We start from the raw sequence: 72089 nt of genomic DNA, 5'->3' as shown, positions 1-72089 counted from the left end.
CAAGCGGACTTGTCCCGACGCTGGTCCCGACAGTCCCAGATCCATATGAGAACGTTCGCGAATTGGACGCGAAAGAAGTTCTCGTTAATTCTAGGCGGACCATTTTGCAATTGCGCCGATGCTTGGCGGATTACTAGAGCAAGTCATAGATGATATAGTGTGAGATCATATTAGCCGTATATTGAATCATTATTATAATAATTTAGAATTTCATCCAAAAATACTATTTTACCAAGAATTTAAATCTATTCAAATTTAATTATAAAATTGTGTTTACTGGTTCATATAGGCCTGTTAGAATCCATTGATTGATTGATTGTGCCAAATTTAATCGGCCTTATCAAACTTCACCTTAATTATTTGTGATTAATTATGCCAAACTTAGTCGGTCTTTTCGAACTTCATTAGCCTCTTGGTCTATATAAAGGATGCTCCTGTACATTGCAATAGATAGACAGAAATAAAATTCTCTTCTCTCATTCTTCTTCGTTTTCAACAGGGCTGAATTCGCACATATATCATTTGTATTAATTTATGACCTCATTCAAAAAGACCAACTAAAATGTATTTTTTAGAATTTCTTAATTTTATATGAGCATCCAAAATTTACTCGGCGAATAATTAATATAAAACTAAATAGACGTCCATATGGATTCTCACAAATACTTAAGTAGCATGACAGATGAGGATTCTAAGTTTCACCAAGGCCATTGGTGCAGAGCCTGCACCACTCTCCTTGGGGATACAGAGTTGCAGCCCATATGGTGTGCACTGTGCCCACCCTTTTACCAGAATTGTGCGACTGCCATCTGACCATTAAATACTGGGCCGTCTCCTCTGATTGCAAGAGCTGTGGATGTGGGTTATTCCTTCCAAAATTAGGGCATGGTAGAAATGGCTGTAAAAGAAACGAGAGATTCGAAATTAAATAATAAGGGTAAAGCAAGGTGGTCAATGAATGACTCAAAAAACAAAATCACTATCATGTAACAATATATACCCGAAGGATGGTGGAGAGGAATAGAGTTTGAGATACTCCCTCCTCCCCCCAACGAAAAGCCTGTTAAAAATTGATATATAAGTTGAATGTCCCATTTCAATACGTGTATAAGAAGCATGGACGAAAGATGCATATGAAAAGTGATTTGAAGAGAAAAGGGTAGCATAGCCCTAGTGTAGATTCCCATAGAACTCTTGAGCTCCTATGTAGAGCCTAACTTCTCCAACTCTACCACCTCTTTGCAATATAGCATGGCCCTCTTCAAGCCTTTCGTCACTTAAGAATTGGAGTAGACACTCTTAATTCCGAGACTTTGGATGCCAAAAGGTGAGAATCACGAAACCCTTGCTGAGGGTTCCGCCGTGATAAATTTCACCAAGTGGAGATATAGACAGTAAAAAAAGAGTTAGGTCATACACGGGCCGAAACTTTGAACTTGAACATTATCAACTGCAATATATAAAATAGACCGAGATAATTGATGTGGTCTTAAGGATAATCTTAATACAAAATTATATCTTGGACCGAAATAATATGGTTATCAATCTGAGAGCGACCATGCGTGGCAAAGTGATAACCTTCTCAGCGCCACCTAAAGGCCAAGCTTATCTTGTAACCAAGGTAAAGCATTCACCCAAGCAAGACAAGCTTATCTTGTACGCCGTCCCAAATGTTGCTGTCATTTGACTCTAGAAGTCAATATGAAAATACTTGACCCCTGTAACTATGACAAGATCCAAAGCAGCAAGGGTTGCTACAGCTCGGGCTCAGCTTGGTAACGGATTAATCTGAGCTCCGTTCAGCTAGAAAACATAAGAAAACATTTTTTAAAGCTTGGCTTATAAAAGCGTCGAGCTTGAAGACCTAGTCTTTTAGAAATAAATAGGAGTCCAGATTGGCTGAACAAAAAGCTCGTATAAGTTTGGTTCATGTGACGACATGCCAAGTTTTTGGAGTTCAGAAAGTTCAGCTGACTTCATTGTCGATTCGGTTTTCAAATTCCTGCAACTCTAGTGGGGTTTTACGCATTTTTGGAGCTCTAATACACCTGAAGAAAATCAAAATATTTTGCTGGATTGCTTGACTTAACAAGATTCATACTTCTGACAATCTTGCTAAGAGAGTATGGCCTCACCCTCCCCTTCGTGCTCTCCATCAAGCTGCTAATCTGAAGACTTGTTTTAATCTTCTTTTAAACTTCCCCTTCACTGGACTCCGGGGACTATTTCAATTGTTTTTGATGTAATTTCAAAAGGAAATTGGACATCATAGATTAACCTGAAGATATTGCATCCTTTTGGATCTCATGGTTAAAGCTCAACATTATTCCATCTGCTTTGTGGAAGAGTTGGACCTTGCTAGCTATGCCTCTTCGGTGGAGAATTTGGTTAGAGCAGACTAAAAAAATTCTTCAGTCCATGATGAGGAATGAAGGTCAGCTTATCAGAGAAATTATTCATTGTTGCCTTGCACTGGCATTCTACTGCCTCTTCTAGAGTGCATCAAAAGCTGATGTGCTTCAAAAATTTATGTTCTATTTTGGGGCTTTTCCTTGCATTCTTTTCTTATTTCATGAAGTGAACGAGGCAACCCATGTTTCTTCTCAAAAAAAAAAAAAAAAGAGGCATGAATAAAGACCATCAAGCTTGGTTAAAGCTTGATTGCCCATTTTATATAATGAGCTGACCCTGAGCAAACTACTACTTGGCTTGGCTTGCATGCTTGCTTGCAACCCCTAATAGCTGCAGCCACAATATTTTATATTAGTACCATTTCAGCATCGACAATTAACTTTTGTTTTAGTACTGTAAATATAAATTATAATGCTTTTCCCTCTTGATAAGATAGGAGGGGTTGAAAAAACGCCGATAACAATGCTATATAGAGACCATAACAGCCATTGCTTAGAATTTACGCTATTCTAGGAATAAAAGAGCTAACATGCATTAACACTATATCTACAGTAATATTTTGTTAAGATAAGGAATATTATTTGCATGTAACATGGTCAGAATGTTATCAACAACTGTTAGCATCTTCCTCTCTAAGTGGGAGGTTTTTGATTCTGATATGAGTGGTGATGAATGACCGCTTTATTCTCAAGAAACATTATCAAGTGCTAATTATTATTCTTGTTTATAATTTACATGTCATTATATGCTGCTATAATAATTAATAATGTTTCTTTAAGAGTAAGACTAGGATGGATCTTATGGTTGATCTTTGGCTTTTCCTACCAAAAAAGAAAGCTTCCTAGCTTTCCAAATCAATTCATTCATTCAGTTGTTGTATCCTTGAATCTATCCATCTATTCCTTATCTCTTTTATCCTAACAAATGGAGGAGGGGCATAGATGTCACGTTGCACCGTTATGACAATAGCGTTGTTGGAAATTCATTACTTGTCTATTTCATTTCTAGTTTATTTTTGTTTCTTATTCCAATACTAGTTGGAATAGTTTGTCTTTTAATACCAGTCGACTTTAGTTAGATTAAGCCTTAGACTTAATATATTAAAGTTTGTTTTTAGTTGGAATGGGATAATAACATTTTTTATTTTGTAGTGGAAGAGAGATTGTTGTTTTATAGATAGGGAGAGAGAATCATGCGAAGAGTCAAAGAGAATTTTTTTCGGTGAGGTAAAACGTTTTGAAAAGATATGGGACTTCTTTGTGAGAGGAAGTCAAACTCTTTAATTCTTTCTAAATTTATTTTTTCTTCCATTTTTTTCTTCCACTATTATTTTTTTCTTACAATTCCCTGTAAATATTATTTTTTTTGTATTTAGTGTTTATTTTAAATCTTAGTCCGGTATGATCAATCTATTTTAGATAGCTTCAGCATCTTAGATGACTTGACTTGCATCCTGATAGAAACAAAGAGTGAAGACCAATGAGGAGAAAAAATATGCCAATGGATAAGAACACGTGTGCCACCTACTTTGCCACCATGCGATGCCAAAATCTAGAAAAAGAATTACCGCCCCACATATCGGGCACGAAAGACGGCTATTTTTTTTTTGTCCTTAGGATGTAGAAGAGAAATAAAGAATTTCCAAGCGACCATCAAACGTGCCCACTCGGAGTAGTGCTCTAGGTAAGGTCATAATTATTACGTGCATTGCTTCAAGCAATGGATGCTATCATTAATTGTGTTAGTGTTGGTTAAGTTGATGCTAATATATATTGATGGTTTGATGACCTTAATTTCCACATTGCAAACTCTAATCATCAAGTGGTTCGAGCCATAATTTCTGAGGATTTTCATGAAGGATCCATTGAAATGAATCATACAATTGTAAGTTCACAATGATAGTTGAGACTGCTGTTATTATTTTATTTTGTCCTATTTTGAGAAAACGGGGGAGTCTAGGACCATCTGAGATTGGGTTGGGGATTTTCTCCTTCCATTTATTTCAGAAGAAAAAGGAAGAATAAGTTGAGACTAGTTGAGACACTTCAGGACGGATCAATATACATGCCAACTTCGAATGTAGACAATTAAGAGCATGATTGACACAACAATTGGCACCACATAAATTGATTGAGCCTACTATATATGCTTCAGATAGACATCTAAAATAGTGATCTGAGATTAAATATAGATTACAAGAGACATCCAATCTCAACGTTGCCATATCAATGAGGCCTAGTGGTCTTAAAATTTGAAGTGATCATGAATGTTTTGTTGAAAGATAATGGTGGGTGTTAACTAGGCTTCCTTGTTATCTGAATTTAGAGTGTAAACCTTTGCCCCTTAATTAGGAGCTTTAGTTTCTTAAATTGAAAATTCCTCATCTGCTTGAGGGCATATTATTAGCTTTTCTAAGGCATCAATCTAAGATATCATAATTGGCTAGGAGGTGCTCATAATAGATCCTTCTAAGATCTTGCAGAAGATTATTGCCGCTCACCTTGTAATAAGGCAAAGCATTGGCCTATAAAAAGTATTAAATACCAATACATACAGAAAGAAAGCAGCAAGACTCCCATGTCAATTGACCGAACTCGCTAACAGCAGCACCACAAGTGTTGGATTGCCGCCTTAGAAAACCCTCAGAAGCCATTTCGGCTCATTTAAACGAACAAGAGTGAGTGAAATGGTTAATATAACCACCCAGCCCTAATTAATCACAAACAAACTTGACCTAGCTCGGCTCAATCTACTGCAAACAATTTCTTTTTCTAAATGACACCAACCATAATTAGGGCTAAAAACAGATCATATATTGACATATCTATATTTGTATTTATATTTTTTCAGCAAATACAAATGGTGCATAGATATTAGATAAATACAAAAATTAATATACATATTTGTTCTAAATGTATACCGACACAAAACGAGCATTAAGTATATTCATATTTATTTTACATAGATACTGACAGAAGTTGGATATTAGTTACATACATACTTTTTTAAATCTCAATACAAATACAAGTTGGATTTGTTCGGATATAAAACATTAATGCCATTTACATAAATGATATAATCACAAAAAATGGTAACGGAGTTGACTTGGCTAAGGATCCTAGTCACTATTCCGACTAGGTTTGTATTAAAAGAGTTTATAATATAAAAATATTAATAGATTATCTATATCAAATACTGCTTGTACTCTCTAGTTGTAGCATAAATAAAAATATTCATAAATAATTTATTTTAAGAGAGCTTGTAAGAAAAAATATATATAGATAGAGCAATATATAGATTTTATTGATATTTTTTAAATATTTTAGATCACAAATTAAAGCTCTAACAATATTAGAAAGAATAAAATGGATTATATTTATATTTTATATTTTATAAAAAGATATTGATTTTTAAGAAAAGAATTGATTATTAGAATATAAAATATACATACTTCAAATGATTCCATTTAATGACTGGAATATGCTCCATACAACTATAATGAGCAATCATGATACATGATATCCAATACTGTTCCAGCGGTTGAGTAGTTGGAAACCCATTTTCAGCCCTAACTATCATCCTTCATTTGCAAATGAGGACCTTCACTTTCCTCATTTGCAAATTAACACCTACATTATGACTGATTCTTTTCCAATAAACACCTCATTCTCCTCATTATGGAGAGTTACGGGCACTGACTTGGGTAACCAGGATTCTAATTTATTCACCTAAAATTCCACCATTCCTCCCTGGAGACTATAATAATTTCTTCTCTCCTTGTTTGCATGGTATTGGAACATTGACTAAAAGTGCCGATAGAATGACCAATAGTTCAGTCATGAAATAAAGCTAACGATTTGCAATAATATTTCGATTCTTTCCAAGAATATATCAGATCTACTATAATAAACTTAAGGTCCACTGGGGAAATACAAACATCAGCATAACGCGACTGTTAACCCATAGGTATGAAAAGAAAAACATCTCTGCTTGCAACAAAGTGACGGTGGAAGCTTCATATGGACTCCCCAAAGGCTCGGATCCACGACGTCCTTTCTTTTTTTCTTCATCTGGAAATGTTGGTGTCCGTGATGAGGAAGGAGAAGGATTGCTACAGAGTAAAGGGAAAACACTAGGAAAACGAATAGGGAACATAGTTTATAGCTTGTATAGTGTGGCCTTGCTTTGCCTGTGAGGATTTTTCTATTGGATTTTGGATTGCTACTTTTGGTGTTTGAAGATTTTGGTATTCAATGAACTAATGAAGTGATTAGTGTGACTGGGAAGTCTGGGATGGCAAAACTATTGAGATGGGCTAGAGAAAATTCAAGGTGAGTAGCATGTAACTGTCCTGTGATTAAAGTTTTTTGTTTCTTTTTTTTTTTTTCTAAATTGGTTTAAATGGAAGGTGAACTCTTCACGTTTTTACAGTACATGTACACACACACACACACACACATATATATATATATACACATATGTACATATGCATGCATGTATCTATGTGAATATACGTACATACATATGATTTATAGATGGTTTATGCTTTTCTTGAGAGAATAAGTTATTTATTCTTTGTGATGTAACTCTTGAGCCTTCTAAACTACTCGTTTCGTCTTCCTGGTTTATGATTTAACCACATATCTAGGTTATTCTCCCTAGCATCATTATGCTTGCTTTGTTCTTCAGTTGCCTTTCATTGTATGACACCTTCATTTATATACAATTGTTAACAAAACTCTCTTTTTAAAGTCCAAACATTATTCTTCAACAAGTTCACCATATTTTCGACATTAATCTACGTCTTTTGTCCCTCTTCAGCGCAACAATAATTCCATCTGCATTTCGATGGGATTGCATCCTTCAGGTGTCCAATCCAAAAATCCACCCTCAATAATAATAATAATAATAATAATAACAATAATAAAAAAACTCTACTTTTGAAAGAAGCCCGAAAGAAGCTCAGTTGGACAATGGATGTTAATGAGGCTTTCAAGGCCTCGCATCCATTTGCCTGTAGCAGCGCAGACCATCATGAAACAGTGAGGCCTGATACAAATCAGCACGGAGTGACATGCAGGAGTATCAGGGCATATATAGTGTGATGTGCATGTACTGCATGGCCAGCATAGTATATACCATTTGCTAATGTACAAGTAGCTGAATTAGGTAATGATTTGTGACTTCGTAGTAGGTTGCTTGCATGCAGCAAGATTTTTATGTGTTAGGCTTTAATGCATGATATCCAAAAATCTATTGGCCAGATATATCCCTCACTCGATAAGAAAAAGGCCGATCTCCAAATCTCAGAATGCCCGAGAATAAGCACCTAAAACCCAAAGGCATCAATAGCTAGCTTAATGAGTCATTCCCTTGCATTTGGCTTGTATTATTTGAGTTTCTTGTTCTATATAAGTATCTAAGATTTACCAAGCGAATAACCGATGTAGCACTAAACACACGCCAATACGGATTCTCACATACTCTTTTTGTTTAAGCCGGGCGTGTGTCCTCACATGGCCATCTATGATTTGCCTCTAGCTTGGCGGTTCTGTAACTTAGAAGTTAATGCGCGATATCCAAAGATTCTGAAGTTAGATCATGTTTACTCAAAGAAAGGGGTTCATACGGAGAGCTTTGTTGCAAAAGATTTGGATGGCAGTAGTGAGAAGGAATTGAGAGAATTTCCATGTCACTTTTTCTGAGGACTTCTTGCTAAATAAGAAGCGATGTTGATAACCATTCTGCAAAGCTGATCCTGTAGTGTGGAACAAAGGCTAGTGTATCATATGCTGTTAGTGATATAGCTATTACTGATGCATTAACGACCGTGTTGCATACGTCCCAAGTAGTCTGAAGTAGATGAAGTGAAGGTGTTCTAAATGCTATGTCCACTGATTAACTTAAGATGAGTTATCATGTAATATTTGGATATAGTTTTGCAAATATCTTGCGGTTTTTGCCAAATCATAATGCATATAACTTAGTAGATTAGTAATGTATCTTCATGGCTGGGGACATAGAACAAACATGGTGAATGCTGATCGAATGATACGAGCCGAAACAGAGAATATCATGAACTATAGAAAGAAAACAAAGTGCCAACAAGCTTGATATGTTTTTCCATATGAACTCATTTTACCTACTGTACCCTATTGTTTTAATGAAAATCGATGAAGAAAATAATGAAGGCTATCAAATTGTGTACAAGAATTCAGAAGTATTTCCCTTTTTGCTGGCTAATGGATACCACTGCAATCAGCTTCCGTTTCATAAATCATAAACTTAAGATGGCATGTGACACATCTCGAAACCAGGCTTGCATGTATAGTAATTTTTTTGATGGTCCTCTTTTTTGAAATTTATGCAGTATCATTGGAGAGAAGGCTAGTTCTCTTTGAGGATTTGATAGAGTATACCCAAATTAATTCTAAATTTTTTCGCACAGTTTGGACAAAGAGACACCCCACATTTCTGGATTTAACTCCATCTCACTCATTAGTTGGTCCATAAAACATGGCGCAGATGATGGATCACATCTCAACAGGTTTGATTCTGTTCTTACAATAATCTTCTCCTCTGTTTTGCTCTCACAATTTTGGTTTAACTAAAGCTTGAAAAGTTTATGCACCTTGGCCACGCCTAAAACCTTAACGTGGCATTACTGCCCGATAATCTTGATACATCGAGCATGAACTTCTTCTACTTAGATGGTTCTTTTGGTTTTTCACACTCAGCTGTTTGATTGATGATACAAATTCGAAAATGATCCCTCCTACAAGGAGTTGGATACTATACTTTTGCCTCTCAGTTGACCACATATCATTTTATATCAAGTTCCTGTGAAACTTATGAAGTTTGAAGAGGTATAGGGAGAAGGAAAAGTATTCAGGAGCAAGTTGCTGGATTTTACAGTGAGGGTGATCAGCCATTAAATTTCACTAACCCACACAGGTCTAGAAAGGGAACTGCTGAAGAGTGATTGAGCTTCAGAGGGTTTTCTTTGTGGTTGGGCAAATCGCAGGCAATAGGGCTCGCTTGCTCTTAATGGACCTTGGCCTCTCGGGCCGGCCCATTAGCCTAAAAACAAACCGGCTGCTCCAATCTCATCTGCTTGACTCTTATTCTCGTCTTCCATCATTAAAAAGTTCTGATATGTCTTTTTTTGACGTCTTTCTCTTGCTTGCATCTTCAACCAACAAGACAATGCTTAAAGGTCTCTTTCCAGCCCCTTTAGCTTATTCATCTCTCGTTTTCTTATTATAGTTTAATGTAGTAAGATCATCTCAAGTCTTCAGTTCTTCCCATCAAACATTTCCTCCCAAAGTAATTCGCATTAGTAAAGAAAACTCTGTGCCCAAGTAGTGGTCCCGTTATGGACTTGAAATTAGACAAAATTAGAGAGTGTTGTTGCAGAATATTTGTGCTTGTCTACCTTCATAGCTTTGCTCAACGTAGCTTTTTCCACATTTTTTATAGAAAAAGGAAAAAAAGAAAATAGACATAGACATGAAAGTTTTGTATCAATAGAATCACTAAGTTTTATAATTCAATCTGAAAATCATAGGAGCCTTGTTTATATTATGTTGGCCAATATGATACTTGACTAATCAAATAATAGGTAACTTGCGTTCTATTGCCAGCCACTCCAACTAGCAAATTTAATACAGATGGGTTAGGATTTGCTTACTGAACTTGGCTTGACTTTGGCTGGATAATTAATTTTATGTTTTATTGACAACTTTTTTGCCTAAACAATTTGGTAAGAAAGAAGCTATTAATTAGATAATTAAAATGTTCGTGTCAATATTATTTTCTGTTATTAAAAGTTATTTCTTCAATTATTATTTTTAATATTTCTATTAGTTGCAGAATATTGATTTTTCTTGGTCAGAGCCTAAGTTTTAAAAATTGTTTCTAACTAAAGGATGTGAGTTGAGTCATACATTATCAGATCAACTTTTCTATTAAAATAACAGGTATTTTACTCAACTTTTTTATAAAAATAGGTGCTCAGTCAAATATATGCAACCATGTAATGTGCGGCTTTTATATGGTATACCAAACATGCAAAAATAATTTTTTCGGACATCATATATTCAAACAAAATATACCAAACAAATCTGAAATTATTGAGATATGTAAATAATTACATATTTAAATAAGTTTAAAAGTTTGAACCTGATCTTATCTCGAAACAAAATTTACACTCAAAACATTAGTGGGTAAGATTTTTTTTTTTTTTTGGGTAACAATGGATATGATTTAGGGGTAATTAATTCCCCACCCTTCAAAAGACCGCGCTATAACAAAAAATCCCTATTGACCGGTCTTGAAATCTTCAGTCCAATATCTCCACCAAGTTTAATTCCCGATCCTTGAGCCCCTTTTATTTTTTCAAAAAATGCCGAAAATGCCCCTCCCCACTTGATCTTCCATTCCCATAAGAAGAAGAAGAAGAAAAACAAGGCACGGCCGCCGCCGCCGACCACGGCCCGTCCCCGCCCGAGCTCGCTCTCGCGGCCGCCACCGGCCCCGTCTCGCCCCCTCCCGAGCCCCCTCCCGCGGCCCCACCCCCTCCCGTGCCCCTACCCCTCCTGATCTCCCGTTCCCAGAAGAAAAAGAAGAAGAAGAAGGCCCGGCCGCTGTCGACCACAGCCCGCCCCCGCCCGAGATCCCTCCCGCGACCGCCGCCGGCCCCTGCTCGCCCCCTCCCGCGGCCTCGCCCCCTCCCGAGCCCCCTCCCATGGCCCGCCCCCGCCCGAGCTCCCTCTCGCGGTCGCCACCGGCCCCGGCTCGTCCCCTCCCACGGCCGCACCGCCAGGAACGCCCCCGCCCCTTCAAGCGGCCGTCGCCGGCCACGGCCCGCCCTCCCCCGCGTCCGTCGCGGCCCGGCCTCTTTCTAGAGCCGCTGGCCAGCCGCGGCCGCCGCCGACGGCAGCCCAGCCCCCTCCTGCGGCCCCCTCCAACGGCCGCCACGGCCCGGCCCCCCTCCGGCGCCGCCGGCTCGCGGGAGGAGAAAGAAGAAGAAGAAGAAGGGAAGAAGAGAAGAAAAAGAAAAGAAAAAAAAGAAAAGGAAAGAAAAGAAAAAAAAGAAAGAAAAGAAAAATAAATTAATTAATAAATGCATAAATAAATAAATTAATATAAATGAATAAATAAATAAATAAATAATATATTCTAATGAAATAAAATAATTACAAATAAATAAATAAATAAAGCTGCTACGTCTGGGCCATCTCCTGCGGCCCCCTTCTGCGGCCGCCACGGCCCGGCCCTTTTCCGGCGTCGCCGGCTCGCGGGAGGAGAAGAAAGAAGAAGAAAGGAAGAAGAGAAAAAAAAGAAGATGAAAAGAAAAAGAAGAGAAGGAAAGAAAAAGAAAGAGAAATAAAGAAAAAAAGAAAAGAAAAGAAAAAGGAAGAAAAAGGAAGAAAAAGAAAGAAAAAGAAGAAAAAGAAAAAAAAAGAAAAAGGAAAAAAAAGAAAAAAAGGAAAGAAAAAAAGAAGAAGAAAAAGGAAAAAAAAAAGAAGAGAAGGAAAGAAAAAGGAAAAAAGGAAAGAAAAAAGAAGAAAGAAGAAAGAAGGAAGAAGAGAAAAAAAAGAAAAAGAAAAAAAAAAGAAAAAAAAGAAAGAAAAAAGAAAAGAAAAAATAGAAGAAAAGGAAAGAAAAAGAAGATTTAAGTGTGTGCAGAGAAAACTTAATTGTGTACAGAGAACACTTAACTATGTGATGCATACAGTTAAGTATTCTCTATACACAATTAAGTCTTATCTGCACACACTTAACTGTGTGATGCATAAAACACTTAACTGTATGCAGAGAAAATTTAAGTGTGTACAAAGAATATTTAACTGTGTTGAGAGAAGATTTAAGTGCGTGCATAGAAGACTTAACTGTGTGCAGAGAAGAAAAAAAAGGAAAGAAAAAGAAAAAAGGAAAGAAAAAGAAGAAAAAGGAAAGAAAAAGAAGAAAAGGAAAAAAAAGAAAAAAAGAAAAGAAAAAAAGAAGAAGAAAAAGGAAAAAAAACGAAGAGACGGAAAGAAAAAGAAAAAAAGGAAAGAAAAAGAAGAAAAGAAAAGAAAAGGGAAGAAAAGGAAAGAAAAAGAAGAAAAAGAAAAGAAAAGGGAAGAAAAGGAAAGAAAAAGAAGAAAAAGAAAAGAAAAAGAAGAAAAGGAAAAAAAGAAAAAAAAGAAAAGAAAAAAGAAGAAGAAAAAGGAAAGAAAAAGAAAAGAAGGAAAGAAAAAGAACACGTAACTGTGTGATGCATAGAAAACTTAATTATGTGCAGAGAAGATTTAAGTGTGTGCAAAGAAGACTTAATTGTGTACAGAGAATACTTAACTTAACTGTGTGATGCATAGAATACTTAACTGTGTGCAGAGAAAATTTAAGTATGTGCAGAAAAGACTTAATTATGTAAAAAAAACTTAATTGTGTGGTGCACACAGTTAACTATTATCCGTACATAATTAAGTCTTCTCTACATACATTTAACTGTATGATGCAGAAAATACTTAACTGTGTGCAGAGAAGGAAAGAAAAAGAAGTAGGAAAGAAAAAGAAGAGAATGGAAAGAAAAAGAAGAGAAGGAAAGAAAAAGAAGAAGAAAAAGAAAAGAAAAAGGAAAAAAGAAAAGAAAAAGCAAATAAGGAACGAAAAAGAAGAAAAGGAAAAAAAAAGGAAAGAAAAGGAAAAAAAGGAACGAAAAAGAAGAAGATAAAAGAAAAAGGAAGAAAAGGATAGAAAAAGAAGAAAAAGGAAAGAAAATGAAGAAAAGGAAAAAAAAGAAGAAAGAAAAGAAGAAGAAAAAGGAAAGAAAACGAAGAGAAGGAAAGAAAAGGAACACTTAACTGTGTGATACATAGAATACTTAACTGTGTGTAGAGAAGAGTTAAGTGTGTGCAGAGAAGACTTAATTGTGTACAGAAAATACTTAACTTAACTATGTGATGTATATAACACTTAACTATGTGCATAAAAGATTTAAGTGTGTGTAGAGAAATTTGGCACACAGATAATATACTATGGCACACATTTAAGTAAGTTTGGCATACAGTTGCTCAATGTTTGAACACTTAATCTAGCCTGACATATAGTTAAATATTCTCGGCACACAGTTAAGTAAGATTTAAATGTGTGCTAGGCTATATTAAGTTTTCAAACATTGACTAACTGTGTGCTAAGCTTGCTTAAATATGTGCCATACTATATTACATGTGTACCAAGCTTACTAACCTAACTGCCTGATCGTTTTCCTTTTTATTCCCTTTTCTTTTCTTTTTTTCTTTTTCTTCTTTTTCTTTCCTTTTTCTTCTTTTTTTTTCTTCTTCTTTTTCTTTCCTTTTCTTCTTTTTCTTTCCTTTTCTTTCTTTTTTTTTCTTTTTTCTTCTATTCTTCTCCTCCCTTCTTATTTATTTATTTTTACTTTATTTCATTGAAATATATTTAGTTATTATCTTAATTATTTATTTATTTCTGTATTCATTCATTCGTAGATATAATTATTTATGCATTTATTTATTTATTTCTTTTTTCTTCTTTTCTTCCTTTTTCATTTCTTTTTTTCCTTTTTCTTCTTTTTTTTCTTTTCTTTTTTCTTCTCTTCTTCTCCTCCCTTCTTATATATTTATTTATTAGTTTATTTCATTGAAATATATTTAGTTATTATCTTATTTATTTATTTATTTATTTATTTATTCATTCATTCGTAGATATATTTATTTATGCATTTATTTATTTATTTATTTATTTATTTCTTTTTTTCTTCTTTCCTTCCTTTTTCTTTTCTTTTTTTCCTTTTTCTTCTTCTTTTTTTTTCTTTTTCTTCTCTTCTTCTCCTCCCTTCTTATTTATTTATTATTTTATTTCATTAAAATATATATAGCTATTATCTTAATTAATTATTTATTTTTTATTCGTTCATTCCTAAATATATTTATTTATGCATCTATTTATTTATTTATTTTTTTTCTTTTCTCTCTTTTTTTCCTTTTCTTCTTTTTCTTTCCTTTTTTTTCTTCTTTTCTTCTTCTTCGCTTCTTCTCCTCCGTTCTTCTCCTCCCGCGAGGTCGGCGGCGCAGGATGGAGGGCGGGCCATGGCAGCCGCAGGAGGAGGTCAGCCGATGGCCGGCGGCGGTGCGCGGTTGGCGAGCTGTGGCGGCCGCAGGCGTGAGCGGAGGCCTCCTTCTTTGGATCCTACGATGGATCTCTTTTCCGCTCGGGGGGCGGGCCGTGCTCGGGGAAGATATCTCTCCGCCGGATCGGGGTGCGGTCGACGGTGATGCAGTGGATCTCCTTTCCGCATTGGTTGTGGCCGGTGAGCGACGGGGTTTTCTCCTTCCTCCACAGAAGATTTCGGCTTGGGAGAGGGAGAGGGCTTGGGAGGGGCGGGCTGTGGCCGACGGCAGAGAGAGAACAGGGGCTTGGGAGAGAGAGGATGCCCAAAAAAAGAAACCCAGGCGTGAAGGAGAGAGAACACGCACGAAAAAAAAAGGAGGAATTGATTGGCCCCTTTTATTGCGAGGAGGAGTAAAGGGTATTTTCGTCTCTGGATATAAATCTAAAATGGTAAAGGACCGGAAGTTAAACCACTGGTCAACAGGGACTTTTCCTTAGGTCCCGGTCCAACTCGGGACCGCCCATTAATTACCCCTATGATTTATTTATTGAAACACGGATCTGACCCGGCCCGATAGCAGCCCAATCCTAGACTTGCCTTCCAGCCCCCGCGCCTTTCAACCCCCTTCTTCTCTGCGACCTTTCAACCCGCGTGCACGTGGGAGTTGAACCCTCAGCGCCCCACCAAAGCTGACCGTTCGCTGGACCAGTCTCCCACCCACAAACCCTCTCCGGTCTCCACCACTTCACCTTCTTCCTCCTCTATATCATCAACACACGAAATCTAATCAAACCATTAAACCGGTGCTGAAGCAAAAGCCCACTCCTCGTTTCCACTCTCCATCGTGCCGAAAGAGAGAGAGAGAACCGGATTAAATGGAGAGATCGACCCAAGAATCCCCTCTGACAACGACGACGACGACGACCACGACCACGACGACGAACCCTAACTCGGCGAACACGTACACCTTCGACTCCCCCCACCCGGTGTACGCCATGGCCTTCTCCTCCCTCCCGGCCCCCTCCCCGCCGCGCCTCGCCCTGGGCTCCTTCATCGAGGACTACGCCAACCGCGTCGACGTCGTCACCTTCGACGAGGACGCCCGCGCATTCCGCCCCGACCCCTCCCTCTCCTTCGACCACCCCTATCCGCCCACCAAGCTCATGTTCCACCCGAAGCCCCTCCCCAACTCCTCTTCTTCTCTCCTCGCCTCCTCCGGCGAATTCCTCCGCCTCTGGCAGCTCCACCACCACGGCGACTCGTCGCCCAAGGTCGAGCTTCGCGCCATCCTTAACAACAGCAAGTCTAGCGAGTTCTGCGCCCCCCTCACCTCCTTCGACTGGAACGACGCCGAGCCCCGCCGCATCGGCACCTCCTCCATCGACACCACCTGCACCGTCTGGGACATCGAGCGCGGCGCCATCGAGACCCAGCTCATCGCGCATGACAAGGAGGTCTACGACATCGCCTGGGGCGAGGCCGGAGTCTTCGCCTCCGTCTCCGCCGACGGCTCCGTCCGCATCTTCGACCTACGCGACAAGGAGCACTCCACCATCGTCTACGAGAGCCCCCGCCCCGACACCCCGCTCCTCCGCCTCGCCTGGAACAAGGCCGACCTCCGCTACATGGCCACCATCCTCATGGACAGCAACCGCATCGTCATCATCGACATCCGCTCCCCGGCGGTGCCCGTCGCCGAGCTGCAGCGCCACCGCGCCAGCGTCAATGCGGTTGCCTGGGCGCCGCAGGCTGCCAGGCACATCTGCTCCGCCGGGGATGACGGCCAGGCGCTCATATGGGAGGTGCCGGCCTCTGGGCCCGCGGTGCCGCCGGACGGGATCGATCCGGCCCTGGTCTACACGGCGGGAGCAGAGATCAACCAGCTGCAGTGGTCCGCCGTGCACCCGGACTGGATTGGGATCGCATTCGCCAACAAGGTGCAGCTGCTGAGAGCTTGAAGACTTCTGACGAGGTAAGCTAAGTGCGCCCTTTCTTACTTGTTCCCACTCTTTTATTTTTAGTAATAACTGAATGGTTTTTTGAATTAATGATTGAATTAGTTTCCGGAAAGGAATTAGCAGGTATAATGGTAGGGGAAAACTCAATGTCATCTCTCAAGCACATAAGTGAACGCAAGGTTTTATGAAAGAACTTTTTGGAAGATTATTTTGAACAGGGGTAAACCTGTCTCTGATCACATAACTGGGTTGATGAGTATCGCCTTTCTGGTTTGAGTGTTTCTGTGGCATAAACATCTTGAGTTGGAGACTAGAATTAGGTCAGTTGGTATAAAATAAAAGGGGGTATTCGCAAGCTTATACAAGGTTTAGAAATCCAGCTTGTCCACATGGGAAAAATGTCGATATTGAAAGTAAGAACGAAAGGAGAAGTTCAGACATGAAATTGGAGTATGTTGACTTTAAGATTTTGAAAGTAAATATAAATGAGCAAACATCCAATTCGTGCTAATTAAAATGGAAGAGGAACGCTGGATTTATACTAGTTTGGATTCTGTTTGGTTTCCAGCTCCTCGTCATAGTATTGATAGTATTTTCATTTGAATTGTGTACGGGACTCTCTTTCAAAATTGTCAAAATCTTTAGCTATTTAAATACATATGGATGTATTCGAAGTAGCCATGCTGTAACAAAAGGAGTTGGCATCTATAGTGCCAGTGCCTGATCAGCATGCTACTAACAGGCAATACATCAATCATTGACTAAAACTACATTTGGTGTCTGCATATCACAACATCATAAAAAAGATAGACACAACTTATTCCATCACTCAGAATAGTGTTGGAAAATGAATGCTTATGTTTTTTTCTAATTTTTTTGAAGTGTTGCTTGCCAATTATAACTAGCTAAGTGAAAGACACAAGGCATGCACCATATGTGATCATCTCCATGAGATGTGTATGTCCTATCTTTCTAGCCTCCTTGAAAAACCTAACTTGAGGCATCATAATGTGGTAATGTTCAAGCTCAGATGTTCTACAGATGATCTAGATCTGTTAAAAAAAAAAGACATAATTTTCTCGATATTTGCTAAAGATTTTAGCATGAAGGAACAGAATCATTGCTGATCAGCCCTGAGTTCAGAAAGATCCAAAAGAAAAAAAAATGAGGATGGGAGAAGTAGAAATATATAAAATTTCTTGCAAATTTGAACTTGATTTACATAAGATTTCCTCTCTTTTATAATCGTAGACGGTATAATATATTCAAAACAGGACTCATAAGAGACAGAACTTTTCGGTACACTTACCGAGCCAAAAGAAGAGAACGGTAGTAATATATTCAAAACAGGACTTATAAGAGACAGAGAACATTTTGGTAAACTTTCCTAGCCAAAAGAACTTGAAAATTTTGTGATACAGCATGTGATCACTCTCTGAAACTTAAAATAGAAAAACCATATTATTGTTCTAAAACATAATCTTGATGATTTAGAATCTTTCACAACACAAACTTGACTTAAAGTAGGTCCTGTTACTGATTTTCCTACTCAGAGCGAGTCCTGAAAACCTGGTAAAAAAATCCAAAAGTTGAGTATCAAAATTAAAGGAAATATAAAAATGCCTGATCTTTTCTCCAAAGACAAAGAAAAGACCCCTGCTAGCTTAAAATCTGCAAAACTGAAATTTAACACTTTCTTTTAAACAAATATCCTATGCTTTGCCATGAATACATGATTATCCTCAAAGTTTTTATTTTTAATATTACAATTGATCAAGATAATAAATGAATAAGCGGATGACTTAATTACTTCTATACAAGGTGATGTTGCTTTTTCCTAGTGGAGCGTATGCCTTTATCAACTTATGAATAATGAGGTTTTAATAGAACACAGTTATAATTTGTGACAAAAACATATATTTTATATCTATTATTAGTAAAATTTGATTACTTTTAATTTAGTTGGTGTTAAATGCTATTTGTTCTAAAGATATGTAGGCTTAATCTTGGACTTGGGACCAAAAAGTGGTAAATACTACTGCATGAAGTTGCCAATGACAAATAAGGTTGTTATTCTGATAATCAACTTGGCCATGCACTTGAGGTTGTTATGTGCCACATCATGTGCAACTGGAATCAGTATATATATATTGCTAGACCCAGGCAAATGCTTTGCATATGATTATTTCCATGATGCCCTTAGATTTCTTATTTACCTAAGAGAAAGTGCAGATGGTCCTTGTTCCTTGATCCATTTTTTTGTTATTTTTGTAATTCGATAGATACACTCCCAATTTAAGATGTTTCTCTCCCTTAATAAGAAATTAATTAAATGGGGATATCTATATTAAGGAGGGAGTGGTTATGGTGTTGTCAGGGTGGAAGAGGTATGGAGACCTCTGGGACCTCATGAGTGGAGCTATCCAAAGTTTCAGTTATATAACAGAATAGAATAGATAGCTTGTGAGTCCTGAACCTACATATGTTTTTATTCATGTAATTTGTTAAATACAGTTCGAGTTTGGAAGGTGCGGTTCTCTCTTTTTCCCCTCTCCCTCAAAGTGATAACTAAGGTGTTTCTCACATCCTAGTGGCGGTTGCTTAGCTAGAAGGGATGAAAAGTATCAGTATTCGGTTGATCTAAAGGCTTTCAAAGGCTTTCGCCATGCTGCAGGGAGAATAGGATGTATCTGGATAGATTTTTAATTTAAGGGAAAGGAGAAATGATGGTAACCCAGGATTTTTAGGGGTAGGATTAGGAAGTATTAATTGAAAGTGAGATCTAGGATTAGGATGCAATAAAAGAATTTGTTGACAGGTTTTCCAAGGGATTATGATCTGAAAGTTAGGTTCAGGCTTTTGCAATTATGTATTGAGATTCGGATGATAAGGAGGGAAGGATTCATGCTTTGGATTTTCTAAGATTTAAAGTGATTTTAATGACATCAAGGATCATCCAAGTACATGTGGGTTAAGTCCAAATTTTAGCGTTTGGTCTAAGCACAACTCAGAGCGTATGAAGTAAGAGCGCAGAAGATATCAAAGAATTTTAAAGAACAGTAAGTGGAGAAGTTAAAGAAAGAGAGAAGAATCAGAGATCGAAAGATCAGCCAAATGTGGTTTAACTTGGTTTTCTTTGTGCGCCCTCCCCACCCCCACCCCCAACCCCCCCACGCAAAAAAAGAAAAAAAGAAAAGAAAAAAAACAAAGGCCACCTAAACCAGCTGGCTGCACTCCTCCTCAGAAAGACTAACAAGTTATTCCCCCGTTCCTGCTCACCCACCATGGGCGCCTGAAATGTTGCCTAATAGGTCAATAAAGAAAAGGAAAAAAAATAAAATAAACACACTATGGAAAACTTGGCCTTAAAGAAACCCTAAAAGCTTTCTAATGCTTTCTGAGAACTTCACTAAGACATGCTTGGATGACTTGGCCTGCTGGTGATCTCCAAACAGCAACTTATTTGGGCCAAAGTATTGCAATAAGCCTCTAATTGGTGCATACTGGAGACTCTATACCATAGAAGTGGCCCCAAGGTTCCTGCTTGATTGCCTGCCCGTTTGGGACTGTGGCCAAAAACAGTGAACAAAACACTTTGTTGCCTGCTCCTTATGCTCCTGTAAGCAATTGTAACTAGTAATGGTGACATTGTGCTGCTCCTTTCTTCCATTACTTCTGCCTTTGTGTATTACAGGTCATTCTTCGATTAACATTGCATCACCAGACCTAACTTTCTTTGCTATTATAAGTGGGTTGGGTTGCTTCTATTTTGTTACGATACCATATGTCTGGTTCTTTGTCTAGAGAGAACTAGACATAAAAAATGGTTTGGCTTGATGAGATCTAAGTCTACGCAACCCACTTACACACTTTTCTTTTTTAACTGATGAATATCGAGTTCTTCCTATTGCTTCAAAAGAGAACGTCTACTTCTTCCTAATTAAGTAGACAGCATATAGAGGCAAATGAAGTATGGAGTCAATCATGTTTCATAAGACTTGATGTGCACACTAGTGGTGAAAAGTAATAGTTAGGCTATGTGTGACTATTGTTACTATAGTCTTATTCAGGTTATACATGCATAAACATAGGTGGAATTTTTGTGTAGTGTCCTGCTCAACAAAGAATGAAGTAAGTGTTTAAGCCCTAACTTATCTCAGTTCGTACATTTTACTTAAAATCATTTTAAATGTCTTTTTTATTTTTTAATATATTTTGGCTGTACTTTATCTTGAATGTTTTTCAGTCAGAGCATATTAGCTAATAACTAGCCAATACATGCATTCCATTCAAGATTTTGAATTGGAGAACCTTTAATAAATAGCTAATTGCTCCATATCTTCCTGACTCTAGATGTTGAGCATATGAACCAAAATAATTCATGTTTATTGGTAGGAGATTATGATATTTTGTTTTGAGTGTCACTCAAAATGTAAAGTTTCTGTTTCTTTTTTTTTTTTTGTTGATGAATCTTTCATTAAATTGTTAGAGAAGTTTAAAAATTTAGGAGACAAGGATGATGACACTAATAACTTTCGTATTCACGGACCAATTCTAATATCTATACAAAGATACAAACCTATGAAGGTCATGAGAAATGATGATGCCCAACCTTCCATCCCTAAATTCAAATAGTATCAAGTGTTGACTCATGTAGCTTGTTTCGTGCAATTTGATTGTCATCAAGTGATATGATCTACTTCAGTTTGAAAATTGTTTATTTTTGTTTGCTTTAGTTTCAGTATCTTAAATATATATGTGAACCATTAGGAAGAGATATTTTCTATGAGTTTTGTAACTTTTCCTGAATTTTAGATTATTAACACATCACATTTCTGAACATTATAGCAAGATCTGACTTAGGGTGAGAGTCAGTAAGATTAATATTTAATCTATATTTTAACTTCTGGAATAAGCAGATCTTATGTACAGTACTTGCATGACTCCAATGTTTTATATTCTTTTGGCAACCACATCTTAATTTCAGCATGCACCTCAATCTTGTCTCCATAGATGAAGGAAAACTGGGAGTCTCGAAAAATTTGAAGCAACAACGTTGAAATTAACCCAAGGTTTTGGTTTCAAACCCTGATCAAAATTTGATTTTGTTGCTGTTTGGTATATAAATAGATCAGAGTTATAGGGATAAAAGGCTTTAAATTGTATAATATTCCTATTGTTATTCCCCTAAAAGATGATTCGTTGCTTGACCAATAGGGTGACTCATCAGCACATTCACTTTAGTTCTCCTTGAGTAAGAGAAACTGAATTCTTTTGAATAAGATTTAGCTTGAGAGAGAAGCCATTTTCTAACCACTTCTTTGCCTGCAAATTATTTATTTGACCTTTGTTATAGAAGTCACATGAATCTTTTTGCATATAATGTGCACTTATCATAGATCCAAGGTCACCCTTGTGGATCTTTAGTTGGAATAATGAGAACAATCACATTAAAATTTGCTTAAACAAATTACAAAATAGAATCACAAATCTACATCGGCCTTGCATCATAAATTCTTCATCATCTCTAACCAAAACAATGAACATAACTATCTAGATCTCCTTAAGGCCCATTATCTTGACAAAATTCTGGGAAACAAGATTTGTTCTTCCACCTGTGATGACTGAATTAAAATACCTCTCATAACATATTATTATTTTATGGAAGTTTGCCTCAGGCTTCTGCTTTACCTTTCCTTGTTAACTTAGTTGGATACACCTTTTAGATAAAACTTCTCCTTGGAATTTCCTTCCACATTTACGAGTCAACCAATTGTTCTACGGTTTGACTGTCTTTAGGTTTCATGTTCTTCCTTTGTTGCATATACCCTTCCGTAAGAAGTCATAAAAAATGTAGATTGTCTTTTGCTTCTGTGCATCTGAAACCATAGGTTGTCACTCTACTTATTTAACTATTAATGTTGGGAATTTAAATGTAGGTTAAAACTTTCTTCTGTTTATATATTGTCAAATTATACTCTTCTTCACCATCCAAACCCAAACATATATTATGCCATCTTAACTAGAAGCTTCTAGAATGGCTGTTTACCTAATATCATTTTTTTTTTAATGACCACCATTCCTTAGAATAATTTGAGAGAACCTTTATATGTTCATTTTCACTGTTATAGCCTTGTCGCAGTGGTTGATGTCTGGTATAAAGAGTCATAAATAGATCGTTAGTAGCCCATTGGGTGGAATCAACTCAGTAGAAGCTCCTTATTTTATGGCACAATATGACTATTGTCTTGTTACGGTGCTTATTGGTGCTGTATAAAGAAATTATATGTACTACAGAGCTAAGTTGACTAGAATTTAAAGTTGAATTTATCAATCTTGGTTCAGTTTTTCTCATGCCTATTGAGTTTCATTTTTAGCAATTTTAGTCTGACTTTTGATGTTCTAGTTGAGAAAAAGTAAAAAAGTTAGGGGGAGGGGCTAGGAATGATGGATAAAGTAGAATAAATCTTAAAACAAAAAATACATGTCATTTTGGAGTATATAATATCGATCATTGATTTCTTGGGTGCATTTTGATGCACAACTAATTCATGAAAATTTATGATTTTATGTGTTTTCTGAATTTATAAGTCATAATTTTGTAATATCAGGTGTTTGGTTATGCAAGGATATCCTGAAATCAGAAATTTGAAATTTTGTACTTTGAATAGAATACTCTAAATTCACATTTTCGCTTTCTATCATCTTTTTTTTCTTAATTTAGAAGCAATTCATGTTTTAGCAACCAAACACATCCCAAACAATTTTACCTTTTGAATTTAAGATATTCAAAACCTGAAAAAGGATAGGCATGATTTTCATATTAGAGATCTCCAATGCATGAAATCTCCAAATGCAGCTCTAGCTTTATATTTTTAATGGTTTCAAGTTAAATTTAGAACTATTTAAAGCAAGGTTCGCCGTCTCGATACCGTTTTCAGTACAGGTGTGTCAGCAAGTAAAAGCTGAGCATCAAAGATCCGCTAGACCACTGCAGTCTCTTCTCATTCTCCAGTGGAAGTGGGAGCATGTCATTATGGATTTTGTGATTGGCTGGCTTGCCTAAGACCCCTCGGGATAATGATGTTGTATGAGTGATTGTTGACTGGCTGACTAAGTCAGCACACTTTTTACTATTTAGGGTTGTTTTTTTTTTAGAGAAACTGGGAAGCATATATATAGAGCAAATTGTGAGGCCGCATGGGATTCCAGTTACTATTGTGTCAGATAGAGATAGTAGATTTGTATCACAATTTTAGAAGAGCCTTCACATAGCCCTTGGTGTGAGGTTGCATGAGATTCCAATTACTATTGTGTCAGATAGAAATAGTAGATTTGTATCACAATTCTAGAAGAGCCTTCACATAGCCCTTAGTACCAGATTGAACTTCAGTACGGCCTTTCATCCGCAAACTGATGGACAATCGGAGCGAACCAATCAGATCTTAGAAGTATGCTTAGGGCTTGTGTCATGGATTTGAGTGGTGCATGGGATAGTCACTTGTCACTGGTTGAGTTTGCCTACAATAATAGTTATATCGGTCATTATATATATATATATATATGTATGTATGTATGTATATGTATGTATATGTATGTATATATATGTATATGTATGTATATGTATATATATGTATGTATATGTATGTATATGTATCTGTATGTATATGTATGTATATGTATCTGTATGTATATGTATGTATATGTATCTGTATGTATGTATATATATATATGTATATATATTTTGCATTGTGAGATTTATATTGATAAATTTGGTTTGACATGTGATGATATGTTTTATATGATTTTCAGTACAAATATATTCGTATGGTTATTATACGTATCAAATATTGAGAATATGATTATGTGCACAAAAATGCCTTAAATTTGAGAGAAATTCATAGTATAAGTGGTAACTGATTTGACAAGAGTAACATGTAAATTAAACAGACAAGATATGGTTTGAACTAACCTCGTTATGGAATAGCCTCTACGAGCTTATGCGTAGGATAGCCTCCACGCGCTTTTACGCGGAATAGCGTCCATGGGCTTATGCGTGGGATGGCTTCCATAGGCTTATGTGTAGGATAGCGCCCATGGGCTTGTTGCATAGGGATAGCCTCTACGGGCTTACGCGTGGGATAGCGCCCATGGGCTTAACGCATGGAGACAACCTCCACGAGCTTATGTATATGATAGCATCCACGGACTAACGCGTGGAATTTTGTCAGTCTTAGACTGAGTCATAATCTTGGTTAGTCCAAAGCTAGAAGTTAACTAATAAGAAACATGAAAATCAAGTTAATGAGAAATGGATGACATGACATAAGAAACTGTTGTTGAACAATTGTTTTCATTTGATATATATATATATATATATGCTTCTTTGAAAAGATGATAATGAGAACTTATATGCATGTTATTTGTATGAGCTTTCCTAGTATTGATACGATGTTCATTTTATCTGGTGTTGTTAATTGATTATTTTCTTATTACTTATGGTATAGCGGTTTGAAATTCTTACTGGGCTGGAAAAGCTTATATTCTTCTTATTTTTTTCAGAGTCACAAGAGGCGTAGTTTTGAATGGGAGGAATGTAGAGTTCGTGCAGCTAGTCATTAGTTTGTTAACTGTTTCTTTATTTTGCTGATACCGATGGACATCGGAAAATTGTAACTGAACTTGTTGATGATCTAGTGTTAGCAGATTGATTTAATTATAATTGTTGGTATTGTGTGATTTTTGTTCATCTCAGGCCTAGCATATTCTTTGAGGCTTTGCTCTAGGGATGTGCAGCCGTGTTACGTACCCGGACTTCGGGGCGTGACATTACCACCATATCCAAAAATAGAAGACACCATGTTATTTTAACTCAAGGGGTGCTTCTACTGCAGCTGCCCTTTGTTGATTCCAGAATAGTCCAACTTCTGCTCAAATTGTTCATAGGATCTTTCACATTCTGAGTTTCTGACTTATTTAGGTGCCAGAATGCTTGAAGTCATTGCTGTTGGCCTCATCATCAGTTGCACCTTGGCATTTGTTAACTTCGGAAATATTTGCTTCTCTGTGCTTGTTTTTCCATCTTTCCTTGAATCCTTGCATGCAGTCCTTTTTTCACTACACTAGAACACCTGATGATGTTTTGCCACATCAGGTGATCCATCTCCTTTGCATAATGTATAGGCTTTGCTCGCTTGTACACAAGGATCATATTCGGTGCCCCACAACATCTAAATCTACAGATGCTTGTCATGGCAAAGCTACAATCAGATGGTAAAAACGTTACAAGACTCAAATTCTACATGATGTGACTCAATTTATTAGACTAGAAACCATCAATCAAGCATCAATAAAGTACGAAATTATTTACATCTACTCTACATAATAATGTCATTATTTGTTAAACTGTTACAGTTTTTATCTAAAAATGTTTATATGTTAATATAGAAATCATAAACCATGACTTTACAACCAAATAACGTACATATTTACTGTATAAAATTATTTTCTTTATCAATCCTAATTCATGGCATCAGTCCATGTTTTAATGTTGGGATGTTTCTATTTATCAAACATCTTTTTTAAAAGGAAAAATAAAAATCTCATTTGTATGTGAATAGGAAATAAAAACACTTTTTATTTAAGAACTTTCTAATTAGCATTTGGTCCGAATTTAAGGGGTTTTATTGCTATAGAGAAATCATATTGAATATGTGTTTTCCCTGTTTCATCTTTTCAAATTAAGTTTAAAACTTGCGAAGTTTAAAACTTGCGAAGTTATCAAACTAAGATTCGATGTCTTGATGTTTTTTAAGGGTCATTACTTCTCAACTTATTGTCAACATACATAATCTACTAATGATTTTTGCTTTCATGGATGAGAAATATCACTTGAAGTCCTTTCATCTATTATATTATCAGTTCTCGTTGGAAATTTGTGCTAAATGGTCTCGGTATCTAATTCATTCTCAGGTGCTTGGTATGGCATAGATGGTTTAGAGAATATTGCTCGTCAACGGGGGACAAGGTGGAATCGTGTTGTGACAAGCTGTAGATTTTCAAGCCCAGTGGATCAAGGCTTTGTGGTGACTGCAAGATTGCTGGAAAAAAAAAAAGGCTGAGGTTGGGAAATAACATGCTCATGTTGATAATAAATTCTTCAATGTGATTTTAGATCAGAACTTGCAAAACCACTTATTTTACAGAGCTTACTAAACACCTTGGTTAAAACCTTGTTCTGTAGAATTCAGGTTGTCACATTATAAGGTAAGCAGAACATAAGGGTATGTCAATTTTTTATTCTAAAACAATAGATGTATGTCTGTTCCATCTTGTGTCCCTAGTTAATGGAGAATGAGAACTTGTTTATTTGACTCTGGTAACATTACTCAGGAGATACAGTGAGATCAATATTTGAACTTTGTCAGATCAGGATTCAAAACGAATAGCATCCCTCTTAAAGACATATTTTAGTAGTCAAGTCTATTATGCCAATATTGGCTGTGACTGCATTTAGAGCTGCACTTGTCAACAACCAGAGCATATAGTATCAGTTATTTTAATTGTTTTAATGAAAATTCTGAATTGTTGGATGATCCATATTTAGTGCTAAAATGATTGGAAAAGACCCAAAGGTTTGTTTACAAATTTACATGCATAGTTGAATGGTCATTTATTGATGAAAACTTCAGGATCATCATGCATGTTGAAATGATTCATTGTTGTTCATGTAATATATGTAATTTTTATATCCATATAATTCAGAAACGATGATGACCGTATCTTCTTTCATTTAAATTGGTCAATGTTTATCTCAATATATGCCTATATAAGATGATAATATTTAAGTTAACCATGTTTTGTTAAATGCTTTACAGTCCGGAATTAAAACTGCCCTCCTTTTCGCCCCTTTTTTAATCTTCTGACAGACGTCCTCGGTGCTATGATAATCTAATTCCATTTTAATTATGTATATGCAGCGTAGCTCCGTTAAAAAAGATCATAGCTGAATTTTATCAGGAAAAAAAAAAGTTATATCTGGAGAAGGATATATGGAATGTCCTCTATCCCGCTGAATGTCTTGTGCTTTTGCAACTGATAGTCAACTCAAGATGGTGGAGATTATGAAAATGGTTTTAATGTTCTGTTTTCAGGATACTTGAAACTTGAAACTCTAAACTCAATTTTTTGTTTTTCATAATCATGTCAATCTTTTTTTCAGCAAACACGTCAATCTATTTTCATTTTTCCAAAATCTGTAATGGTGGGCTGCTCTTTTTTTTTTACCTTTATTTCTTATTTGTTTTAACAGTGTATTTGTTATCTCTATCTATTGATAAAAAGCCAGCTCATGGAGGTCAATTCGGTTGATGCTTCCCAAACAAGGGCATTGTGTCCCTATTTCCATTTAGGCAACCAACCAGCACACTGGTTGGCCACTAGGAATGCTGTGTGTAACCATCTATGCTTTGTCGGATATGATTCTCACATACGGAGCACTGATTTATTTATGCATGAATGACATGGTTCTGGTTTGTATGATACAACTAATTGTCACAGAAAAATTATATCCTACACAGCATGCACTATATGACCGTCAATCACAGTTTCTCATTTCTATAATGGTGCATCGAGATGAGTGATTGATGAATGGGTTTTATGAGTGGCTACGATTGACGGTATGCACCATGCTGTAGCAATTCAGGACTTTATCCAAAAAGGCTAGCTGAAAGATATTATTTGGATTTTTTGATCTTATATTAGTACGCAAGATCTATCCAACGAATAATCGATGTGAGACTAAATACATGTCCGGTCTTCACATACTCTTTCCATTTAAGTTCTGAAGTTTTTGTCAGGCTAAGGGTTCAAATCCATTTAAATCTAATCACAAGTACCACAATCAGTCCGTAGTAAGCCTCAATAAATTCATACTGTAGTATTTTCTAGTCAATATAAGTTATGGGCCCGATCCTCTCTGATACTATTTATAACGATTCAAGACCTTGTCCAAAAAGACTAGTTAAAAGGTATTATTTAGACTTTTTGATTCTGTATAAGTACTTAAAATCTATCCAACAAATAATTGATATGTGATTAAATATAAGTTCTTCACACGTGTATATAAGATTTTATTTCTCGATTGCCCTGATGCCTCCAATCAGCTGATCTATGCAACCGATTTACTTGATCCAAATTGGATATGGACTGAAATGAAAGTCTCTATTATTTTATTTTATTTATTTATTTATTTATTTTGATTTGATTTGGAGAAATGGCTGAGTACAGTACCACAAAAAGATGGTCAAACGCCTGTGGCTGCTATGAGGGCGGCTTAAATTTTGTCCCATTTGGCCCCCAAGTACCGGGAGGAGGACGCAACTCAACGCAGCTCCACCTTTTTTTTTTTTATTCCCTTTCCTTTTCAAAAGAAGAGCGTAAATCTCTTTCTTTGATTTTTTTTGCTTTAAGAGTGGCTCGATCACGTACATCACTTGTGTTAAGATTTAGTGGTAGATATAGAAGGTTTTAGTACTATGATGTGAAGATAAGGAGGAGTTGTACCTACATAGGCTATTAATTAACTAATGGTGACAGGCGGCCCACCTGTGTCATAATACGTATCAGTCCAAGTCAGAGCTTATTACAAACAAGTAACCTGCGCTGCAGGCAGGCTCTAATTAAATGATAGTAAAAAATAACTAATAAAACTACAATAATAATTAAAAATATTTTCTTACTTTTTTTGGAAATATATAGCAATAACTATTTTCTCTAAAAAATTATTTTGCTTCTATTTCTCCTCTTCTGCACTTTTTTGCTCGAGCTGAAAAAAAAAGAGAAAAGTTTGAAATTTATTATACCATTGCTGGAATTTGGTAAAGTTAATCGTTAAAATATATGTACATATAGATACAGAATCAAAAAATACAAGAGAAATATTCAAAAATGAAATAAAAAAAATAATGTTATAGCATTGGTTAAAGCTGGATTATTTTGTACTTTTTTTTCCAGGATATATAAGGTTTTAGCACCATCATGTGAAGCTAAGTACGAGATGCATGTACCTGTCTCTTGCTGACCCTACATAGGCTATTAAATAACTAATGGCGCGAGGCAGCCCACTTGTATCATACTAGGTATCAGTCCAAGTCATAGTGTATTATTAGAGAAATTATATTCTGCATCAGTTTTACCATGCTAATCACCAAGATGCCTTCTTCTTTTTTTTTTTATCCTATGCATCATGTGATCGCCTTCATGATTGTTGGATCGGTGCGGTGCACGGCTATATTGGTGCACGAGATAAAGGATATAATTTCTCAAGTTGTTGGCTAAGAAACTTGTGTATTCTAACTGTACTTAGTACACATGAGAAGGGTTAGGATGACGCTACCAAGTTGACGATATCGTTATGCAAGACCCTGGAATATGCGAAACACCATTTAAGTATGTTTATGGTGTTATATGTCATTACCCCAATTAGCCAGCGAAGAAGAAAAGAGCAATTTGTACTTCGTTCACATAGACAAGACATGACTGGAAATAAGTTTGGGAAATGCTCAAAGACTTAATCTTCTCGTCAAAATAAATGTTTGTCATTTAGGAACAGCTGCATAATCTGATAATTAATAATGATAATACTAAACACTTTGGGCGTCTATATCTTTCTTGTCATAATTCTTACGATTTAGACAAGGTTGGTGAGGGTCCATGCCAGCCTAGACCCGATCGCAACCGGTTAAACCAGGGTCGTGCCATTTGCTTCAATCACGCGTTTGGCTTTCAGCACATGTGAAGAGGAATCTAGGTTGTTGGCCGTCTGTCTCGGTCCAAAGACCTAGTTTTTCTTTTTTTTTTGGGGTACACAAGACCTAGTTTTTCCACTACAAACACTAATTAGAAAATGAGAGCCAACAACCTACAATTTAGATGGATGGATCCAAAAGTATATAAGCTAAATGAAAGAGTAGGGATTTTGGTAGGCAAGAAGATTCCATGAGCTATTATACCATGCTAAGGTCATATCTTAAAATTTGGACTTTTAGCTGGATGGAGTAAAAAGTATATAAGTATCACAAGAATTTAATCAAATTTGTTTAGATTGGATTTTACTGTGAATATACTATTGCACATAACGTACTTTATTTTAATCCATCTATAGAAACTATAAGCCTTAGCCGGTTCTTTTTTAATTTAGAATTATGATGGAAGGAGGTAGCTGGATGACGATATGATTCGAATTCAGATCGCTTGTATCAAATACTGAGTGATTTTACCAAGTAAACCACATGGTATCTTGATAATAACAAAAATATTTTGGTAAATCATGTATCTAACTTGAAACCCCATATTCTTACTTATCCCTCCGACCGATTTGCATCACGAAATGTGCCATTATTGTTGAAGCAAAATCAACAGTGACAAACTATTAACTTTCTTTGAGTTACAATTTTTTTAGTCACTACAACCGCATAATTAATAATTGTGGGCAAGTCGAATATATTTATTTTAACAAAGTCACAAGCTATATCTTTTGCACAAATCCATCGTTGAATCTTTCACTGCAAAATTCTCAACGCAATCCAAATATCCTCATTCATCGAACGGTGGATTTGTACGAAGAAAGAAAAATCCTTCATTAACGCAGAAGATACAACCCGCTCTAGTTTAACAACACAAACTTTTATCATTTGTATTAGTTTTTTTTTTAATGATATTGTTAATTGCAATAATCGAAGATGTTTCCAATTTAACAATGCAAACTTTTGTCCCTTGCACGAGTCCCCTTTTTTTATTTTTTTTGATGATATCATTACTTGCAATGGTCGAAGAAGTTTCCATGGACACGGTTGTATCTTTCGCGCGAAAGGATTCCCTTCCTTCCATGGTCAAAGTCCGGCAGAAGAAAATTAACGAAATCCAACCAGCACATGGTTTTCAAGTTCTCATCTCCTTCCATCCCCCACCCATCCTGTGTGTGTGTCTATATATATATATATATATATGGAGGAACCCCAGGCCCTCCTGGCCTCCCCAAACGCATCCCCATCTCAAACACCACCTTTCCCTTCTCTTCTCCATCGCCAACCCCTCTCCTAAACCATCTCATGGGCTTCCTTCTGGGCTGTTGTTACTTTGTGGCCGTGCCGGAACCGCTAATCCTGCTGCTAAAATTCCTCGACCACATACGGTTCGCCATCTTGCTAATCCTCTTCCACCTCGGCCTCTATCCATCCTCTCGTCCTCCCACTCCATACAGAGATCCCGAATTCCTTCCCTCGCCCTTATCGATCAAGGCTCAGCTGCCGGCGGTGGAATTCGCGAGCTTTGTCGAGAGATCGGCGGGGCGATGGGAGCATGGCCGGGAATCCATGTGCGTGGTTTGCTTGGAGAATCTGAAGCTCCGGGATGAGGTCAGAGAGCTGGGCAACTGCCGCCACGCGTTCCACAAGGGGTGCGTCGACCGGTGGGTGGACGTCGGCCAGGTCACCTGCCCGCTCTGCAGAGCCCAGCTGCTGCCGTCCAAGCGAAGCGGGGGCAGGGGCTGGCTGCTTAATTTTTGGGCCACGGTTTAGTCGACTGCCGAGCCAATTAGGCTTGGATTTGGGAGCTCAAATTTAGGTCGTCATAACACTTAGGAGGGACTCACCTCAGTGTTTTGGAGGTGAACTCTTGTGAAAGTTATGATTATTATTATTAGTACTATTTGTGCGTATGATTTAAGAAAGGATATGTATTGCCTCATGATAATTACTTCAGAAGGTGTTAGTTGTGCATTCAATTATGCAAACTTTTGAAGGAACATTTCGAATTGAATTGGACCAACATGTGGTGTTGAATGAGCAACCTCCTCTTAGCACGAGCGTAGATGAGAAAAATGCTCATCAGCTCGACAAAACGCTAGCGGGCTAGAGCTGTCATTTTATTAATAAATCATAATGATTAAGACTACACAGCGCTAGGTATTTTATTTCCAAAATGATCTCACAATCTAAAAGTGGACAAGATAACTGTGCTTTGTAGCTTCTTGGGTTGGTTTGTGTCGGTATCAGATTGCTTTTGCTTTTAATTTCTACAACCATGCTAGGACCACCTTCGTGCTCGGATCAAATGGTTGAATAAGTTGGATCCTAATTGAATTACACACTGTTCTATGCTATCTATTTTCTTTTAATTATGACTTGCGAATTGATCCAAACTAACCTGATGTTAATTGGATCATGTTGTATTTTTCTCAATATTCGTTGATTTGGATATATTTCCTAAAATTTAGATTGGATTTGGCTGTTTTTGGACTAGCCTCCAACCACTGTCGACTCATCTCATGTGCTAGGTCATTCTCTAGCTTTCTTGTTTTACACTTTGGTATGTTTCACATTACACCAGGGACCAGGGTCCCTATTTTTTTTTCTATTTAAGCATTACTTGCAGTTGCCGGCTGCTGTCATGATGGTGAAAATTATGCCATGCAAGCTATCCCAATAAAGTGTCTTGTCCAAGTTTTCTAGCCTCTTACTCCACGCATCTTTAGAAAAAAAAAAACAAATACAGAGGGGTTTTTTGATGCTTAGAGAACGGACCGCCATGCGGGAGCATGAGAGGGACTGATCTTTGCTGTTATCATGCTTAGAGATTCTGATGTAGTGGTGGAAGGGAGATTCAGGGAGTGTAAGAAAATATAAAATATATAAATAAATCTATCTCATTTTATTAGCTTAAGCTTTTGGGACAATTAGTGATTTCAACTTGGTATCAGAGCAAGGGATCCTAAGTAACATTTCACATGTTGGGCTCGCCTATTAAAGAAAAGTCCGGCTTAGTAGATCTGAGGAGATCAGCATCCACCTTACGGTCCTTCAGGGCAGTTTATATTTTAGGGAAGGGCAGTGTAACTTTGCTGTCTCACGCAAAAAAGAGGGACTGAAAATACTCTGTGACCTAATGAAAATGACTTCAGTTGACCAGGCGCGGGTGCATGCCGAAGGGATTGGCCCCTGAAAGAGGCTAAAGTGACAGGTACCGTGGCTATATGCATCATGGCCCATCAAATTCACTTATTCTTTGCTTTGGTTATAGAAAACAGCCCATGCATTAGAATTGCGGATGGTCGCATCGGGAAGTAATGTGGTAGTCGCTTCCACCCATGCGCCTTCTGGGATACATGAAGCGAAAACACCGAGAGAATTATTTGACAGAAAATAAAACGGAAGATGAAGATTGTTGGATTTTTGTGCTTGGTGGTTCTGAATTTTTCTCTCCAAGAGGAATTTTTTAAGTGTGGATTTTTATTTTTTCAGAGAGCCAGACAGGTATTTATAAACTTCCCACCATATCCACTTAGCACGGAATCAAGATTTTGGTTTAAAATGCCTAAAACCTGTTTGATGTGATTTTTGCTTGCATGGCTTTTGCTGAAAGGTTTCATTAACGTTCGCATATGTGAAGTGATCCCATTCATTGAATTGGAGAGGAAACAACAAAAGGAAAAAAGAATAGTTTGGCCCACATAATGGGCTATCATTGTGGCGGCCAAACTGTAAATTATAATTGCTTAACAATTATAAGTAAGTTTCTTTTATTTTAATTCTACGAAACAGAGAGCTGGACCTCTCTCTCGGAATAAGTATCGGATCATAGAGATTCCTATACAAGTACAAAAAAAAACCAAAAAATACTCTTTTGAGAGAAATTCTGGTAAATATTTTGAGCATTGCAGTCCTGTCACTTACGCATAAGTTTATATATCTTTTCTTCATGGTGGCAACTTCACCCTGCGGTTGGTCTATCTTTGTATATAAATACTTGAGCTCTGCCTTAGCAAAATAGTTACATTTTCTCCACCAGGCGCAATTCTTACGGCCTTATTATCACAACCCAAATTCAAGATATGACACAATCATGCTACCGAAAGATACTGACCACGATAGCATGAAGTCAACTATTACATTTAGTCTTCAAATTCATCTCAAACAAAATATAATAAATAAAAATTTAAGTTCATCATTCATTAAATAACAAAGTAAATACCGGTTTAGAGTATCTAAATCCAAACAAAGATACGAAATTCATAATCAGCAATATTTAGAAAGTTTCTAAGATACAAATCAATAACCAACTATAGAATAAAAAATTCTGCTATAAATCGCCAAGCTTGCTAGTGCATACTCCAAGTTTGAAGCATCTTTCATTCCTACTAACTCTATTCGTCTGGATAGAGAAAAATAAAAATAAAGATATGTGAGTGACGCGGCTTAGTAAGTAAATCTTATACTATCTTACCGGATCAAACATAAGTTTTTTTATGTCGATGCATCATTTAAAGAAAATAACAGTTATTGCAAAAGTAAAACATTTCATAGTACAATATATCAAAACAAATAATAAAACAAATCATGCATGCACAAATCATCCATATTTCATAGCATAGTTCCAAATTTATATTACAAATAAATTCGTAAATCATTGTTCTGCTATTTAGCCACATCGTGGATCAAAACATTGCTCATATATTTTCGTGCTACAGTCACTCTATACTCGTGACAGGGCCTGTGTTTGTAATCGAAGTAGATTCTTGTTTCGTATGTCAACTTTATATCCAATGGCAGGGCATGTGTTTGTATGGATACGAGCTCCGAATATTGATCTTTCCAATTCTAAGGATCATAGATAGCTACCGAGAATATTTAGAATACTTATATCTTTTTCTTAAAACATACACATAAGTAGATGAAAATACTAAATATCATAATTAGATTTATGTTTCATAACAAAGCTATTTTCATCAATACATTCATAAAACTATTTTTCATAATAAAGCATGATTTTCATAACATATATTCTGATCCATAATTTTAAGAAAAATATGATATCTTCTTAAGCAAATCTTATGCATAAAAATATGATAATTTAAATAATAATAAAGAATGTAAGATCTACTTATATCTTCCATCTTAGACGTCAAATTTCGCTAGACGAATCTGCTAAATCTATTTAGAAATATTAAAAGTAAAATTAATCTCTATTCGATAACTTAAATGGAATTAAATAGCAAGAAACTGGGACGATTAGCTAGATGATAGCATTTGACGTTTTCGGATGGATCAGACCCGAACAACTTGAACAATGAATCATGAGGCACAAATTCGATCAAGGTCAAGGTCATTCATAGTAGTTCATTAGTAGATTTTAGGAACAGTCTACAAAGCCTAAGTAGTCGGTCTGACAGGCTGTTCGAATATCAGGACAGTTCAGGGGCAACTCAAGTCCACAATATAAGTGGACGAGACCCATACTGAAATCCATGGGTCTACTTAAGTCCATAAAATAAGTGGTTGGGACCATACTGAAATCCATGGGTCCACTCAAGTCCGCAGAATAAGTGGACGGACCATACTCAAATACATGGGTCTACTCAAGTCCGCAGAATAAGTGGACGGACCATACTTAAATCCATGTGTCTACTCCAGCCCGTAGAATAGGTGGACGGGACCCATACTCAAATCCATGAGTCTACTCAAGTCCGCAGAATAAGCGGATGGGTCGAAATCCATGGTCTACTCAAGTCCGCAGAATAAGGGGATCCATGGTCTCCTCAAGTCCGCAGAATAAGGGGACGAGACCCATTCTGAAATCCATGGATCTGTTTAGAGAGAAAAACAGAGAGATGAGAGAGAAAGAGAGCTCTCTTCTTCCCTTCTTTTTCTCTCCTTTCTTTCTTCTTCCTTCTCGGCAAAACAGAGAAAGTAGGAGGCGTACTGGTGGCCGACCATGGTGGTCCGTCGAGACGGCAGCCGGCGGCGGCGGTGGCAGCGGAGAGCGGCCGGCAACAACCGGTGGGAACGGTCGTGCTCGGCCAAAACAGAGAATGGGAAGAGAGGAGGGCCAACGCCCCTAGCTGCGTTGGTGGTAGCAATCTCGGCCCAAGGGAGCGGCGGAAGGGCTGGGGAACTATCCGGCGAGCGGCGTGGACGGCGGATCTCGGTCGGTAGTGGCGATTTCTGATGGATCCCGTGGAGAAGATGAGCGAGATGGCTCTCGGAACAGGGTACTCGAAACTAGAGGGAGAGTGGTGTTTCGAGCGGCAGTGCTTGGCCTAGGTGGCGGCACGCCGGCAACTGGAGAAGGAGGAGGAAGGAGGAGGAGGAGGTGGGGACGTGTGCGGTGATGGGTAAATCGAAGGGGAGAAGGGTTTATATAGGGGCCCTGGGGAGAGGGGATCAACACGGCTCAACGGCAGCACAGGTCGGCTGTTCGCCGGTTGCAACAGCCACCGGCGATTCGCACCCGCCCCGGGGAGTTCGCGCCGGTCGCATTTCCCCCGGCCGCGCCTCAACGGCGGCCATTCGGGCAGAGGATGGCGATCTCCTGTTCCGATTCGCCCCTTTTTTTTTTCTTTGATAGGAGCTTGGCTGGGCCAAGCTTGGGTCAGGCCGCTCAAGCGGACCGGGCCTTGACAGGACCATCACACCTGAACTTTAAATATCTTAAACCCTTCTTAAGATAGTTTCCAATGCTTTATGACTAATTCCATGATGGAAAAAGACCAGCTACATCATTTCTTGAAGCCATGTTAGCCCTAAATTTATCTACACTAGTATTGAGAGTAAATATGTTTTGTCATAGGGCTCCTCCATAGGCAGAATTTTATCGGTAGTAAGGAGATTAATAAGAAGAATTTTTAAAATGATGGTCCGTCATTGCATTTGTGAGGACTTGTGTGGGTGTGTGTTTAATCCCATATCGGTTAATCGCGGGATAGATATTGGGTACTTATACAGAATCAATGAACCCAAAATATTTTCTAGCTAATAGTCATTTTTGGTGTGAAGTCCTGGATTGTAACAAATGATATCAGAGCAAACTCGGCCTATAGCCTGTGTAGACTAGAGGATACTATAGTACAGATGTATGGAGGCTGACCACAGGCCGATCGTATTGCTTGTAATTACATTTGAATGAATTTGAATCCTTACCCTAACGAGGATATCAGGGTTTGAACGGAAGAAGTATGTGGGGACCTGCGCGGGCGTGTGTTTAGCTCTACATCGGTCATCGTCAGAGCTTAAACAACGAAAAGAATATGTGAGGAACCGCGCGGGCGTGTGTTTAGCCCCACATTAGTCCTCATCAAGACTTGAACGAGGCATGTGTTTAGCCTCACATCAGTCCTCGTCAAGGCTTAAACAATAGAGGGAGTATGTGAGGAACTATGCGGGCATGTGTTTAGTTCTATATCGGTTATTTTCTGAATTGTTACAACATTAGTCATGGCAATGCAATCTAAGATTATTTATTATCAAAGACCTACTGCAATCTAAAGCCTTATAGTTGGAACATGGACCGCACGAGTCATTGCGTGCTTTGCGTTGGTGTTTCATTGACTTGGTTTACCTTGCCACCTCTAGAGACCCCTAATCAGAAGTGGAGGCAGACCATTCTTCCAAGAAAATGAGTACATGAGACCAAATCCTCAACTGCTCGGCCAGCCACGAGCAGTGGATCCCACATTTCAATTCCTCCACCTAACCTATTCGACCACATCTTTTTCCCCCACCCAACCATCCAAAGACAAGCCAACGACCACCTTCTTCTTGCTTTCCCCTTCTCACTCTTCTTTCCTTTTCACAGCATCATGGCTTTTGGATTCTATTACTTCTCACTGCCAAGGCCCTTCGTCCGTCTCCTCGAACTTATAGGCCTCATGAGGTTCATGATCTTTATGGCCTCCAGGCATCTTGGCCGCTACTTGAGCTCAAGCTCGCCAGCTTCCTCTGGAGAAAACAACAACTCTTCCTCAGAGTTGGATCTCATATCGTCTCAAGAATCGCAGCTGATGACGCCGGAGTCGGTGAAGGAGAGGCTTCCGGTGGTAGAATTCGGCAGTCTGGTTGAAAGATGGGGACTGGGTAAAGAAGTAGAGCATGTGTGCGCCATTTGTATGCGATGCTTGGATGGAGGCCATGAGGTCAGGGAACTCAGCAACTGTGTTCATTTCTTCCATAGGGCCTGCCTCGACTTGTGGGTCGATGAGGGCCGTCGGACGTGTCCGATGTGTAGATCAAAGCTTACCTCGGAGGGGACGTCAATGGGGCCGTGGTAGTTACGAAACTTTGAAGGATGTGCATAGAAATTAGTTTGGATATTGGATGGTATTGAATGCTTATGATTCTTCCCCTTGTAGTTCATAGCATCTCTTGGGTATGAATTATATATGGTGGGCTATCACCTTCCTTTTCTCTCACTCAAATTACCAAAAAACAAAAAAAAGATGCTTATGATTCTTTTACTTTGTTGGTCATATTAAGGTTTTAAACCATCGTGCATATTATATGAAAGTCATCTTTTGTATTTTAGCCCTTCCGAGGTCAACCTAGATCTCATTAATTGTTGGCCTTTTTCTGACTTCAAATAAATCATGTAAAACTATAGCTGTTAAGGGTAATTTTATAATATTAGTAAAATCAAGAGAATATAAAAATGATAAAACAAGAGTATGTCAATTTTTTTGTTAGAATTTTGTTATCACACAAATGCTTACAACTTTACTAAAATAGTAAGTCACATCTAAGCGCGAATCCGAGCCCGACTTAATGGGGTTTGAGATTGGCAAGCAAGAGAGCAGGGCCATGAGGCTCCAATGGGGTCTGATCTAGGTCTCACACCGATTGCCTCTTAATGTTTCTACAAAATTTGAGAATTTTGTAGGTGATCGAATAATAAAAACCTTAGTTGGTTCCAAAATCTCCAAACCCCACTACTTGAGATTCCATTATGTTGAAACTAACCAAAACAAATTCTTCTATTGAACCTGGAAATCGTGCCTCCAAATGTCCTAGACCTCGTTCCTCATCCATTGCTAAAAATTGTAGAAAATTGCTGCTAAAATTGGGTAGAATAAGCGCCTTGGACCAACCACCTTAGAGAAAAGATATTTCATGTGAAGGTCTCTCTTACCGACAAATCTACTGTCCTTCACGACAAATCTTAGGTAGAATAAGCGCCTTGGACCAACCACAGAAAGAGATCAAGGGAACACCCAGCCCATCTCCGGAGAGGTCATCATCATCCAGAAGCCTCGACCACCTACAAGTCTCTCTGATTTCTTTGACCTCAAAATCTCATTGGGATTTATCTATAAATAAATTATTGCTCCATTTCACCAGGCATAGTCCCTTATTGTAGACACATTACCCCACAAGGATAAGTACTATCAAAACTTGTCCAATCTCTAAGCACCCGGCTCAACGGTCAAAAAAGAAAAGGCATAAAACCAGAGGAAGTGAGGCCGACCATGATGTAAGTCCGACCAGCCATGGCTTTTGGCACCTTTCTTCCCTTGGAAGAGCTCGAAGGTTCAAACGCTAGGGGCATCTCCACCAGATTTTCTCAAAAGAAACGACAGGGAAGTAAGGAATCTTCCACCAGGAGACGGCTCTTTCCAGGTGGCTGGTCTCCCTTCCAAAGCAGAGGTTAGTGGAGTCCAATCAGCTTCCTAAGTTTACAGGTGAGGTGCAATGGTGAATCCTTGGTACGTCAGAGGGAATCTAGCCACTTTACAACCGAGGAATGATGGTCAGAACATTACAAGATGAATTTTCCGGACTCCATGGAATTCTTCAAAAATGGTCCAAAAGAAGCCTCTTTATGGAAGCTCCAAGCAAGATTTTTGTCACTTAAGGGTAATCAATCTTCATTAATTCTATATTGAAGCTCAAGGCTGCGAAGGACGAGTTTCAATTTAACCAAGCCCACTTGGACAAGGAAAAATGGGGCCATCTCCATACTGAAGGTTGTGGAGGTCCTCCTTGCTGGTTGAGCACCAGCCTGAGTCCACCATCAACCGCGCTGCCCAGCATTGACGCCCAACCGGGAGAAGAGGACACAGCGAACCCAAAGAAGAATTAGAAAATTTGGCTTGAGGCCTCTCTAAATGATTAGGCTGAAAATTTTATATGATCCGTGTATTTGGCCGGTACAACCAATAAAATTATAGAATCATGGGTTGAGGTCAATAGTGGGCGGCCCAAATCCTCTAGAGAGAAAAAATAAACATTTGCTAATATTTTATATAATTTGGGCCGGCCCACTGCAAAGTTATTTTTTAATATTTATGAATATAGGCAAAGCTTAGTACATAATTCAGGTGTACTTGCCCTGTCAATGAATTATATACGATTTTGAGCCTAAAAGAAAAGAGCAACCGATAGTAAACTTTGCATATTTTCAGCCAGTTGGTCTTCTAAAGCACCAGCCAGTAACCACATCAATTCATACATAGTGCATCCCCGTTACCACCAGTCTCATCATCATATGATAGAGGACAGAAAGTTGGTAAAATAAAGCAGTACCATGATTTTAATTACTTCAAATGGTTGGAAGAGTTAACGATGAACTGAACTGCTCATTTGCAGCTTGGCTCGGCTCACAAATTACTCATTTGAGCTCTGATCAGCTAAAAAACAAGCCGAGCCTAAACATTGTTTAGAGCTCGACTCCATAAACAAGCTAAGCCTGAACATCCGCTCGAAAATAGTGAAAAAAACTCAGCTTGGAGCTCAGTCGAGCCGAGTTTAAGCTCTTCATGAGAAACTCGACTCGAGCTCGAGCAGCTGTTATGATATATCGAGCCAAGCTGAGCCGAGCAGCCGCTTAGCTTGTTTGCACCCCTAATGAATGGTTTTTTTCCAATCACCATTTCCCCCAAAATGGGAAATCATACTATACAGATTGCTTCCATTCATAATTTAACCTGCTGGATCAAAAAATTTATCAAAGTCCAAATTCCGTCAAACACCGCGATGACATAGATATAGTAGGAATCCATCTCCAATCAGAAATAATGCAAGAAAAAAATTGCATCCATATCCCGAGCTAGAAGCACCTTCAATTACCATGCCAGCATAATTTGATTAATATCATCACTGTCACAGAACTTATACATGCACAAGAAACTGATGACATTTAAGTTTAATGCCAACATGAAACGCAGATGCTTATGAGTGGTCCAGAAAAAACCAGTTAAGGTTCAGCAGCAGCAGTGCACAGGTACTAAAATAGGAATTAATTATAGCAAGCATACAAGCACCATTCTATATTATTATACAAACCATAAGTCTTTTTGCATTCAGATAGTTCAAAGAGCCCAGCCTAGCATAAAATTGTTCTCTCCACCTGGGTTCCTTGGCATGGCTGCTTCTAGAGGAACAAACTGGTGATACCTGTTTGAAAACAGAGCTGTTAATACAGTATTGTGTGCATTTTATGAGTCAATATTAACCATAAACTGCAAAGATCGACAAGAATGATTTAGTTATAGATATCGGCACCCTCCACAATCGAGTAGCTCATGATGACCTAATCCTGCTGCCAACATAAGAAAAGAAAAGTAGTACCCAATTTGTAGAGTGGGTTCCAAATCCATGCTGCTGGATTGAGATGGCTGCATGGAGAATGCATTGCTGGCTGCTACTGCATCAGAAGCCCATGATCCTTGAATGGCTCTGAATGTGGTGGCACCTTCCGCCTCAAGCTGGAAGATCGACATAAGCAAGATAAAATGACTGCTGAAAGAGAAGTATATGATAATTACTTGTAGTTGATGGAAGGAGACCTTGTTCCTGAGCTGCTTATTTATTTCTCCCAGATGACGCTCCTGCCAGGGTGACAAAATAACAAGTTTCTCACAACACCATGTGAAAATAAATTTGTGAATCATAAATCTGTAGAAATTACCAATCATGGTGATGGTTTACAAATATTATTATGGACAATGGAAGGTGATACACTTTAAAGATCCATATCTAGATATTTAAACAATTGAAAGAACACTGGTGCTAAAAGATTAGCTAATTTGTGTTGATGAAAAATAAAAAGTTTTCTTTTTTTCAGTATGTGTAGATGATATTAAATCTTCTATATTTTCCTTCCATTTTGTTCAATTCTCCATTTCTTTCAATTGCCTTGAAAATTTTTAATTCTTCCAGCTAGTTTTCGAGAATGTTAGAGAAGGCAAGATAGTAACATATCGATACACGGTACAGAAGGACCTGTAAAAATGAATCGACTAATAGACATTAAAACTGAGCACATATCATCACATATTACGCATTCAAAGTAAGATGTCTTCAATATCGAATCGGGATGTCAAACAAGTAACAAACAGATCTACAAAATTGCTTACTTTTTTCCGAAGTTCTTCTATCTGGTCCAGCATTATCTGAGTCTGCAAAATAGATAAGTAAAATACAAAATTGGATAAGCACAAGTCTATCATAAGCAATGTTACAAAGGGCAGCATAGTATGTTCTGCCAGAAACCACTAAAACTATAAACTAAAAGGTTCTAGAACAATTGGTTCTCTAAATTAACCTTCAACAAGTTTTCATAGCTTGTTTATTTTTATTTTATTTTTTCCTGATTATTTTTGGTTCTATATATACTCTGGAAAGTTTCCATGCTTGATAACAAGAGAACGATTAGCGGAACAGCTAACGAGTTCATATGCTATGATTAATCTATTTGAACTTATCAAACCATGCTTTTGGTGACCATTGAAGACTGCAGTTGACCTTGTACAACATTAAAGCGGGCAATTTAGAGTAGCAAGCAGCAACCATGAAGATAACTCATAATGAGAGAAGTTTTGCACAGAGGTATCTATAAATCTTTATTACCCTTTGCTTAAAAATATAGTTTTTAGTATCTTTGTTATACTATCAAGTGCAGACCCACCTACATCCAACAACCATGTTACCTTGATGCTCTGTTTTAGCTTAAGTACCTGCATTTGATACTTGGACATATGTATTAGTGTGTTGCTTAGATACGGGTCCATTAGAAGAAATTCATTGAATGCAAAACCTGAACAAGTAGTTGAGTCCAAGTGACAAAAGCCAATGACACATTGGAGCGCAAACAAGCTGAGCTAAGCTGATTAGTAAGCTTATACTTGGCAAGTTGTAGGCAAGAGGCAATCAAGCTCAATAGAGCATGAGAGTACATGTTCAAGCTTAGGTTTGTTTGTGATCTAACCGAGTTTGAATGAGCTTATTATTTAGCTGAAACAAACTTATATTTATTTTCGCATGCCCAAAGTGTTCACACTTAGCTAGCTTATCAACAGGACTCTGAGAGGTATGTGGGCTCGACCCATTTCCTAGCTGAACAAGCTTGCATGAGCATCTTACAAATCCGAGATGTTCATGAACAGCTCATTCATTTGAAGTTCGATACATTTTCTTAAAGTGAAAGAAGGAAGACTGATGATTAGAATGGCCTCACGCTAGTGGATTTTTTACACTGACATTCTAGTTTGTTGCTTCAAATAGGAGCACAATGTTTGCTGAACTATGCCAATAGACTAAACAGACTTGTAACTGAAAAGAAATCTTTCCAGTCATATTGTCAAATGTAATGATCTAAGTTCAGACCAAAAAACACTACGGTCATTCATAATGTATACCCATAGCATTCTACAGCCAAAAATATTATTCAATGAATGCATTATCCTGCTGCTTAATCTTTCTAATTACCTTGTTAAAGCATTTGTTAACCTCATGTTCTCATAGAGATCAATGAGAGAAGGTAGAATTTTATCAGGCACTAAAATATCAACAATCAACATAGTTTAAAGCTAGCTTGATTTATATGCAACTAATGTAACCTACAACAAGTAAGAGGAAAGGAAATGACCATCTACTTTCACTTACGAAATTGTTACAGAAGTGATTGAGAATTGATAAAAATGCATTGCTATTACATTACAGAATTCAAGCATTTCAAACTTTCACACTCCACAGTCATAGTTATGAAACCAACATCATGGAGTCAATTCATCCTTTGAGAGCATTGGATTCTGCTTGCATTTAAACATATGTTGCATTTACCTAATATTAGAGCAAATCATCAAAAAAGAAAGTACCTTTCTTTGCCTGGCTTGTGACAGAGCAGATTCAAGTTGTCGTTCAAGTTGTTGCAGCTCTTTCACACTCAATGGTCCAAGGTCTTCCCCCAGAAAATGCCTTAACATAAATTACATATTAGTGTCTTCAAAATAATAATAATAATAATAATAATTATTGTAATGCAAGTACATGTTTCATTATATCAGAATTGGTAGCAGTCAACGCTCTTATAAATCGATAATGTCAAATATTTGTGTAATGCTAGAAGATGATTGATCAATATCCTAATATTCTTCATGTTATTACAGAAAAAAGATTGAAAAGAAAAAAAAACCTCTGGGAGCGCTGCAGAGACTCTACTTTTGCCTTCAACATCGACATCTCCTGGTACCAGCTCTGCTTTATGATAAACAGGTAGATGTAAATAGATAAATCTCATGTTTTTTAGTATGAACAAAACTAGTATTTATTGTTAGGATAGGGAAAAAAATCTTTGGAAAAAATCACTAGCATAATGTAATGCTTTGTCATAGAATGTGTAAAATCATTCTTGTTGAAATAATAAAAGAAAAGAATGCTTCAATAGCAAGAAAATTTCAATACACTGAATTATACCATGGACTCCCAGTTATATACTGTTGCTTTTTTCCCCCTAAGAAACAAGCATTTTGCCAAATTAGAAGGCAATCTTGCAACAAGTACAGAATATCCAGCTGAAGTGAAAAAGAAGATCTTCTAATTAAACTGATAGGGCTTGTATTTCCATGTTGATAATATGACACAAATAAAGCATGCATTTATTTGATTCAGAATCGGTCCTCCCTCAAACCTCCATTTTTGCTTCTTCTTTATGGATTTCAGCCTTGATATTCTCCTCAACCACCTTTAACAAATGTATGAAGGATGCAATTTCTTTTTATGAAATACTAAGGACCACTTCCACAAGTTGATGAATTGTGTTTTATCTGAGTCCTAGTTTTATAATTAGATCATATTAAGATGTATTCCTCAAATTTTATAAAAGTGAGTCCCACATATTTTTTTTTCTAATCGGGAAGGAAATCATTAGTATATCTATCCATACTTCATATCTCATGGTGCTCATTCACATCCTTAGAAGCATAAGCCTAGGACAATCAAAATCTATTCATCCAAACTATGCTTAAAGCGGCTCCAATTGTAATACGGAGGAGTATTGAGTATTGCTGTAACAACCCAGGACCTCACCCAAAATGGCTAGCCAGAAGGTATTATTTGGGTTCATTGATCCTGTATAAGTACCCAAGATCTACCCAGCGAGTAACCGATGTGGGACTAAACACACGCCCGCATGGATCCTCACATAGTCCTCCTGTTCAAGCCCTGATGTCCTCGTCAGGCTAAGAGTTCAAATCTATTCAAATCTAATCACAAACACCATGATTGGCCTATGGTCAGCCCCGATGGATCCGTGCTGCAGTGTCCCCTAGTCCACATAGGTTATGGGCCGGATCCGCTCTGATACCATTTTTAACAACCCAGGACCTCACCCAAAATAGCTAGTCGGAAGTTATTATTTGGGTTCCTTGATCCTGTATAAGTACCCAAGATCTACCCAACGAATAACCAATGTGGGACTAAACACACGCCCGCACGGGTCCTCACAATTGCAGACTACAATGGCTAATGCCAAGACCGAAGATAAGATAAGGAAGCTATGCAAAATGCCTGTTGTTGCTGGAAATTGGACCCGGGGGTGACCGTCGGCTGAGGGGGAGGAGCTTCGCTGCTGGAATGGCGGGCGGCGATCCGTCGGCGAGTGGCGTCCTCCGTGGGGGGCCTGCAAAAAGCCGATGGCCAGGGTTTCCGGCGCCGGCCCTCCGATGCTTAAGTCAGAGGGGGGCTTAATTTTGGAGAAGGAGAGGGACCGTATTTCCCCGTCCCAAGCCTCCCTTTGGGAGGAAGAAGCCTCCCTTTTTATAGGGAGAGTGGCAGGGTTACCTGTGATGTGACTGGGCGAATTAATGGGTTACCGTCGCGATTGGACGTGGGCGTGTGAAATAATGAGTTGCCGTGGATGGCCCGTTCCCATCATGGGAGGAGATGGCGCGTAGCCAGAGCTTGCTTGTGGCGCGCAGTGTAATACATTTTTGGGAATGGTGAGGCGTTGACAGTCGTAGCAGGGTATGGTTCCTGATTAATATGTCGTGGCGTGGCCGGCAAGTAAAGCATGGTGCGGTGAGGCTGCTGCAGGGGATGGTCGCAGCATATAGACGACAAGGTCGGCCTTCTGAGGTCAGCTCGGCCTTCTGAGGTCAGCTCAGCCTTCTGGTCTCGGCCTGCTATGCTCGGCCTTCTGTAATCGGCCTGCTGTGCTCGACCTTCTGTGCTCAACTTTCTGTGCTCGGCAGCCTTCTGAGCTCGGCCTACTGTGCTCGGCCTTCTGAGCTCGGCAGCCTTCTATGCTTGGCAGCCTTCTGGTCTCGGCCTTCTGTGCTCGGCCTGCTGTGCTCGGCTTGCTGTGCTCGGCAGCCTTCCGAGCTCGGCCTTCTGGTCTCGGCCTTCTGTGCTCGGCCTTCTGAGCTCGGCAGCCTGGATGAGCTCGGCCTGGATGAGCTCGACAGCTTCTGTGCTCGGCCTTCTGGCCTTAGCCTTCTGAGCTCGGCAACTTGGATGAGCTCGACAGCTTCTGTGCTCGGCCTTCTGGCCTTAGCCTTCTGAGCTCGGCAGCCTGGATGAGCTCGGCAGCTTCTGTGCTCGGCTTTCTGGCCTTAGCCTTCTGAGCTCGGCAGCCTGGATGAGCTCGGCAGCTTCTGTGCTCGGCCTTCTGGCCTTAGCCTTCTGAGCTCGGCAGCTTCTGTGCTCGGCCTTCTGGCCTCAGTCTTGTGAGCTCGGCAGCCTGGATGAGCTCGGCTCGGCCTATGAGCTCGGCCTGCATGATGAGCTCAGGCTTGTTGTCAAATTTGGGTGCTTTAATTGTATGTGTGGGGTGGTCTATTTTTTCCCCCAATACTACCCCCCGACTTCCGAGTTCGAGCTGCTTTTTGGCTCGGGCGAAGGAAGTAGTCCAGTCGTCGATCATCCTGTAATATAGCCAAATATATATGGAGATGTGCGTGCCAAGTAGGGTGTACCTCTCATGCAGTTGGAGTCAAATGCTTCAGGTCGACTCAGCAGCCTTCTTTGGCTTGTGGTCAACTCAGCTCTCGAGAACGTCGAGACGATGCGACAGATCTTCCGCGTCGCACTTCTCCCAGTTGACAAGGTGAAAATTCAGGCCGTGAGCCCCTTTTTTTACTGTCGGAGTCGAGCGTCTCACGCCGAGGTCGGCAGCTTTGCTCCTCGACTAACTTTTGTGGACGCTCTTTTGTTCGGGGTCCGCTTTCTAGGGACGCCGGCACAATAGGAGAAATAGTTGCCATTGGAGATCTGTGTGGGCGTTGCTTTGTTGTCATCCACGAACATTTTGGGGGTGTTTTGTTGTCAATCACGAACGTTTTGGGGGGCCGCGAAGGCACTACCCCGTCATCCCGAGGTCGAGGGAGCTCGGGCTCACTGTCGACTCGTCGGGGCATCTCGACCTTAGTCGAGGAGGCGCTACGGGAGGCCGCGAAGGTACTACCCCGTTGTTGGTGTTGAGCGCCACGGAGGACCGCGAAGGTACTACCCCATCTTCCCGAAGTGTCGAGGGGTCTGGGCACGCACTGTCGACACTCGGAGCATCTCAACCTTAGTCGAGGAGGCGTTACAGGGGCCGTGAAAGTACTACCCCGTTGTTGGTGTTGAGCGCCACGGAGGGCCGCGAAGGTACTACCCCGTCTTTCCGAAGTGTCGAGGGGTCTGGGCATGCACTGTCGACACTCGGGGCATCCCGAACTTAGTCGGGGCATCATTGGAGATACATACAGGAGATGGACTTCGTTGGCGATCGTGCGCCCTTATTCGGAGCGGGGCGACGTTGGAGATAGGGATACCCGTAGATCGTTTTTTGGATTCTCCGACCTAAAAATAGATGAAATATTGAAATTATTTGAAGCCAAAGTGGCGTCCTGTACCTTTTGGAGATATTTTGATGGCTCTCAAGCTTCGAAGTCCCTCAGGACTTGGCTCAGCACCGGCCTTCTTTGGCTCGATTTTCTGGGAAGTGTTCTGCGCTCGGGCTTCTGAGCTCGGCAGCCTGCTGAGCTTGGCCTTCTGAGCTCGGCTTGCATGAGCTCGGCTCGGCCTTCTGAGCTCGGCGGGGGCTTCGGTGATGGCAACGCTCTGAAGGAGAGCAACGTCGCGGGCGCCGTCCTGAGGACTTACGCCCGTGAGGAGGGAGTACATGCTGGTTTCTTGCTGTCGGAAGACAGAAGATTTGGAAGGATAATGGAATTTAATGAGGCTGTACCCTTTGCCACAGAGGCTCACAATCCCATTTTAAAGCTCCATAACTCTCCTTCTCCAGATCTCAGCTTTTATTTCTCTATTCCTCCAACTCGTTGACGTAAGACTTGGGCTACTACTTCTCACTGGTTGCCCCCACATACGTCATTGGAGCGGGAGCCATGCCTGATTCGAGATGGCTCGGGAGAAAGTTTCTTCCTCTGCTTAACATGATCCCGTGGAGGCGGCACAGGAGGGGCCTCCACTTGTTGCATGCTTTGGGCTGCAATGGCTAGCGCTTGGACTTGCTGCACAGCGCATTGAAGTGCTCGAATTGGACTTGTGGAACTTGATCTACCGGAGATCTTGGTGGTGAATTCTGGACTGAGCGTTTGGGACTTGGTGCATGATGCTGAGAGGCGTTAAAGACTCCTCTGCTCCTTAGTTTCATGGCCGCGACTCAGGCCCTTCCTCTAGCGCCAACTGTTGCTGGAAATTGGACCCGGGGGCGACCATCGGCTGAGGGGGAGGAGCTTCGCTGCTGGAATGGCGGGCGGCGATCCGTCGGCGAGTGGCGTCCTCCGTGGGGGGCCTGCAAAAAGCCGGTGGCCGGGATTTCCGGCGCCGGCCCTTCGATGCTTAAGTCAGAGGGGGGCTTAATTTTGGAGAAGGAGAGGGACCGTATTTCCCCGTCCCAAGCCTCCCTTTGGGAGGAAGAAGCCTCCCTTTTTATAGAGAGAGTGGCAGGGTTACCTGTGATGTGACTGGGCGAATTAATGGGTTACCGTCGCGATTGGACGTGGGCGTGTGAAGTAATGAGTTGCCGTGGATGGCCCGTTCCCATCATGGGAGGAGATGGTGCGTAGCCAGAGCTTGCTTGTGGCGCGCAGTGTAGTACATTTTTGGGAATGGTGAGGCGTTGACAGTCATAGCAAGGTATGGTTCCTGATTAATATGTCGTGGCGTGGCCGGCAAGTAAAGCATGGTGCGGTGAGGCTGCTGCAGGGGATGGCCGCAGCATATAGACGACGAGGTCGGCCTTTTGAGGTCAGCTCAGCTTTCTGGTCTCGGCCTGCTGTGCTCGGCCTTCTGTCTCGGCCTGCTGTGCTCGGCCTTCTGTGCTCAACTTTCTGTGCTCGGCGGCCTTCTGAGCTCGGCCTACTGTGCTCGGCCTTCTGAGCTCGGCAGCCTTCTGAGCTCGGCCTTCTGGTCTCGGCCTTCTGTGCTCGGCCTGCTGTGCTCGGCAGCCTTCTGTGCTCGGCAGCCTTCTGAGCTCGGCCTTCTGGTCTCGGCCTTCTGTGCTCGGCCTTCTGAGCTCGGCAGCCTGGATGAGCTCGGCCTGGATGAGCTCGATAGCTTCTGTGCTCGGCCTTCTGGCCTTAGCCTTCTGAGCTCGGCAACCTGGATGAGCTCGACAGCTTCTGTGCTCGGCCTTCTGGCCTTAGCCTTCTGAGCTCGGCAACTTGGATAAGCTCGACAGCTTCTGTGCTCGGCCTTCGGGCCTTAGCCTTCTGAGCTCGGCAGCCTGGATGAGCTCGACAGCTTCTGTGCTCGGCTTTCTGGCCTTAGCCTTCTGAGCTCGGCAGCCTGGATGAGCTCGGCAGCTTCTGTGCTCGGTCTTCTGGCCTTAGCCTTCTGAGCTCGGCAGCTTCTGTGCTCGGCCTTCTGGCCTTAGTCTTCTGTGCTCGGCCTTCTGGCCTTAGTCTTCTGAGCTCGGCAGCCTTCTGAGCTCGGCTCGGCCTATGAGCTCGGCCTGCATGATGAGCTCAGGCTTGTTGTCAGATTTGGGTGCTTTAATTGTATGTGTGGGGCGGTCTATTTTTTCCCCCAACACCTATAGTAGAAAAATTCCAACATAAAAATTTCGCCATAGATTGTGGAAACACCACACGAACGTATTAGGTGCATAAATATATTTGGGACAAACCAACAATTACTTGATGAAGGCATTTTAAGTCCACTTGATGACAAACTTAGCATGACCCAGCAAGAAAGTTTTACGCAATTGCACGAGCCTTGATGGGGGCATTTAAGATTAACGCTAACTTAATACATCAAAATATCCTAAATCGATCATAACACTGAAACTGAATTAACAAACAAAAGCGGATTACTTTGGGGGACGGAACACTGACTTCCTCTAAAGCAACGGTCGGTACGACTCAACGGTATCCGCTTCAAGATCAAGATCATGTAGTGAACTCTCGGCTAATATCAACCGTGACTGCAAATACTGTACAAAAAGAAATTGACGTAGGGCTGATAAAAGACCCCATGCAGAAGAAACGAGCGAAAACCACGAACGTAAATCAAGCCAGTCCTATATATTGTCTGACGTCAGAAGGAAAGGAGGATTTCCGGTCTGAGAGATACTTGAGACCAAAGCCATATATAATTGGCTCAAGATAAGGTTCCAAGGTGTGGGCTTCCCAAATGGCTAGGTCGCTGGGATTCGTTTCTGGTGACACTCATATAAGAGATTATAAATGAAACATATGTAGATATACAAGGAGTAATTTAAGCCTTCAATCTCCCATAACAGACTTCAAGACTCCATCACATGGAATTCACATCCATATATGATCATTGGATAAATATAGTTATGATATTTCAGAAACATATATATAAATGAACATTTTTGTCGTTAATATTATTTTTATATATCAGAATTAGTATTAATTAAGAAGAGTCTTGGATATATAAAAAATTCTATATAAAAAATAAAAAATTATGCACCAATTTTTTTTCCATAGCAAGTTAACATGGCATCAGAGAAAAAGGCTAAGGGTTATTTTTATCCACTTATTTTCTTGTCTCTTCTTGCCTCGACCCATTCTCTATTATTGATTGAGTCATTTGACTCATTAACTTAAAAGTGAAACCGTAAATCATTCTTGACTCAGTCATGCTTTCATGTGAGTGGTTTAGACACGTGAGAAGGGGTGTTGAGGACTAAAATAATTTTTGACCCCTTTCCTAAAAGCTGAATCTTTTGAATCTAGTGACAAGTCAGCACATCAAAGAGTTAGTGCTCTCTAAGGACGCACAACTCTCTAGTTTGATAATTGAAAGAGATTATTGTTATTGATAATGAATGGATATCTAACTTGAATTTATTTTATTTTTCTTTGTTATTTCGTTTTTTTAGTTTTGTTTTATTAACTTTGATGTTAGTTTAGACCTAAAAATTTGTTGAATAAGGTACTCTTTTTTCTTTTGATTTTTTGGTTCGGCACAGGTAACTCTTGTACATTATTATGCCTCTATGAACAAGCTAGAAAGGACATTTCAAACTTTCATTTATATTAGTGCCTATGAAAAAAGGATGGACACCTGTCTATACAAGAAGCATATGTGAATATATGGGGGACTATAATTCAAAAATACAGAATACTTAGAAAATAACGTAACTACTAATGTAATTTTCTCTCATTCATATTATTGAAATAACAAAAAAAATGAAATTAAAATCATTCTTCATACCTGTGCCTCATGATTGGTAATATTAGAATCCTGAGATGCATAGCAACAACGTTGATATCGCTCTAAAGTTTTGCTAGTGCTGCAGTATATTAAGTAATATTGTTGGTTAACAACTAATGTGTGAAATTTTGTGGCACAAAATAATACAGATATTTGAAGATAGGAGCTAAGAAATCTAGTAGAAAAGATGTGAATATAAGGCGGAAATCATACGTATGGGTAATTACAAGAACAAAACTATAATATAAAAAAATAAATAATAAATTTAATATCAAACATAAATTAAAAAACAATAGTAAATTATATCATGCAATGGTAACAGGAAACAAAATTCATAGCGAATCACTTATCACTTAAGCAAACCATGATGCAAAAGTAAATTTGAAGAGTCCAATATCCTATAAAGTTTCAATATTGGATGTAAAAAAAATTAATATTTGAATTTTTTTTTTCCATTGCATCTATTTTAATCAAATTGGTGTTCTTAACAACATGGATGGATTAAAAAACTACTACATGCGTAGTAAATATTTTTGTTACATGAATTGGCCTTTGTCCTCATAAAATTATTATTTTTAATCAATTTTTGTTCTTGGTAGCTTGCTGACCTCTTACTTTTGAATTCTTAATTTTTAATCAAATTACTTTGACCTTTTGTCAAGTATCCCTAGAACCCACTAATGATGAACTTTGTTGAACGACTTTAGTGCCAATCAAATCCATACCCCATGATTCATTGATCGACTTGCTTGGACCTAACCTGCCTTGAGCCACCGAACATTGTCACCCTACCGACCGTCTTCTTTCCTTATTATTTTAATTCGATCATCCAATAAAAATTAATTTTGCTTTTAATATTTTTAATAGAGTTAACTGATTTGCCTAGTAAAGTTTGACGGTCTAAAGCAGAAGAAGTAAACACTCCTTATTATCTTTCAAATTATCATATCTTTTCTGCATACGATTTTTTATGAAAATATTATTGTTTGTTAAAATTATGGATCGGCATACGTATTATGAAAATCACGCTTTATTATGAAAAATAGTTTCATAAATATTTTAATAAAAATAGTTCTCTTATGAAATATAAATCTGATCATATAATTTAGTATTTTTATTAATTTATATGTATATTTTAAGAAAAAGATATAAGTTTTCTAAAGGCTCTCAAAAAGCTATATATAATTCCAAAAATTAGAAAAATTTACATTCTGGAGCTAGCATCCAATAAAAATGGCCCTCTGCCAATGGATTAAAGTTGGTAATGAATACGAACTATGATATCTTATCGATTACGAATATGGGCCGCGTCAGGGCTATAAAGTGATCGTAGTATGAATATCTGTAAGTAATATTTTGAACCATGATATTGCTAAATGACAGAAAAATAATATATATATATATATGTGTTGCTGGTGGTCCAAACCGAGAACGATTGACACGACGGTGTGAACGGGGTTCCGCCTGAGTTGTCTTGGTTGGTGCTGGTTGCGCTCCACCTTCCGCCAAGGAACCTGCAAACAAGCCTTGCACCACCACCAGGGTGGTGATGGCCCTCCGACGGTCAAGTCAGAGGAGATTGGAGGAGGAGAGATGATAATCACAAGTGGGAGAGAGTGCTCTGGGAGGTATTGCTTACCCCCTCCCCTTCTCCCCCCAGCCGCATATATACCTGGCTGGGAGGTCTCTCAGGGGGGTTTGTCGTCGTGGGGCACGATAGAATGGCCACCGACATGGCCGTTACGGGGCGTCGTGGAGCAGCGCTGGGTACGGTCATGGCAGGGCGTAGTGGAGCTCCGCTTTGTACGGTTAATACAGGAGATCGTGGGCAGCATCGGGTACAGCCGTTGCAGGGAGTAGTGGAGCAGGAGGCCGCGGCGTGCCTCTGGAGAATAGCCTGTCGTTATCAAAAGATCTCCGACTCGGGGTCGGAATGCTGGATCATAGGGCAGCCGACCCGGGGTCGGGCTGCGAAGCCGAGGAGGTCCGACTCGGGGTCGGAGTGCTGGATCATAGGGCAGCCGACCCGGGGTCGGGCTGCGGAGCCGAGGAGGTCCGACTCGGGGTCGGAGTGCTGGATCATAGGGCAGCCGACCCGGGGTCGGGCTGCGGAGCCGAGGAGGTCCGACTCGGGGTCGGAGTGCTGGATCATAGGGCAGCTGTAGCTTTCCTGGATACGCGTGCCGATCACGTGGGGCATGGCGGCTCAATTCCCCCATAACAGTAGCCCCCCACTTCCGAGCCTGGAACCAGAAGGGGAACAGGTGAAGGGAGTGATGTTTCGAGATTGCCGCCATCCTTCGGAGAGGCGCGCGCGCTTCAAGCTTCCCGCCTTCTTTATGGCGTATGGCGGTTGCTGCTGACCTGGCAACCTGAGGATTTCGGCGGACATCCTTCCTTAATGGTGTCGATTCGCCTTTGGGGTGCGAGCGACCCTTCGGCGGCCAGGCGTCTTCTGGCGTCATCGAGGTGTCACTTGCCCTTTCGCCTATTTAATCGGGGGCCCTCCCCGTCCGTCTTCTTCTTTACGGACATTTTCGAGTTTCTCCTTTGCGCTACCATTGTTGCCGCTACTTCCGGAGGTGCCACCTGAGCCTGCTCAAGACGGACGGGTCGGACGTGATCGGTCCCCGACCCGGCCTTCGACTCGGTCGGCTCCTGATGACTCGAGGAGGGACGCGCCGAGGCCCCGGCCGAGCGGGACCCTATCAATTCCTGGGGCGACCCCCGCCCCGAGCGCGATCAGCCGGACTCTTCCCCAGGCGATGGATAAGGGTAAGGCTGCAGAACCACCATCCGGCTCCGGGGAGAAATCGGGGTCTGCCTTCACTACCGATGGCGCCCGAAATCTCATCGAAACAGTGTTGCTGGAGAAGGACCGTCGGCGGGTCCGGGAGTTGGATGTCTCTGACGTTGGGGCCGCCAGCTGCGTCTGTCTCATGTCGGTGAGTGTTCTTCTGGCCGTCTTTCACCATTTATTGGCTCTGTTGTTCTCCGCCTGACTCCCTTATTTTTCCTATTTCTTAGCTCGCCCAGTACATGATCCGTCTGGAGGAGTGCTACAAGGAACAGGCGGGGCTTTTGGCGAAGGCCGAGGACCGGCTGAAAGCAATGGAAGAGAGAGGCCGGGCTGCGGCAGGCAGGACGACCGGGGACCTCGAGGCGAGGCTCCGGGAGGCCGAAGAGCGGGCACTCGGCTTCGCCGCCCTGGAGGAGCAACTGTCAGAGGCTCGGGAGCAACTCAAAGCCGCCTCGGGCCTCGAAAGCAGGGTCAAGAAGGCGGAGGAACGGGCTGAAAAGCAGTCCCGGAAGATCGCGGACTATCGAGAGCGGTGGGAGAAGGCCCAGCGGTCTGCCGACAACGCCTGCGACCGAATCCGCTCTTTTGAAGCCAAACTAGGCGAACTGGAGTCGGCCCTGGAGAAGTCATGCACGGACGTCCAAGAGCTCCGTTCGCGCCTGAAGGAAGCCGAGGCCGCTCGGGTTGCTACCGAGGCGAAGCATAAAGAGGCTCAGGCTGATCTGCTGAGGGTCTCCTCTGAGGCCGAAGGCCGGATTGTGGCGAAGGTCTTGGAGGCCAAGGCTCAGATTATGGAGCGAGCTGAGGCGGAGCTGGCCGAGAAGAGGGCGGAAATCGGGCGTCAGGCGGTAGAGGCTTATCGCCAGTCCGCCGAGTTCGCCCATGATATGTCGGAGGCAGTGCGGACCTATCGCCAGTCTGACGAGTTTGTCCATGACGCGTCGGACGCGGGGGCCGAAGCCTTCACCTTGGGCTTCGAGGAGGGCCTGGCAAGGGTGTCGGCTAAGTATCCCGAAGTTGACCTGAGCGAGATCTCCCTCCTGGACTCCTCTCCGGCGCCATCGCCTGCTGGTTCTCCTGCTGCTTCCCTACCTCCCGCGGACGAGCCCGGCGTTCCCGACCCGGGAGTTCCTCCAAGCTGACCTCTTGTACCTTTCATTGTCTTTTTTATTTTTGTATGTCGGCGTTTTGCCCAATTGTATGGGCCTCGGCCCTGAAAATTAATGCACGTTGAATATTTCTTCATCTCGCCCTCGTCCTCTTTTTTTTTTTTTTTTTTTTTTAGCTCTTGGTTGCTTCTTGCTGACTTTTGATTCCCGAAGTTCTTCCGGCGCTAGGCCAGGCATCCGAGGGTTAAACCTCAGGAAACTCTTCCGGCGCTAAGCCAGGCATCCGAGGGTTAGGCCTCAGGAAATTCTTCCGGCGCTAAGCCAGGCATCCGAGGGTTAGGCCTCAGGAAATTCTTCCGGCGCTAAGCCAGGCATCCGAGGGTTAGGCCTCAGGAAACTCTTCCGGCGCTGAGCCAGGCATCCGAGGGTTAGGCCTCAGGAAACTCTTCCGGCGCTAGGCCAGGCATCCGAGGGTTAGGCCTCAGGAAACTCTTCCGGCGCTAAGCCAGGCATCCGAGGGTTAGGCCTCAGGAAATTCTTCCGGCGCTAAGCCAGGCATCCGAGGGTTAGGCCTCAGGAAACTCTTCCGGCGCTGAGCCAGGCATCCGAGGGTTAGGCCTCAGGAAATTCTTCCGGCGCTAAGCCAGGCATCCGAGGGTTAGGCCTCAGGAAATTCTTCCGGCGCTAAGCCAGGCATCCGAGGGTTAGGCCTCAGGAAACTCTTCCGGCGCTGAGCCAGGCATCCGAGGGTTAGGCCTCAGGAAACTCTTCCGGCGCTAGGCCAGGCATCCGAGGGTTAAACCTCAGGAAACTCTTCCGGCGCTAAGCCAGGCATCCGAGGGTTAGGCCTCAGGAAATTCTTCCGGCGCTAAGCCAGGCATCCGAGGGTTAGGCCTCAGGAAATTCTTCCGGCGCTAAGCCAGGCATCCAAGGGTTAGGCCTCAGGAAACTCTTCCGGCGCTGAGCCAGGCATCCGAGGGTTGGGCCTCAGGAAACTCTTCCGGCGCTAGGCCAGGCATCCGAGGGTTAGGCCTCAGGAAACTCTTCCGGCGCTAAGCCAGGCATCCGAGGGTTAGGCCTCAGGAAATTCTTCCGGCGCTAAGCCAGGCATCCGAGGGTTAGGCCTCAGGAAACTCTTCCGGCGCTGAGCCAGGCATCCGAGGGTTAGGCCTCAGGAAATTCTTCCGGCGCTAAGCCAGGCATCCGAGGGTTAGGCCTCAGGAAATTCTTCCGGCGCTAAGCCAGGCATCCGAGGGTTAGGCCTCAGGAAACTCTTCCGGCGCTGAGCCAGGCATCCGAGAGTTAGGCCTCAGGAAACTCTTCCGGCGCTAGGCCAGGCATCCGAGGGTTAGGCCTCAGGAAACTCTTCCGGCGCTAAGCCAGGCATCCGAGGATTAGGCCTCAGGAAATTCTTCCGGCGCTAAGCCAGGCATCCGAGGGTTAGGCCTCAGGAAACTCTTCCGGCGCTGAGCCAGGCATCCGAGGGTTAGGCCTTAGGAAATTCTTCCGGCGCTAAGCCAGGCATCCGAGGGTTAGGCCTCAGGAAATTCTTCCGGCGCTAAGCCAGGCATCCGAGGGTTAGGCCTCAGGAAATTCTTCCGCTCGCTGGTCGGCCAAGGCTGGCGCAAGCCGAAGCGACCGGTCGGGGCTTCCGGCTAGTCTGCTCCCGGGATGATCATCGGGTTAGCCAGGCATCTGAGGGTTGTCAAGCCTCAGGGAAATTCCGCTCGTTGGTCGGCCAAGGCTGGCGCAAGCCGAGGCGACCGTCGGGGCTTCCGGCTAGTCTGCTCCCGGGATGATCATCGGGTTAGCCAGGCATCCGAGGGCCGAGCCTCGGGAGATTCCACTCGTTGGTCGGCCTAGGCTGGCGCAAGCCGAGGCGACCGGTCGGGGCTTCCGGCTAGTCTGCTCCCGGGATGATCATCGGGTTAGCCAGGCATCTGAGGGTTGTCAAGCCTCAGGGAAATTCCGCTCGTTGGTCGGCCAAGGCTGGCGCAAGCCGAGGCGACCGGTCGGGGCTTCCGGCTAGTCTGCTCCCGGGATGATCATCGGGTTAGCCAGGCATCTGAGGGTTGTCAAGCCTCAGGGAAATTCCGCTCGTTGGTCGGCCAAGGCTGGCGCAAGCCGAGGCGACCGGTCGGGGCTTCCGGCTAGTCTGCTCCCGGGATGATCATCGGGTTAGCCAGGCATCTGAGGGTTGTCAAGCCTCAGGAAAATTCCACTCGTTGGTCGGCCTTGGCTGGCGCAAGCCGAGGCGACCGGTCGGGGCTTCCGGCTAGTCTGCTCCCGGGATGATCATCGGGTTAGCCAGGCATCTGAGGGTTGTCAAGCCTCAGGGAAATTCCGCTCGTTGGTCGGCCAAGGCTGGCGCAAGCCGAGGCGACCGGTCGGGGCTTCCGGCTAGTCTGCTCCCGGGATGATCATCGGGTTAGCCAGGCATCCGAGGGCCGAGCCTCGGGACATTCCACTCGTTGGTCGGCCACTTGTCGCTCGCCGCCCATCGGGGTTTCTCTGTGCCCAGCCGCGACCGTGTTTCTCCTCTCCTCCAAGCGTTGCCTGGGGGAACACGAGAAGGGTATTAAACGCTAATTAATGCGTTACCTGGGAAATCGGATCGCCAGTTGCAGCATCGGTGGGTCGGGTCGACGTTGAGGGCGTGAGAAACGACCTCCGGGTCGATCCCAGGTACATCGGCCGCCGACCAGGCAAACACATCTGCATTGGCTCGGAGGAATTCCACTAACCGGAGCCGAGCTTCCAAGTCGAGGTTGGCACCGACCCGGACCGTGCGGTCCGGGCGGCCTTCTTCGAGGGGAACTTCGATTACGCCCTCGGCCGGCTCCCCGTGCCGCAAGGCCACTTCGTCTCTGGCGTCAAGTGACTCGACGCTTAGGGCCTCCATGGGCTTCTTCCCTTTGAGAGTTGCTAGGAAACACTGCCGTGCGGTCGGCTGGTCACCTCGGGACCTCTCCAATCCCGGCCGCTGTGGGGAACCGCAATGAGCAAATGGTAGGTAGAAACCACCGCGCGAAGGGCGTTCAGTCCGGGTCGTCCGAGGATAGCGTTGTAGGCCGAGGGGACACGGACGACCAAGAACCCGAGCCGCACCGTGGCTTCTGCGGGTGCAATGCCCGCAGTCACAGGCAGCTCGATGACACCTTCGGCCGAGATAGCGTCTCCAGTGGATCCTATGAGGGGGGTGGATGTTTTGTGCAACAATTGTCGGGAAAAGCCCATCTTTTGGAAGGCCTCGTAATACAAAATATCAGCTGAGCTTCCACTATCCACAAGAACACGCCTTACATCATAGTCCGCATAGTGAGAGAGATCACCATGGCGTCATCGTGGGGAGTCTGAACCCCCTTTACATCTTCATCACAAAAAGTGATTACATTTCCGACCCGCTGCCTCTTCGCGACGGCCACTCCTGATACTTCCGCGAGCCCCCTGCGTTCCTCACGGGCCGAGAGCAGCCCCCAGTGATGGTGTGGATCACTCCCGCAACGGGTCGATTCTGCTCCCGAGGCTCCTGAGGGGCCGGGTCGGCTGGACGCGGGTCTGCGGGGGACGTCGGTCGTTTACATATCGACCGAGACGCCCTCGGCGAATGAGAGCCTCGATCTCGTCCCGAAGCTGGAAGCAGTCTTCGGTATCGTGGCCGTGGTCTCGGTGGTACTCACAGTACGCCCGAGAAGGCTTCCTCCCAGGGATCTTCTTCATCTGCCTCGGGACCGGGAGGTCCTCCCGCCCCTTGACCTCCCATGAGGATCTGGGCCCGGGGGCCAGGAGTGGGGTGTACCGGTTGAAGCGTCGGTGCGGAGAACGAGGGCGTGTGGCGCCGTGGTTCCTTGCTGGTGACGGGCTTCTGCGCCGGCGTTGAGGCGTCGGGCTCCTCCTCTGGGGTGCCTCTTTTCGCCTTTTCTTCCCGGGCTTTAGAGGGGCCTCGGCGGCCTCCTTGTTCCGGTGGGAGGCTGCCTCCTCGGCGTCTGCATACTGGTTTGCCCGAGACAACAGCTCCGGGAAGCTCCGCGGCAGGCGTTTGTCCAGGGAGAAGGTGAGTCTGCCCTTCCGGAAGCCTCGCTTCAGGGTTGAGAGAGCCACCTCCTGGCTCAAATTCCGGACCTCCCAGTGTTGCCCTTGTTGAAGCGGGTGAGATAATCCCGCAGGCTCTCTCCCTCGTTCTGCCGGACATCGAAGAGGGAGTCGGAGACCAGTCTTCGCCGGCTACTGACGGCGAAATGGCTGATGAAGAGACGGGTGAACTGGTGGAAGGACTGGATGGAATTAGCCTCCAGGCCGGCGAACCACGCCCTTGCCGGGCCGCGGAGGGTCGCCGGGAAGGCCTTGCAGAGGAGAGGATCCGATGCTCCATGGAGGAGCATAAGAGTCCTGAAACTCTCCACGTGGTCCCCGTGGGTCCGCCGCCCCGTCGTAGGGTTCGATCGCCGGCATTTTGAACCCCGGCGGGTTTAGGGTTCGCAGGATCCTTGAGGCAAGCGCCGGCTGGGAGGAGATTTCCAAGTCGGCGAAGGGATCTTTGGAGTGGCCCTTCAGGACCTGGAGCTGTCTGTGGAGATCGTCCACCCGCCGGTCCAGGGAGCGCGACCGGTGGGTGGGAGACAAGGAGCGGCGCGAGGGGGACCGACTGGAGTGCGGGCCCCTCGAGGACTGGGGTGTCTGAGAACGCGCCCGGGTCCGCCTCTCGTACCCCGCGCAGCTCCGATGAGAAGGTCCTGGCAGAATGGACCGCACTCGAGAATCCTCCCCGCGCCGGCGCTCCTCTCCATGGGAGAGGAAGGAGCGCGGGTTGTGAGGAAGAGGTGAGTGCTCGGGGAGCAGCGGCTCCTGAGCCCGCTGCGGCACCCGAGAGATCACACCCCTGCAGATTCTGCACTGCCTCCGCGAGGGTGCGAACCTGCTGGGCTAGCTGGTCGAACTGAGCAGGTTCGACCGTCTGAATGGGAGGAGAAGCGGTGGAATGCTGCTGAGAGTGTGTTGGGGACGCAGCAGCCTCCCGGCCAGAGGCGCGAGAGGCTCCGCGACCGGAAGCATTGGAAGCTCCGCGACCACCTCGCCGTGCCATTACGATCGTTCTGAGATTCGTTCCCTTCCTCTAGCGCCAACTGTTGCTGGTGGTCCAAACCGAGAACGATTGACACGACGGTGTGAACGGGGTTCCGCCTGAGTTGTCTTGGTTGGTGCTGGTTGCGCTCCACCTTCCGCCAAGGAACCTGCAAACAAGCCTTGCACCACCACCAGGGTGGTGATGGCCCTCCGACGGTCAAGTCAGAGGAGATTGGAGGAGGAGAGATGATAATCACAAGTGGGAGAGAGTGCTCTGGGAGGTATTGCTTACCCCCCCCTTCTCCCCCCAGCCGCATATATACCTGGCTGGGAGGTCTCTCAGGGGGGTTTGTCGTCGTGGGGCACGATAGAATGGCCACCGACATGGCCGTTACGGGGCGTCGTGGAGCAGCGCTGGGTACGGTCATGGCAGGGCGTAGTGGAGCTCCGCTTTGTACGGTTGATACAGGAGATCGTGGGCAGCATCGGGTACAGCCGTTGCAGGGAGTAGTGGAGCAGGAGGCCGCGGCGTGCCTCTGGAGAATAGCCTGTCGTTATCAAAAGATCTCCGACTCGGGGTCGGAATGCTGGATCATAGGGCAGCCGACCCGGGGTCGGGCTGCGAAGCCGAGGAGGTCCGACTCGGGGTCGGAGTGCTGGATCATAGGGCAGCCGACCCGGGGTCGGGCTGCGGAGCCGAGGAGGTCCGACTCGGGGTCGGAGTGCTGGATCATAGGGCAGCCGACCCGGGGTCGGGCTGCGGAGCCGAGGAGGTCCGACTCGGGGTCGGAGTGCTGGATCATAGGGCAGCTGTAGCTTTCCTGGATACGCGTGCCGATCACGTGGGGCATGGCGGCTCAATTCCCCCATAACAATATGTATTTGAAAAATAAATTTGGAACTATATTTATGAAATATGGATGTTTTGTTAATGCATAATTCGCTTTATGACTTATTTTGATATATTATACTATAATATACTTTGTTTTGCAATAATTATTATTTTTATTAAATAAGACATTGATATAAAAGAACTTATGCTTGATCCGATTAGGTAGTGTAAGTTTTACTTACTGAGTTATGTCACTCATATATCTCTATTTTTGATTTGCTCTCTCTAGGAGAATAGGATCAATAGGGACAAAGGATGATCCAGGCTTAAAGTTCATGCTAGCAAGATTGGCGATTTATATAGCAGAACTTTAGTTCTTCAATTGATTATGAATTTATAGGTTAGTAATTTTCTAAATTTTGAGGATTATGGGCTTGGTATTTATATTTGGATTTAAAAACTCTGAACCAATATTCGTTGCATTTAATGGACAATAAAATTAGATTCCTATTTATTCTATTATATTTGAGATGGATTTAAAAGCTAAATATAATATTGGCTTCGTGTTATTGTAGGTTGTACCTCTCGGTAGTATGGCCGTATTATGTCCCAGTTTTGGGGCGACACCCATGAGCTTGCGTATAATAAGTATTATAAAAGGTGTCACTAAAGAGCTGGTTGTAAGTGCAAGCTAAGAAATATGGTTAAAAAGGTTTAGATATATTTTTATGCCATTTTGGTAGTTTTTCTCAAATTAAAAGAGTTACCATTTAGTGAAGCTCAAAATAGTTTGACATTAAGTTATGCACTTTTTTTCACTTTTCCAAGACAAAATTCCTGAGAAAAATGATGTGGCATTTCCAACCAATTTTATAATAACATATTTTCCTATATTCCAAAACTTAAAGAAAGAGAAGATTCAAAGGAGCTAAGTGTTCTTCTTCTTTGTTTTCCCTTTTTCTTTGAGAATTAGGAAAAGAAAAAGCCCAGCTGAAATTGGGCGGGGGGAGGGTTCTAAACTCAAATCACTGTTATCAATACCTTGTGACTTTATCAACTGAGCTAGCTTGCACCCTCCAGGAGCTAACTCTTCTGTCAACTTGTTGTCACAAATTCAATTTCAATTTATAAATTAGGAGAAATGGGTTTACAACTAAGCTAGACAACATTTGAAACACTTGCTTCATATAACTGTAGTTCAAAACTTGATCTCACTCTTTCATTGTTTTCTCTTTAAGATTATCTATGATAGATATTCAATTACTTAAACAAATCTATTAACATCAACATGATTTCTTCATTTATTTTGACTTGTAATTACTGTCATTTGCTTTCTTATATCTAATATAAACTTTGCATAATTAAAGGCTTCGACAGAAAATCAATCAATGTGATGATAATTCTTCCTCCACAAGCACTATTGCTTTGATAAATATAAAATATTGAATTTAGTGATCTGATATTTGATTTTACACACTAAATTACTCTAAGGTGTACACTTCCACCTTAATTAAAACATTATTCATTTTTCGTGCATCTGACATCCATTACGCACTAATATAGTTGATATTGTTGTTGAGGTGAGTTCATTCAACCTGACTTTTTAATTCACTTATTTTATTTAGGTTACCGAACAAAACTGAGACTTTGCTTGGTTTAAGGATAGTAAAATGGCATAAATGATTTACAAGAATTTTTTGTGAGGGATTTACCTGAACATTTTTTTAAATAAATGAAAGGGTTAAATTGGTTCAATCTGTTGTACCATATTGGCAAGATTATCGATTAGCTTAGTGACCCAGGTAAGAAAATTTGTGGTTGTCAAATGTTTTGAAACCTCCATACTACCAACATGAAGATGCCCTAACTTGGAATCAAAGGTGACCCTTTGGCTAAATAAATGAAATAGGGCTCGGATAAAATGGATCAACTATGCATTAATATTGAGCAATTTTCCATCTCAACCTAGATCTCATGTTTATATTGGTATTGGGCACTCCTCAATGTCAAAGCTAGAAAATCTCATCTCCTACCATCTCAGGCATATAAACTGCAAATCTTACCCTGAGATATCAGCCGATACAGTCAGATTTTTATTTTAAATATATCTATATCTAAAACATTCAAAATTAATGCTTGAAAATAGTCGATAATGTCAAATTAATGCTAAAAGAGGGATATATTTTAGTTGAAAGCTATTGTGGCTTGGATTATTCCATTAGCATAATGTCAACTTCTGTTTCCAACTGATATTGCTGATGAAAACATTGATCACCATTATTGTTCCTTAGATCGGTCCCGAGTTTGGGTTTCCTCCCTTGAATAACAACTGAGCCAATCAATAGGCATCATATTGTGCCCATTCACCTAACATAGCCTCACAAAACATCTCAAATTCATAAAAATTATGGGGTTACTATTATGAAGTTCCTCAACGATAACACAAGTTGGTCTATTTTTTGCTAGACTTTCCATTTTTATAATATCCTTCTTTTCTTCAACAAACATCATATCCAGAGCCTTTGATACAATGAATCCACTAGACGTATCTTTAGACATGAATTATAATGCATTACTTCTATTTTTCTATTTTCTGTTTTGTTTATAATTCCATCTCAATTGCTCATTTGCCTCTACACTTCTCCAGATCGCCATCATAAGCTCTTGATCTAGCGCCAAGACAAGGATATCCAAATTTTGACCGACATGTACCCAGGACTTCCATCTTTCAACATTTTCTCCTTACTTTTAAATCATGATGAAACCATCTCCTGACCTAAACTTCTAGATTCTCCAGCAATCTTACCTGGTTAACTCAAGATAAGTCACTCCCATCCTAGAGGCAGATCACCTCTTTCTCTTTTGAGGTCTATCTTCTATTAGCTAGTACCCAACATTTTAGGGACCCTATAAAATCTTCTTTACATGAATGAAGTATAGTTTCTTAAAATATATAAGAACCACCTTAAGCATATGCAACCATTTCAAAACTAGTTTAGACTTACTACAAATAATTTGAAAGCCTTTCCTTGCAGGTACACTCAATTTTTTACCCCTTTATTACAAAAAGTCATCATATTTCCTCTTCTTTATATGTTTCTTAACTAATATCTTGAGATGGAACAGAATTTGCTTGTAATATACTCAAAAGCACTGCAAACCTCACACAAGTCATACATAAACAGGCTAAACACATTATCAACCAAATCTAATGAAACAGGACATGCAACTGTAAGGTATTCACCAAAGTACGAACTCCAAACAAATGTTGTTCTTGAAATGATCTGGTTGTGGATATGTACAGTCACTCACCCACTATAATGATCATATTTTCTAGAGAATTGCTTCTACATTTACAGTGAGTATCCAGGTTAAGAGATAACATTTGCATAAGCCTAACATTAGGAAATATGATATATCTACTCAAACAACTAATGGAAGGTGAGGATATTATTAGTAATATAGTGTTAAGAAAACAGAATCATTAGGATGAATGATCTTTCAACTGTTTAGGAGAGGTTTACGAAGAAGGGGGCTTCAGTAATAGGGAGAGAAAAAAATTTCTTTAAATTGGTGTAAGATTTTAGAAGGACATGATTGAGAGAAGTGAATTGAATGATCTGTCAAACTTTTTAGTAGAATTCAATGATGCAATGAACATTCTCACAACTTTGACATTTGTATTGTATGCTTGATAGTGCCTTCAATTGTAGATGATATTAAAGTTTTAACATCACTGTAGTCAAGTACACAACCCAAACATATAAATTTATAAGTGAGTGCAACTAAGAATGCTTAAATAGCTAGAAAGATAGATAGGGGTTAATTTCTGGGGCTGGGAAGTAGTGGGCTAGGGTACAGTGCTAGGAGATTACTAAAGATAGTGTGACTATTTGCATTACGTGCTATAGACTATTTGCATTACGTGCTATAGGAAAAGGTAACTGAGGAGAAAGAGGATCACAAGTGTAAAAAACATGCTAAAAACATCAAATAGATATCATAAAAATTTTAGAAGTCATTTCATATTTCTAAAAGACTTAGACCTTGATTCGAACAAGGAGAAATAGAGTCGTAGGTCCAAGAAATATTGATACCTATATGTTAGTGTATGACATTATAACAATAGATTTCTAATTCCTGATAGAATTTAATTATAATAATATCACATTCTTAGACTATACAGTAAAAATACATGTGCAAAAAGATATATATATTCCTGTGTTAAGATATTCACATGTTTTTTAATAATTTGGTGGTTATTCATCATGACTCTGGTATGTATATAGATTTATGTATATGTGTGTTGTGGGAGAGGGCCATTTATAATACATGAGATAAAATTGTTTGACATATTTCTTTTTGGAGAATAAAGTTGATATTCATCACTACTTTAGTTTAAGCCATCAAGAAAGAAGGGTTCCAATCAGTTGAGCTAACAATTATTGGCTAGTATTTAACATGAAAATAGTTTTTCTACTTTGACATTTATTAATTTGTCCAAACTACAAATGTCATCTTGGGCATTTTCTTGTACCATGTTAGAACCACTATGGATAGTAGATTATAAAGCAAAATCATTCATTGTCTTTGAGTATAGGAACAGCTAGCTTATGTTGATGATAAACTTCAGATAATTATAGAATTATATGAAAATGTTCAAACAAGTTATCCCATGTTTTAACTATATTTAGTGTAGAAATTGATTTAACCATAATATTGATTACCCTAAGTTTACCCTAAATAACAATTCTGAAAATAACATCTTGGGTGGTTCACACCTCCCTCTTTCATCAAAAAAAAAAAAAAATTCTGAAAATAACATCGCATCTTTGGAGGCAGTTACATGGAACTATATATGGTCGTGGTAACCTTTGATAGAAGTCATATCTTGTTAATTGAAGGCTATACCCAAAATAAACTCAAGATTATGACACAATGCTGCTTAATGTAACATTTCAGCCTTATGGGCCAAGTATTATTCTCATCCCTATTCTTGTTTCTTTCTGAGAAATCCTTCTTCCTATACTAAAAAGGACTTCAAGGATTCAAAATCTAAACACAGCAATGCAAACTTACGTTTATGCATTATAACACATAAGTTTAAGGTTTATAGATTGTTCAAGATGCAGTCATAATTGGAAGCTAATTCTAGGGATGACCTATTTCCAAGAAAATACAAATTTAATGATATCACATCAACAGAATGAACAGTGCAACTTAGAAACATTTTAGATGTCCATTAAATGTTAAACTATAGTAGTTCCTTGAAGGAATAATCATCTATAATATATACAGATGATTATTTACACAATAGAGTAGACAGGTGAAATGACGTTTTCAAACCTTCAAATATGCAATTTCTAATTGATAAGCTGCAATTTTGCTTTCAGAAGTACTTTTATATCAAGTATAATCTCAACATGAGCCCATTTTACAAACCATGTTGGGGCTTACATAATGTTCACATTGGCGTACAAAATTCATGCATCAGTTTCTATTTTATGTACGATGTAGATTTGTGTAGCATTGCATAAAGGAGGAAGAAGAAAACATGAGCAGATTAGCTGACCAATTGGATAGTGCTGGTTCAACAAAAATGACAAGAAGCAAACAAGTGATATCTGAAATTTTGAACAAACCACTATTATATCAAGATCAATGTGAGTTATACATCTCTTTGTCCCCGAGAAGAAGATTGCAAGATCCCATCAAAATATAGTGAGATCTTAAATTGTTGTGAAACAGAATTTGAACAAAGGAAACTGACACCCAACCCCTATTGATTTCATTAACTGAACTAGTTAGCACTCTCATATCTTTCTATTTTAGTTTTACTATGAGAACAACATATCTGACTGCAATTGGTATACAGTAATTTAAAGATCTCTGAGGTTAAATTAATTTTGGTAGATCCTCTATAGATGATTGACATACACAAAGAAGTCATTTAGGAAGAACATGAACAGGCTCCGTGACTATTAAAAAGGATTTAGTTCAAATAACAAATTCATTCTAATCATTTTTATTTTGTGATTTTCTCCTTTCAAGTTATGGATGTTTTTCAGCATTTTAAGTTTGTTATAACCTTCGGAACATATTTGTTTAGTAAGTTTTAGTTTGTCATTCCTTTGGTTATTATGTATTTCTTTTTTTTTTAAAAAAGCAGCTATTTTGTAAGTTCAATACAAATCAGTCTTTACTACTTCAGAATAATTTTATGATAACATAGGAAGAAATTGATAAAAAAAATTCTTCCACTATAAAAACTAAAATGATTGATATAGAATAAAAGGTTATGTTTTCATGCTTTCATAAGATTCCACACAGTTTATTTCTGTCATTACTATGCCTTTGTAAATATAATTCAATAATTATATATCTAGAATGCTTCTAAGTTGATTGGTTGTTATTTATTTTGCATATAACTTTCAATCAACTCTTTAGGATAGTTACTATTTTATGTGTTAAATAATATGTTTCCACTTAACAATTAAAAGTCTTACCATTGTATGTTTTAGACACTTCTGCATTCACACATATGTTCCTTCATATGCCTCATTTGGGGTCTTCCATTACTGCTGCAATAATTAGGTGTTATTTGGTTGCAAGCTTGGTAGCCTGCAGCTACAGCTCACCTTCTCACTAATGAAAGGATGAAAGAATAAAAAAAACAAAAAGCAATAACTTGCTTTACTACAAAAAGTGGTATACCCATTTGTAGAACTAGTGGGGAGTTGTGATTTAAATAATTAAATTCAAACCTTAGAAGTCCAGCATTTGGATTGTATAGCCAGTTATACTATATAATTTCTTGGTGGATAAAATAATCGTATAATAATAATTAGTATTCTTATGCTTCTTGGATACCATTTTGGCTTATTTTGGACAAGAATAATTATTTTGAACACTCAGGAATAGACATGGTACTTATGTTATTTTCATGCCTTGAAGAATGTTTTTTATGCAACTTAATGTTGAAAGTTTACTGTGATATTGGTTATTCATGCGTCATCCTTTTGAATTATATTTGGTTCTTTCTTAATTATCCTCCAAACTTTATGTCCAATTAATTATAGTTTTACTAAAACTACTTTGGCCTGTTATGGTCCTGGCAATCTAAGAACCTTGGGAGGGGCAAACTGGGAGCAGATCTAATCTCTGGCATTTTGCACAAAGTGACTACTCCGGAACTCAAACCTGCCATTGCACTCGTCAAGCCAAGCCTCTTACCATTTTACCAAGCAATGACCCCAAAATTATAGTTTTTTCTGTTTCACTAGATTTCCGCAGAACCAAATATAGCATAAAATTGAGCGAGAGCAAGCTTCAAGAGTGCAGTAAATATAAATTTGAAGTGATGCACTGAAATGTGTTAGGACATTCTAAATTTATGAGAAAAATCTGATGAGCATTGGACCATACATTCACCTGCATCTGACCAGGAGGAATAAGTAACTAAGTCGATAGTGTTTGCACATCCCAGTTTTTATAATCACAAAGTGTTATATGATTTTTCTCCTATTGACAATATTTCAAGGGATTATTAAGAATTATGTTCATTTTTTATTGCACTGCATTATGGACAAAAGTTGCATGATTGTCAACTATCAAAGCAGTTAACATCATAACTCCCTTTACTTCCTACCATTTACATAATCTTATGCATATTTCTTCTATTTTTCCTATTTTCTTTTAAATGACTAAATATACAGTCACTTCTAAGATAGTTATCCATCCAAAAATGTAGAATTGGATAGATCAATTAGCCTGAGACTATTTATTAAGTAAGCCTCAGGTGAGTGGGGTCGTTGGGGATGGGGAAGAAATACCTGAATTTATTTTATTAACTATGTCTCATAGGGAAAAAGGAAAAAGAAAAGAAAAGGCAGCACCTAAAACTATTTTATTCATTAAAGTTAATTAAGAGGGGTCAAAAAGGAGCATCCTTCTATAGATCTAATGTTCTCAGGCTGATATACCATAGGAGTGCAAGCTCTGACAACTGGATCAATACAAAGGTTAAAAAAAAACAAGGAGAGAGAAATTTCTTTTAATCTTATTATTCAGAAAGGAAAAAAATGCCGAAGGAAACACAGAACATAAGCAATATTCTCAAGAAAAAGAACACATACTATGAACAGAAAGATCAAAAGATTCGAAACAAATGCATAAGATGACGTGTAACAACTCACTATACGCAAGAAATGTCAAAAAATGTTCGCCTGCTTAGCATTTATAACGCAAGAAACGTATACTCTCAGTACATAGCACGGGAAATGGGAAAAAGCTGATTAATATTTTATTATTGCAGAGTAAGAAGTCTTAGGAGGTGTCTTAAATTCGGCAATGCTAAAAAAAATTAAAATAAAACCAAAATCAGTAGCTGGCACGAGAGATAGAGACAAATCCCAGTGCCATGAGAGAGACGAACCATAAATATTCACTGAGACGACTCAAACACAAGTAGATGAAAATAGAAAGAGCAGGCTCATCTTTCTCGTTATAAACCCGTTGTGTGACCACCATTTTCTTAATAAAAGACTAGCCAACCACAGGAAGAGAGAGAGAGAGAGAGAGAGAGAGAGATGGGTGTCCTACAAAGAGAATGGAGGGATAACCTATGTTTAGGGTTTCTAGATTGGAGGGGAAGATGCCCCATCCAGTCGTCACCATACGAGACCTAATGCTAGAGCTGTGGATAGACAGGCAGGAGAGAGCGCAAGGCGAAAGTGGCGGCAGGACATGCTAAAAGTAAAATAATAATTAAGAAATATTTATAGATCAAAATACTTGTAAACCTACTCTCTTTCTTCTGAAGAAGAGTTGTTGAAAAAGAATAAAAGAAACGAGGCAGGCGAAAGAGAGCCACAACTTTTACCATCCATCTTAGCATAGAAATGGCAAAAGAATCAGATCTTAGATCTGCAACCTTGAATACAATAAATAACGAAGAAAACGCCAAAAAATAAGCTGCCAAAGCCTAACCAAGCATAGATCCAGCAGTTCAGAACTTGAAACATCGGATCTATTTATTTCAAGGAGAAAAGAAGAGAGTCTTTAAAAGAGAGCGAAAGGGAGATGAGAGTGAGAAAGAAAGGAAGAAGAGAAGAGAAGAAATATTTTACCCAACGCTGCCGAACTCGTAGAGCTTGCCCCGGCTGGAGAAGATGATGAGTGCAACCTCGGCATCGCAGAGGACGGAGAGCTCATAGGCCTTCTTGAGCAGGCCGTTGCGGCGCTTGGAGAAGGTAACCTGGCGGTTGATCTTGTTCTCGATCCTCTTCAGCTCAACCTTTCCCCTCCCCATTCTTTCTCTCCGATCTCTTTCTTTCTCTCCAAGCTCTGTCCAAACCCTTGCCGGAGGCGAGAATATAATAATGGAAAGGCAAGGAGGTGGGCGAAAGAGAGAGAATATTAGAAGCGGACCGAAAAGGACACTATACTTTTGGGTTCTTTTTTCCGCTTTTCTTCTCTTCTTTGCGTTTTAATCTAAAATTTTCACACTTACTTACCCCTTCTAGTTCTTGATGTAAGTTGGTAAAATTAGAGGTGGAAGCCCGGCCCCCTCCACCTTTCTGATACCTCCTGATCAACTAGATATGGGAATGTGAGCTAAAATGGTCATCGTCACCTCTACTCTCCCTCCCCCTCTCCCTAACGAAATGGACTCCCGCTTATTTTTTAACCATTTCAATCGGGAATTAACTCAAGAACTCATAAGGCTTTTTCATTTATTTAGGGAGAGAAAGGAGGAGAGAGAGGGTGGAAAGGATATTACCCTTCTGATCTTACTAGGTTCTGGTCACTAGGTGGTCACGTCCGATGTAAGAGGAGGCGAATGAGTAAGCGCCAGAACCGGATCACGGAGCTACGTGTCGGCCGCCGTAGGATGCTTTGCGCCACGAAACGTGCATCTAGCCGTCCATTGTTTCTTACCTCTTTTTATTACCTTGGCTGGAGAGCCAATCTCAGCGCCGGTCACATTTGTCGTGACATGAGGCCCGGCCGTTACCTTGATACGTCCCAAATCCCCATAGATGCCTTCCTCTATTCCCGCCCCA

General features: G+C 40.9%; 2 protein-coding genes across 5 annotated transcripts; one reads left to right on the top strand and one right to left on the bottom strand.

Annotated features, from left to right (window-relative positions):
• The first annotated feature begins 15130 nt into the window (after positions 1-15130).
• Positions 15131-27507, top strand: LOC103702757 (protein TRANSPARENT TESTA GLABRA 1-like). Of its 4 annotated transcripts, none has more exons than XR_001879186.3 (3): positions 15131-16502; positions 21476-21560; positions 25051-25237. XR_001879186.3 is itself a non-coding variant. In XM_026802869.2 (2 exons), exon 1 carries the CDS (start codon positions 15406-15408, stop codon positions 16486-16488), a length of 1083 nt encoding a protein of 360 aa, XP_026658670.2. In that variant the 5' UTR covers positions 15133-15405; the 3' UTR covers positions 16489-16502; positions 26461-27087. The 4 variants fall into 4 exon arrangements, 2 of the variants coding, with proteins under 2 accessions (XP_026658670.2, XP_008783532.2); XR_001879185.3 differs by lacking the exons at positions 21476-21560; positions 25051-25237 and adding exons at positions 26461-26610; positions 27468-27507 and having other exon boundaries at positions 15133-16502; XM_026802869.2 differs by lacking the exons at positions 21476-21560; positions 25051-25237 and adding an exon at positions 26461-27087 and having other exon boundaries at positions 15133-16502.
• Positions 27508-41368: 13861 nt separating this feature from the next.
• On the bottom strand, positions 41369-71451 carry LOC103702755 (MADS-box transcription factor 6-like). Its single transcript, XM_008785309.3, has 8 exons — positions 71154-71451; positions 52221-52299; positions 44728-44789; positions 44411-44510; positions 42671-42712; positions 42101-42142; positions 41883-42019; positions 41369-41708 (listed from the first exon to the last, which is right to left on the bottom strand). The coding sequence occupies exons 1-8, from the start codon at positions 71333-71335 to the stop codon at positions 41624-41626; spliced, it is 729 nt and encodes a 242-aa protein (XP_008783531.2). The 5' UTR covers positions 71336-71451; the 3' UTR covers positions 41369-41623.
• Positions 71452-72089: the final 638 nt, after the last annotated feature.

The sequence above is a fragment of the Phoenix dactylifera genome, chromosome 5 (genome assembly GCF_009389715.1).
Source record: "Phoenix dactylifera cultivar Barhee BC4 chromosome 5, palm_55x_up_171113_PBpolish2nd_filt_p, whole genome shotgun sequence".
Taxonomy (NCBI): Eukaryota; Viridiplantae; Streptophyta; class Magnoliopsida; order Arecales; family Arecaceae; genus Phoenix; species Phoenix dactylifera.
This window is presented reverse-complemented; position numbering and strand designations above follow the sequence as displayed.

Coding starts and splice junctions, on each gene's coding strand:
- LOC103702755 (XM_008785309.3), bottom strand. CDS start 71,335: ATGGGGAGGGGAAAGGTTGAGCTGAAGAGGATCGAGAACAAGATCAAC. Junction 44,511..44,727: donor TCTCTGCAGCGCTCCCAGAG/GTTTTTTTTTCT, acceptor ATTTATGTTAAG/GCATTTTCTGGGGGAAGACC. Junction 42,020..42,100: donor ATAAGCAGCTCAGGAACAAG/GTCTCCTTCCAT, acceptor TCGATCTTCCAG/CTTGAGGCGGAAGGTGCCAC.
- LOC103702757 (XM_026802869.2), top strand. CDS start 15,406: ATGGAGAGATCGACCCAAGAATCCCCTCTGACAACGACGACGACGACG.